The sequence below is a fragment of the Rattus rattus genome, chromosome 1 (assembly GCF_011064425.1).
Source record: "Rattus rattus isolate New Zealand chromosome 1, Rrattus_CSIRO_v1, whole genome shotgun sequence".
In the NCBI taxonomy this organism is placed as follows: Eukaryota; Metazoa; Chordata; class Mammalia; order Rodentia; family Muridae; genus Rattus; species Rattus rattus.
In genome coordinates, this window is record NC_046154.1 from 105,730,852 (window position 1) to 105,802,940 (window position 72,089).

Genomic DNA, 72,089 nt, shown 5'->3' on the forward strand with positions numbered 1-72,089 from the left:
TGCATATCTGCACATGTCTACAGGTATGTTATGTGATAGTATATGCTAATATATGAATGTACATATGCACATTCTCTCTTTCTTCTTTTCTCTCTCTCTCTCTCTCTCCTCCTCCTCTCTCTCTCCCCCCTCCCTCATCAACCCCTCTCTCTTTTTTGTTTGTGTGTGTGTGTGTGTGTGTGTGTGTGTGTGTGTATTTGTGTGTGCATGTAACTTGGAAGACAGATGTCTTCACCTTAAGTTTTGAAGGAATCTCTCACTAAACATGAAACTAGCAAATCCAAGCTGCCATTTCCACTTCTCAGATTTAGGATCATGGGTCCTCACTACAGCATTTGTTTCTTCAATAGGTTCTAGGGATCTGTGTCAGGTCTTCTTGACTGGATGATAAGCACATACTCACTGATCAAACTGTTTGATCTGAGTAAAATTTTTATCTTACTTAGGATAAAGGAGCACAGTGACTCTTCAGCACACCACTGTGCAGAACTGATCGGAAAGAAGAATGTGGTATGATGTCACAGACACATCCTCTGTCATGAAGACAGCATAGCTCTTGAGAGCAAAGCTTAATTGCTTGCTATAATCGCTGTCTTTTCTTCTCCCATTTTTTGGGTTTTGGTTGCTGCTTGTTACATTCTTCGGAACTCTGTATATTATGATTCTTTGTTTTCTCTTTTCCTTAGAAAACTTATATGAGTCTTCTTAAAACAATTCTAAACTTATCTTTAACTAGCCACTATTTGAAGGTCTTGCAAATGCCCTGGAGATCAATATCCACAGATAAGTACATAACCTGATGAGGCCATTTCACTGAGAATCTTCTTAGATGTATGTCCCTGAGCAAACTGAAACAATATAATTGCTGCAGGGTAAACAGAAACAATTAACAAACTATGACTGGCCAGAAGAATGTGTCACAGATTCAAGGTCTCTTTTTATTATAATCTTAGAGATCTTTAAGAATGTAGTTTAAAGATAGGGGGTTATACAGGATACATCTCTGAAGGAACAGAATTCAGTAAATAAGAGTTTGAGTAAAATAAACTTTGCCTAGTTTATAGCATAAAAGATCAAACATATAGTAAACAAAGTTTGGTATTCAAATTTGCTGTACATAAAAATATCATTTCATGTATTTTCTGTTTGTCTGACATGCTTTAAAACTACAAACACTGCCATCCTAAAGGTAGTCTGTCATATAAAAAGTATGTTTGCTTTGAAAGAGACAATCTTGAGTGCCTTTAAGTTGGAGTTATAGGTTAATGATAAGAATAAAATCTGTTCTGTTTGTATTTTCTAATTGTAACTAAAGTTCTAACCCTGGACATTTAATGAAAGATCAAAAACAAAATCAGAACCACTTGTATAATTATTAGTCTGTCTTTGTCCCATAAAACTTGAATAAATATGAAGCCTCTGGTCCTAGTAAGTCAGAGCCACAGAAGTGACTTATTGATAATCGGAGCTGTTATATTTCCCTGCCCATCAGCTGACCCTGCCTCCATGCTCCACTCATTCTACTCAGCAGGACTGTCCTGTCAATACTGATCTTCTGGGTAAGGCCCCCGAAGAAGGCCACCAATAATATGTAGTTCTAGAAAATCAACAATTTTAATGTCTATATCAAGTAATTTGCTAGACAATTAAGCAGTTTAAATATGCTTCACAGCCTGTAAATACTTGTCATTGAGTTTTATTAGTAACTTCAATCACTATAAACTTTTGCTTTTTATGTGTCTCACATCATATTCCATATCCATCAATCACTCAGATGTGATTGGATACCCCTTCCCTTACAATCACAGCAGAATTTTCTGATTCTAAGACTGCATACTTAGGCCATTCCCTTGACATTTGTAGGAGAGTAACCTGGTGATACAGAGCACATGGGGCTGCAAAGGCCCGAAGTTCTCCTTGGGTTAGAGTCTCTCTTATATATTATTGTGAGAAAAATCTTAAACTATATACAAGAGTGACTACCAGAGTATTCTCAAAGGGAAATAATTTGTTTAAAACAACTATGGCTTTTCTCTCCTAGCTATTTGGCCTCGATGCCTCACACCTATTTCTTAGCATCACATCAGAGGACAACTAAGTAAATGCTACATCTTACCTAATTTTTCTGTCTTCATTAACAGTAGAAGGAAAGCACCAACACTGAGACAATGTTTACATATGAGATATATGAATTATATATGATGTATACTACAATAGCCCAACATGCAAAATTTTTAAAATAATGTTTAATCACTGAAGTATATTACACCAATGATGACATAGCCTTTACACATAATTTTTCAGCAGCATGTATGCATAAAACTTACAGAATACTAAATAATGCATACAATTATTATTAAATTATACAATTTTATCTTGAATCACAGAATTTGTAATATTCAGAAATTTTGTCTATTAGCAAAATAATTGCTGAAAATTTAAAAGTATTAATACTCCAATGTTTTTCACAGAAGTATGTTGGGAGCTATGCATTTAAATCCCTCCATTATTGATGTTAATATTATAGTTAGAGTTAAGTATGACTCAGTTCATTAAGAGGTCAAGACGATGGAAAATTACCAGCCAGTTATAGAAGGCTAATACAAATCTGGTGGTCAGGTTGCTTAATGATATGACAAACTTGTGGTGGTCAGGATGCATAATGATATGACAAACTTGTGACCTTTCTGAGAAATACAATTGGTGGTCAGGATGCCTAATGATATGACAATCTTGTGACCTTTCTAAGCAACCAACATCCTGTTGACATCAGCTGATTACCTGACCACAAGAGCACTGTGTCCTTGGCTTGCCTAGATATCCCCCTTCCCCCTCTGTTACCCATGTTATGGTATAAATTCAGCCTTGGGAAAAAATAAAATTTGTCGCCTAGATCAGAACCTTGTCTTAGCATCCTTCTTTGTTTCTCTTGTCCCCCATCCTCTCCTAGGTGGTGCCGAACCTCCTCTGACTGCCCTGCAGGCCAGGGCAGAGGTATAAAAAGACATTCATTAGAGATATGAAAGAAATGCTTCTAAACTCACCAAGAAGTAATATTAAATACTCAAAGAAAAATAGATATTTTAGACACAATTTAACAAAATTTCTGTAAATCACCACCATGAGTTTTAAAGTACATATTATTTGTCAAATAAGTTATCTAAAGTATTTTGTAATATATTCTTATATTTTATTTGGTACTCGATAGGTATTGTTAAATATACCTCTAAACCTGAACCAACATAAACATAAATGAACATTTATTATAAATGCATGGAATTAATTAGACAATTTTATGTAGAAAAAATGAGTTTTAGTTGTTACTCAGCAAGAACGTCTTTTCTTTTACTTTAAAATCACCAGCCATTTTCTCTTGGTTAATTCTCACCTGTTTCCTTTACATGTGGGAAGATTGCTATTATAAGAATTTTCTCTGATGTGTACAAATCATTAGCAAATATTTCAGTTGCATTATTATTCTTACTATTTATAATTCAGAGTAATTTGAGGCATATAAATTATATCTACATAGTCTTACTCTCATAGAATTTTCAAAATACATTGTGATAATAACATAAGTTTTAGAAAAAACTCAGTATGGAGTCTGGTCAGCTGAAATGCTGGGATTAAGACATTCTCAAGTTCTTACATTGTCATAGATCTACAGATGGAACTGTACTTGAAGATATAGTTCACATGAAGAAAAATTTTCCCTGGGTAACACCCAGCCAAAAAAAGGTCAGATTTGATATATATTCTTATAACCAATTTTTCGATATTGGACACCCCTGTGTCTGAAGCATGGACAGACGTCTGAGTTCAAAAGCAGAGATAGTTATCCAATGTAAGTTTCTGGGTCCTATATAAAGAAAAAATGAGTATGGGAGATGGAGTCAGAGCAAGCAAGCAATGGGGGTGGTGGTTGGAAGGAGGAAGGGAGAGAGAGGAAGAGAGGGAGGGTGGGAGAGGGGGACATGGACAGAGAGAGGGAGGAAAACATGTCTACTGAATATGATATAATTTAATAAAACATGTTTTGTATGGAGAATTCCAAAGTCCTTATTATTAGCAAATGCCAGTCTCCTTAACAAAAGTGTGGCTGAAGAATGTTAACCATCTCAATCAAATCTAAGTATGAGCTTTAGAAAAAGTATAAATACAATTAGTATGGACTTTAAGAAAATATATATTTATACTCTATTTTATGCATGTGTTATTAATTTCAAAGCAACGCCTAAAATATTATTTAATGTCCATTGTGAAGAGAAGTTTCAGTATCCTTTCTCACTTTCTCTTAAGACCTACTTATCCCTCCTCTGGTCTCCTTTATTGTTTAATGACTTACAAATGTGTAGGCAAAATCACACTAACACTTCAGTATACATTTCATTAATGGAGTTAATTTGCTTACCATAATGATTTCCAATTGTCACCATTTTCTGGCAAACATTATCATTTCATTCTTTTCACAGCTGGAAATTTTTATTCTTCCTTTGTTACAGATTTTCATTGTTCATTTCATCAGTTGACAGATTGCATTTCCTAAGCATTGTGAACAGAGTAGCAGAAAACATGAAGTGATATAGCTGGGTCATATGGTTTTGCTGTATACGGATTACAAGTTAATGTCTCCAGCAAACTGTGTCTATGTATCTCTCTTTCCCCACTGCTTTTGCTCCTTTTTGTTGCTGCTCTTCTGTTAATCATTATTGCTGGGAGAGATGCAATCAAAGATATTTAATCTGCATTCCCTCTATGTCTTCAAATCTTGAACTTTAAAATATATTCATTGCTTATTTGTAGTAAATAGTGGTGTATTTTAGTTCATTAACATATTTTGTTTCTTGGATTCTCTTCCCCAATTCTTATCTATTCATTTACTCCACATTCTTTCTAATGATGAATTAAGACCATATTAATTTAAATTTATTATTCAAAACTTTGCTAATTTCAAAGTACTATGATTTGTTTGATAGTTAGTTCTCATTTTCTTCCTCTTCTATTATTAAGAGCATTAAGGTGGTTTATTTTGTTGTATAATTATTCCCTCTTAATTGAAACATTATCTCCAGGAAGGAACAGTGAGGCTCAGGGGACAGCCCTTTTCCTGTTGTGTTGTTTATTGCACTGTATCCAAGCTGAGTGCATTGTGGAAGACAGATGAATGTTTCTCACTTTGAGTCAATGCCAAGAGCATTGTTGAAGACACCCCAGTGATTGCTGTTCCCTTTCCCCCTTGGTATTCTCTCCCTACCCAGATCAAATTTATTTGCTCAATGATATCCCACATGTGTCACCTAACAGAACTTGCACAATTGGTGCTACTATCCCAAGTTCCACATCTTTCTCTTGTTCTTGTTCTTTCAGGATGCTTCCCTAGGGAGTGCCATGGATAGAGTGTTCAGCCTGTTCTTTAGACTTGTTTAATAAAACGCTCAGAGAACCTCATCTTCAAACTTCCATACTGTACCTCTGTCACAGATGTCAACTGTCTCAGCAATCACTCTGCCTTTGATGTACCCAGCTCCTGTCATCATGTCTTTATACCCCATCTTCATCACACCATTACTATGACACTTTTATCCAAAGGAAGCAGAAGCTTCCTGGAAACTATCACCGATTTCCATTTATGACCAGACAATAGGATGAGGCTGATCATAGGTTCTCCATAGAGAACATTTGGTGAACTCACCTCAGTTTATCTATTTTCCATGAATAACCTTTCATTTTCTGCCCAATTCCCAGCTATTTTTATCACTCTCACTCCATAATTCCAATAAAATAAGGAAATGCAAAACACCTTCAAGAGATTCTAAGTAAGTAACTTGAATGTCTTTAACGTTTACTTGCTAAATGTTATCACATGAGATACAAGCCTGAATAAGGAATGTATAACTTCTTTTGAAATAATGCAAATGTCAACTATGACAATAAAAGATGCAATGTAAAAATGAAGTATCTGGAGGTCATCTCTATAAGATCGATTTACAAATTCCTTCAGTGTAATTTGGTAATCAAAGAACAGAAAATGAAAAGACCTTAAGATCATTGAGATCTTCACAAAGTAGGAGGTGGTAGCATCAGTGATCTTGTGCCTAAATACACTGCACGGTTCAAGCTAAGGTTAGATGGGACTAACAGGGACATCTTCCTCAAATCCCTGACACCAGCAGGCATAGTGCATAGTACTGATATGGAACAGGCTATGAACATGTGACCAGGGGATAAATAGATCTCAGGTGAGGTGTGAAGTGTGGCATGAAAGCATTAGGCTGAGAATCTCTGTAGTCATTTGGAGAGTTATCCTCAGAAGACAGCATCTACCTCTGTCCATACTAGGAACAATCCAAAGTTTGAATGCAAGGTGGACTGAAAATCGTGGTTCCAGAACAGTGCAATCTCAGATGAACTGGCCTGATCTCAAATACTTAGAACAAAAAGGGGCAGTCAGAGTCCTAGGAAATGTCGCATTTGAAATGAGGATGTCCAGTGACAGATCTACGCACATAGGTCAGACTTAGCCACAGAGTGAGTGCAGCCTTACCACATAGGTGGGACTTTATCTAATGGCATGCTTTACCAGAGGAGCAACATCCTGTGATGAGGCCAAAGAAAGATTGTAAGAAGGATTCAAGTTCACAGGTGATAGAGAAGACAATCAGCACAAATGCCAGTGTGAACTCAACTGGGTACTACATGCTCACAGATCTGGACGCCTAGGTTTGAAATGGAGTTGGAACAGGCCCCTACCTAAAATCAGCATTGTTTGATCAGGAAAACAACAAGAAGAAAAGAATTCACAACTCATCTCATCAAAAAAGAAATGTTGATTGACTACATGTTTTTTATGCATTTTATTTTCTCATTAATTTTAATAGAAATATTTACTCTTTAATAAATGTCTTTGAACCTTAGCTTGAGTTTATGCTGTTCAATTTTATAATTGTTCTCTATGTTTCTGCATACATTCTGCTGTACACATTTGATTGATTTTCCTGTGCATAAACTACATGCTCTCCTTCTCATCTCTACCTCATTTTTCCTCCTCCATTTATCTTGTCTCCTTTCTCCTTACCTCTTTTATATTTGAGAAAGATTCTCATGTACCACATATTGACCAAGAATTCATCATGTAGCTGAAAATGACAATGAGCACCTATTCTTCCAGCCTTCAACTATACTGTGATTATGGGCAATTTTTACCATGTCATGACTGGTTTATACATATGTTGATTAAATCCTAAGGCTTGTATACTAGAGCAGCACTCTAAAACTTCAGTTTCACGTATACTGTATCTTTTATCTGCAAGTTATTTTTTTAGTTTTAATTAGCAATCTAGATACTAACAATATCTAAACTTTCTCCTTCCATCTATTTTACCCTCAGTAGTTTTGGACTGATAATATAGTACTAATTCCTACTCTGTTTATTTCCTTTCTTTCATCACTTTTGTCAAAATTACCTTGCCACATATGATACCATCCTTGCTCCTTTGAGACTCAATATTGACTGAAGCCAATTGGGTGAATGATATTACAAAGGATTTTGATGCATTTATATTAGGACTTTTATAAAAGATGTTACTAATTCTGATGTTAATGTTCTATGTTCAATATAATATTCTGAGGCAGAAAAGATGCTTCAGAAGTTAGGAGCACTGTTCTTACAGATGCCATGGGTTTGATTGTAAGCTTCTACTGGTGGGTCACAACCATCAATAAGTCCAGTTCCAGAGCACCCAACAATATTTTCTGACTTTGAAAAATACTAGTCATAAATATAACACATAAAAACATGCAAACAAAATACTCAAATACATGAATAATCAAATCTAAGGTAGGATGGTGTCTGATGTATTAATTAGAAATGAGTGCATATAAATACCTAAAAGAAGTAGGAGTGCTAATGGATTTTAATACTGGATATGAAATTCAAATTCAATAAAGATAGAGAAAAAAGAATAAAATTTTAGAAAAAGTACATTAATTCAAATAAAAGTGAGAAGAAACCTTCACCACATGATTGGGTCAAGTAAGAGACTTGCCAGGATGCAAAAAATATTGATAGACAAATTACAATACAGATATTGAGAAACTAAATATAATAAGAATGTTTGAACACAGAGTATAGATCAATGGAAATCATTAAAAGAGCAGTTCCTGAACCATGGTAGTATTAAAAAAGAATTCCATGATGAAGACTTAAATAATACACTTAATAAAATCATTTATTTAAAATAAAGACAGAAATCTACTGAAAGAAATAGCAATTGATATCTGGGAGTCATTTCAAAAAACAACAGGGAAGTATCCACACTCTATAACCTTTCATAGGGAAAATATTAGAAATAAACAACAAACAAAAATACTAGAAGCTGCAAGACAGGCATCACTTCATATAAAAGGGGAAAGTTACATGTTTGGCATTGGTGTAGGTTTACCAAGAGAAACTCTAAAGCAAATCAAGCCCATAAAATGATGTCATCGAGAAATCTTAGAAGGAGTATCTAGCAAAATTATTTTTATAAAGAATAAAAAATACTATTTTTTACATATTTTTCCTCCATCTTTATTAACTTGGGTATTTCTTATTTACATTTCAATTGTTATTCCCTTTCCCGGTTTCTGGGCCAACATCCACCTACCCCCTCCCCATCCCCTTCTACATGGGTGTTCCCCTCCCCATCCTCTCCCCATTACTACCCTCTCCCCAACAATCACGTTCATTGGGGGTTCAGTCTTGGTAGGACAAAGGGATTCCCCTTCCACTGGTGCTATTACTAGGCTATTCATTGCTACCTATGCAATTGGAGGCCAGGGTCAGTCCATGAATAGTCTTTGGGTAGTGGCTTAGTTCCTGGAAGCTCTGGTTGGTGGGCATTGTTGTTCATATGTGGTCCCAAGCGCCTTTAAGCTCCTTCAGTCCTTTCTCTGATTCCTTCAATGGGGGTCCTGTTCTCAGTTCAGTGGACTGCTGCTGGCATTGGCCTATGTTTTTGCCGTATTCTGGCTGTGTCTCTCAGGAGAGATCTACATCGGGTTCCTGTCGTCCTGCACTTCTTTGCTTCATCCATCTTATCTAGTTTGGTGGCTGTATATGTATGGGTCAAATGTGAGGCAAGCTCTAAATGGGTGTTCCTTCTGCCTCTGTTCTAAACTTTGACTCCCTATCCACTCCCAAGGGTATTTTTGTTCCCCTTTTAGAGAAGGAGTGAAGCATTCACATTTTGATCATCCGTCTTGAGTTTCATTTGTTCTAGGCATCTAGGGTAATTCAAGCATTTTGGCTAATAGCCACTTATCAATGAGTGCATACCATGTGTGTTTTTCTGTGATTGCGTTACCTCACTCAGGATGATATTTTCCAGTTCTGACCATTTGCCTACGAATTTCATAAAGTCATTGTTTTTGATAGCTGAGTAGTATTCCATTGTGTAGATGTACCACATCTTCTGTATCCATTCCTCTGTTGAAGGGCATCTGGGTTCTTTCAGCTTCTGGCTATTATAAATAAGGCTTCTATGAACATAGTGGAGCACGTGTCTTTGTTACATGTTGAGGCATCTTTTGGGTATATGCCCAAGGAAGGTATAGCTGGATCCTCAGGTAGTTCAATGTCCAATATTCTGAGGAACCTCCAGCCTGATTTCCAGAATGGTCGTACCAGTCTGCAATCCCACCAACAATGGAGGAGTGTTCCTCTTTCTCCACATCCTCACCAGCATTTGCTGTCATCTGAGTTTTTGATCGTAGCCATTCTGACTGGTGTGAGGTAGAATCTCAGGGTTGTTTTGATTAGCATTTCCCTTATGACTAAAGATGTTGAACATTTCCTTAGGTGTTTCTCAACCATTCGGCATTCCTCCCCTGTGAATTCTTTGTTTAGCTCTGAACCCCATTTTTAATAGAGTTATTAGTCTCCCTGCAGTCTAACTTCTTGAGTTCTTTGTATATTTTGGATATAAGCCCTCTATCAGTTGTAGGATTGGTAAAATCCTTTTCCCAATCTGTTGGTTGCCATTTTATCCTTACAACAATGTACTTTGCCTTCCAGAAGCTTTGCAGTTTTATGAGATCCCATTTGTTGATTCTTGATCTTAGAGCATAAACCACTGATGTTTTGTTCAGGAAATTTTCTCAAGTGCTCTTGTATTCAAGATTCTTCCCCACTTTTTTCTACTGTTGGTTTGAGTGTATCTGGTTTGATATGGAAGTCCTTGATCCATTTGGACTTAAACTTTGTACAGGGTGATAAGAATAGATCAATCTGCATTCTTCTACATGCTGACCTCCAGTTGAACCAACAGCATTTGCTGAAAATGCTATCTTTTTTCCATTGGATGGTTTTGGCGCTTTTGTCAAAAATCAAGTGACCATAGGTGTGTGGGTTCATTTCTGGGTCTTCAATTCTATTCCACTGGTCTATATATCTGTCTCTGTACCAATACCATACAATTTTTATCACTATTGCTCTGTAATACTGCTTGAGTTCAGGGATAGTGATTCCCCCAGAAGTCCTTTTGTTTTTGAGTATAATTTTAGCTGTACTAGGTTTTTTGTTATTTCAGATAAATTTGCAAATTGTTCTGTCTAACTCTCTGAAGAATTGGATTGGTACTTTGATGGGGATTGCATTGAATCTGTAGATTGCTTTTGGTAAAATGGCCATTTTTCATATATTATTCCTGCCAATCCATAAGCATGGGAGATCTTTCCATCTTCTTAGATCTTCTTCAATTTCATTCTTCAGAGGCTTGAAGTTCTTATACGGATCTTTTACTTGCTTGGTTAAAGTCACACTGAGGCATTTTATATTATTTGGGACTATTTTGAAGGGTGTCATTCCCCTAATTTCTTTCTCAGCTTGTTTATCTTTTGTGTAGAGGAAGGCTACTGATTTATTTGAGTTAATTTTATACCCAGTTACTTTGCTGAAGGTTTTTATGCAGTTTAGTAGTTCTCTGGTAGAACTTTTGGGATCACTTAAGTATACAATCACATTGTCTGCAAATTGTGATATTTTGACTTCTTCCTTCCAATCTGTATCTCCTTTTGTTGCTGTTGCTAAAAAAATACTGTTATTGATAATGATATACTAAGGGAGTTTATGATCACTGCATCAGAACTAAAAAAGATTCTTAAAAGTATTTTACTCACTAAAGATAAATTTTTAAAAAGGCAGTGAAACAATGTGAAAGTATAAACTTCAGAGAAATCCTAGATAGGCAAATAAGTAATAGAAAAATACAAAACTATTTTTCAAGAAACTGTTTTCTGAAGAATCTTCTCTCTATCATATTATCATAGTTGAAGAAAAAATGCATAGTTCATAAAAGTCCCACACATGTTACTACTAAGATTGCTATCTATGTTTAAGAAAAATTCGTAGGAAAGTATTTATTAGAACGATTGTTATATCATTTTAAATTCATTATTATCATAATTGTTCAGTATAGAAGACAACTATGTCATTATCTTACTTTACCTAAATAACTACTGAATATTATGTATATGTTGTGCATTTGGAACAACATATAAAATTTATTTCATGTCATTTTTGCATGGAAAAGTAATGAAATTCTTACAAGCACTAACTGTTATATGAACGAGTTCAAAACTGAAGCTTTATCTCTTTAGCAAAATTATGATATAAGTAATCTCCATAATTTCTAGGATTCAACTATATATAGGCAAAGTGAAGTATCTATCCTTGCATCTACTAAATTAGGGTTACATAGAAAATGTCCCATCTTTAGTTTTATGAGCTAAGTTTTTAATAGGTGAAATTTAAGGCTTCTGAGGTTCATACATACATCCATTAAATGACTGGTTTCTAGTACTTATAATAGATGTAAAAATTGGAATATATATATACTAGATTATATATGAGATTATATATATTAGATTATGCATTTAATCATATGAATGTGGATGCAATAAATAACCTAAATAGTGGAATAGGTTAATTTTGAATTGCTCTGAAACATCAGCCAGTGAGGAAATAATATTTAAAGTGTGGTTACAAAGGAACATTAGAGTACAGGAAGAGCAGAACCCCAAAGAGAATACATTACAGAACTCTGCAGAAGACTTTGTTGCTTGAGTACAGAACAAACACTTTCAAGGTTTTAAGAAAAAACTGTGATGACCTGGATTTCAACTTTAGAAGAATTGAAATTTTGCAAATCTGGCTTTAGTAATCAATGAAATAGCAAGGAATATAGAAGGTATTTTAGTAAACACTTGAGAACACTTGTGGCTCCAAATTAAGACAAATTTGTAGATACAGAGAGTGGACACTTGGAAGCATTGATCAGAAAATAAGAGATCCATAAATATGTCTGATCGGGGAAGATGATTTTTAGGTAAGAGAAACTTAATCAACGAGAAATAGGAACCCTGCATTATGATTGCAGAATATGTACAATACCAGATGGCACTGATATTGTAGTTGCAATGTTCCTGAAGCCCAAAGTGCTGAAGACTCACTAAAGTGCAAACTTTTGGCTATTATGCTTGTATAACAAGTTGTCATCACCATCATGTGCATTTGTAGAACTGCATAGAAAAAAGTCAATTACTGGTCACTAGGTCAATAGTGGTGCATATATTTGTGTGTGTGTGTGTGTGTGTGTGTGTGTGTGTGTGTGTGTGTGTGTGTGTTTAAATGGCAGAAATTTCAGAAAGTATTTATTTTGGCTCCTTGTAAGGATGACAGGGATACAGTGGCAGGTGACTCCTTGGTGGAGCAAATGGGAAGCAGTTGGTTTTGTGGCATTTGCAGGTAAGAATGGTAAGAATTGAACTTGAATCAGCACAGGCACATAGCACATAAGGCGCTCAAAAACATTACCTCATAGCACTGTCTCAATTAAGTCCTGATACTGACTTACTTGTCTAAATAAAGAAGCATTTTAATTAAAAGACTATCCCACATACTCCTAGATATTATGTTCACAGGCCATCATTTGTTTTTGTATAAAGATCCAATATTGTTTTTTGACATAAATATTGAAAATGTGAATAGATTTAAAATGTAAGAAAATGTGTTAATGTAGCAGTAAACATCAATAATCTGGACTGAATTTTTCTTCTGTCTCCATTGCTTTCTTTTAAATATTACTAACCCTTTAAATTTAGTCTGTTCAGTAAATAACCATTCTAATTTGCTTCATTTTTTAGAAGGTGTAATCATCAAATGGCAGGTTGTTTCAAATTCCTAAAATCAAATTATTAGAATTTATTTTGAAATGCTGGTTAAATGATTCATTAACTTTGATGTACAAGCTTGATCATACCTCTCGATAGAACATAAAAATTAAAATGATGGATTGAGATTCTCAGTAAAATACTTCATTCAGTTTTAGTTCTACAATATATATTGTTTAAGCAAAAAAAAGTATTTTTTTCCTTTTTTACATTTTATTTACTGGATATATTATGTATTTACATTTCAAATGTTATCATTTCTGGATTTCCCCCCCAGAACTCTTATATTGCATTCCCCTCCCACTGCTTCTATGAGGGTGCTCCCACTCCCACCCACCTCAACACCCTGGCATCCACCTGCACTGGGACATCCAGACATCACAGGACCAAGGACTCTCCTGTTGATGCCAGACAAAGCCATCCTCTGCTACATATACAACTGGAGCCATGGTTCTCTCCATGTGTAATATCTGGTTGGTGTTTTAGTTCCTATGAGCTCTGGGGTGTCTGGTTGGTTGATATTGTTGTTCTTTCTATGGGGTTACGAACCCTTTCAGCTCCTTCAGTCTTTTCCCTAACTGCTCCATTTGGATGCTCTTGCTCAGCCCAATGATTTGCCTCTGTATTTGTCCAGCTCTGACAGAGCTTCTCAGGCCACTGCTATAAAGTTTCTTGTAAGCAAGCCTAAGGTTTTAAATCTGCAAAATACAGAGAATACTATTGTTCTTCAAGTAAATAGCATTGTACAATAATAATAAAGTGATCATGTGTTAAAAATATGGATAAACACATAAAGAAGGGCAAAAAACTTTATCTCAGGTGGTATTTATCCCATCTTTAATTTTGTTTTAGTTTGTTTAGCTGCATTAAAAAAAAATTAAGTACTATTTTAGTCCTGTATTCTAGGAAACACATTTTACTATTGACAGATAAATACAAATTTTAAAGAATAATACTTACTAATTCTTTACTAAAACTTTCTTCCAGAATTCAACAATTTATAGGCAGAGATTGAGACAATGTGTTTATTGTAATGTGTTCATTTTTATGACAGACATATAAAATATCCTCCATCAGACAGTGAAGCAGTATTGAAATCATGAGTAGCTCTTATAATCTGATGTTAAGAAGTATTTTATTGTGAAGTTTTATTTTTAATTAATACACTAATATTTCACATTAAAATTTTGTATATAGTCTTTCTATATTTTAAGAAGCTTAACTTATTGTTTTATCATTTTATTTAATTAAAATATGTCTTAAAAATAACAGCATTTGATTCTCAATAAATTGATTAATTAAATACAAATGTTGTTATATTGGTCTACATAAAACTCAAATCATTTTTATGTTTTCAGAAATTAAAATGCCTTTATATTATTATTTGTTTAATCCACAGGATGCAATGTATTGTTTAAAAAAAATTTGTTTCTATTTCATTATGCCTACAATGTTGTCAATTTCTCTTCCCCTTTCTTTCAGTTTAGATAAGAAAAATGATCTGTATAAAGTGTTAAGTATTAATAAAATATTTTAGCATTGATGAACTTAGTAAACTAGTGTAATTGCATTTACTACACTTGAAACTTCAGCAGTTTAACAGACCAGACAATACAAGAAAAACCTGTCTTAAAATATTCCCTTTGGGCAGTCCCCAAGGCCTAAAACTATTACTGAGGCTCGCATAAAGGGCTCACAAAAAGAGGCTGATTTTGACTGCCCTCTGACAGACCCAACAAGCAGCTGAAAGAGTCAGATGCAGATATTTACACCCAACCAATGGACAGAAAATTGTGATCCCTGTGGTTGAATTAGGGAGAAGCTGGAAGAAGTTCAGGATGAGGGTGACCTTATAGTACAACCAGCAGTCTCAATTAACCTGGACCCTTGAGAGCTCTGAGACCCTGGACCACCAACTAGGCAATATACACCACCTGCCATGGGCTCCCCCATCACATAAACAGTAGAGGACTTTGGGTTCTGGACTCAGTTAGAGAAGGTGCACCCAACCCACAAGAGACTCAGGGAGTAGAGAGGTCTGGTGGGATGGGAGTAAGGGGTGGGGACAACCTTGTGGAGGTGGGGTTATGAGATGTGGAACAGTCAAAGGGTGAACTGGGATGGAATTAAAATCTGGAGTGTAAAAAAATGATTAAATGAAATAAAAAAATTCCCCTTGTTTAGAAAACACATATATATTTATGTTACAAGAACATGTTCCTGATTCTGCTAGCAGTCTTCAGATGAAGATGTAGAACTCTCAGCTTCTCCGGCACCATGCCTTCCTGTACTCTGCCATGTTTCCACCTTGATGATAATGGACTAGACTTCTGAACCTATTAACAAACAACACAAAACAAACAAAAATCAAGGAGGAACAAAAAGAGGAGGAGGAGGAGGAGGAGGGGGAGGAGGAGGAGGAGGAGGAGGAGGAGACAGTAATAATAGCCATGCCAAGAAAAGCCAAAGTCATGTGAAGCCAACATGCATGACCCCATGCATGATCAAGAAGAAGGCCATTATGAAGATTGTCATTCGGAAGAGTGAGCTTGTTGCTGTGAGGGACATACATCTCTGAAAGTCTAAAGCAAGTGACTTTGACACTAACGTTCTTCCCAAATTCTTCATGAGCCTTTCCATTCATAACAAGGTGATTAGGAATTCTGGAAGGACAGAACTCCCACTACCACCACCACTATGTTGTACCATGACCTCCCCCAAAGCTCATGTAAATGAGGTAGCTTCATAAGGACCGGAGAAAAAAGTGACCTTGGAAAAATAAAATGAAAGTTATACTTATTAAAAAAAAGTTCCCATTTTAATCCTATTTTATACCTTACAACTTACTAATTACCATCATTTTTCTTGAGTAGTTTTCTCTTTTCATAAAATATTTTACTGTAGGTTGATGTCCTTATGTAGGTGAAGGCAGACACAAGATAAAATGCCGCCTGTCATTGGATGAGAAGGGAGACAGGAACAGAGGATTTAGAAGGATAGGGAGGAGCAGAAAGGGAGAAGCAGCATAGAGGCAGACTTTAACAATCCTTGACATACATCTCTATATAGATACAGGCTGTTATGAATATTTCTTAAGAGATGGATTACTATAGGCAAATTTATCTTATCTATGTGGGTGGTTTATATTCTTATCAATTGGTTGTAAATTAGTTGTGTGGATGTATTGTACATTGAGTATTTAGCATATAAATCTAGTTGTTGGTTTACAGTTTGTTGAGTCTTGATATTACTGTGTAGCTGGGACCAAAGTTCCCGACTGGCCAGGGCTGGACAGGATTATCAGCAATGGGGGTAGAAAGAATGTTGGGGCCAGAAGATAGCTAGGCTAATGTGGTATGGTGTCTCACTGAAGCCAGTCACAACTGAGATAAATTAAGGGTAGTTCTATATGGCCCTATGGTGCCAGAACTAATACCTGGTAGTGGCCTCCAGGGTCCAAGAGTACCAGGAGTTCAGCATGGAGCAGTGATGCATGGGAACCGATCATGGCCATTTTTAATTATATGGCAACATTTTAGGGAGGGAGAAAACTTTATGCACAAATCTACCAATTTACTTGAAATAATCCACATCATATATAAAAAATCTTTCTAAAAGATTCTGTAAAATTAATAGCAAATTCCAGATAGAATTAATGTAAGACACAGTGTTGGTTCCTTATGTTCAGAAATAAAGATGACATTTGTGTTGGTCATTTCACAACCAAATTTGTCTTTCTGATGAATTACCCAGTTGTCTTTATCTCCAAGTATTTTCCTGTTTGGATTATGTCAGAAAATTAAGCTCTGCTTCTCTTACTATTTTGAATAACTTTCTACATAACATTCTTAAGATGACCAAAGAAAAATGTACACTACAGAATATAAAATTGTCTTCCTTTTTCAGCCAAGGTATTTTGATATATCTGATCTTTTCAATTTGTTCAATTGACTTATGAAAGTGATAACCAAATCATAGAACTATGAGATAAAATTTGATTATAATAAAATTTAAGAAAGTTATAGTTGTTTGTGATTACATGATACATAGCCTTCATTAGAATCTAGAATTATTCCAAATGTCAGTCTTGTTTGGCAACCTAAACAATGGTCAGGGTCATATTAAAGCAACCAAGACTTATCTTTGGTGCAGCTAAGTGTATGTATGCAGAAAGAAGAAAGCCTAAAAGTAATAAGCACTATGCAAGGTAATGATATAAATTTTTAATGCAGTGGAAATGAAAGAATACAGAAAATATAAAAATGAAATAATAAATTTAACACTTGGAACACCACAGAATTAAGATATTTAAAAAATGTAGTTCTTTTCTGTAAATTTGCCAGATTGAATATTTTATCAAGTGCATAAAAAATGTCATATGGTTTGAGAAACCATCAGATAGGAGTAAATATAAATGAAGCAGAATATGTAAACATAACCACTGAGGCCCTGAGGTTAAGAGAACTTGCCCTGCTCCTAGCCCATAACAGCAATCAGTAGAGCAGCCCCTGTACCTACCCTGTTCAGCACAATAGAAATGACCATGTTGGCTCGGTACAGAAAAACTGGCCCTGAGTATGTGAGTGCTGGAGACCTGGCTCCACCCCTCATTGGTGTGGAGTGGCATGGGTGTGAGAGATGCCCCCTTCACCCATCACCCCTGCAGGAGGGAAGCAGACATCAATGTCATGAGAGTGGAAGAGCTTTCTTCACCTCTCCTTGGCCTCAGAACTGGCCCTGGTGGTAAAGGTGTGAGTGAACCCAGGGAGCAGCCTGTCCTTTACATGCATATCTTAATGTGGATAAGAAGACTTAATATCACTTAAAAATGGATAAATTAAAAGCCAACATTTACAAAAATGTACGTCATTAAAATCTTAGCTATTATTCATTTTGTAAGTTGCGATTTGAATGAATCATTCTGGAAGCAGAACTTCATCCTGTTAAACCCATGCTCTGTCTTAGGCAGAATTTTCAGAGATTTTAGTTACTGTCAAGATGGGGAGCATGCAATTGTTAGCTGATTAAGGTTACCAAAAGTACCATTGAATTTGTTTTGCATTGGCCATCTATTACTGGCATGGTGGTTTAGTCCCTTGGAGCTCTCAGGGGCGGGAGGGGTGTCAATCTGTTTTGTTGCTTTAGTCCTTCCTGTGGGGTTGCAAACTTCTTTTTCGGCTTCCTCAGTTCATCCCCTAACTCCTCCATTAGGGTACCTGTGCACAGTCCCATGGTTGGCTGCAAGCATCCACATCTGTATTTGTCAGGCTCTGGCAGATCCTTTTCAGGGACACCTATACCAGGCTCCTGTCAGCAGGAGCACTTCTTAGCATCAGCAATAATCTCTGGGTTTGGTTGGCTGCATATGGGATAGATCCACAGTCTCAGCCTGGCCTTTCCTTTAGTCTCTGCTCTGAACTTTGTCATTGTCTTTCCTTTAGACAGGAGCAATTCTGGGTTAAGATTTTGAAAATGAGTGGGTGGTCACATCCCTTAACCAGGGGTTGTGCCTAACCTCTGGATATGGTCTTTATAGGTTCTCTCTCTCTCTCTCTCTCTCTCTCTCTCTCTCTCTCTCTCTCTCTCTCTCTCTCTCTCTTTCTCTCTGTCCTTCTTGGTATTTCAGCTAATTACATCCCCGTTGGGTCCTCTGAAGTGTTGATTTCTTGGCATCTGGGACTTTCTGGTGGCTACCACCAGTTCCCTGTCCCTCACTGCTACATACTTCCTTCCAATTTTCTGACTCTCTGTACATCTTCCTCATCTTTTCCCAAACCTGACCTTGGCCCCTTTTGTTCCCCTCCCACTTCACTTTTTCTCTCAAGTCCACCTCATCTTCTACTTCCCATGATTATTTTCCCCCCTTCTAAGTAGGACTGAAACATCCACACTTTAGTCTTCCTTCTTCTTGAGCTTCTTCTGATCTGTGAGTTGTATTATGAGAATTCTGAACTTTTGGCCTAATATCTACTTATAATCTCAGATAGCCTAGAAGCACCAAGAAATGTTCAACATCCATAGTCATCAGGGAAATGGAATTCAAAAGGACCCTAAAATTCTATCTCACACCAGTCAGAATAGCTAAGATCAAAACCTCAGGTGTCAGCAGATTCTGGCGAAGATATGGAGAAAGAGGAACATTCCTCCATTGTTTTTGGGATTGCAAACTTGTACAACCACTCCAGAAATCAGTCTGGAGGTTCCTCAGAAAGTTGGACAGAGTAGTACCTGACGAACCAGCTATACCTCTCCTGGGCATATACCCAAAGATGCTTCAACATATAACAAGAACACATGCTCCATGTGTTCATAGCAGCCTTATTTATAATAGCCAGAAGCTGAAAAGAACCCAGATGCCCTTCAACAGAGGAATGGATACAGAAAATGTCATACATTTAAACAACTGAATACTATTGAGCTATTAGAAACAATAATTTCATGAAATAATTAGGCAAATGAATCAAAATAAAAATTATCATCCATAGTGAGGTAAACCAGTCACAAAAGATACATGCCGTTGCGACTGAATGTTCCAAGTCTCTTACTTTCTGCAGTTTGAAGTAGAATGAGAAAACAAAGATAGCTATAGTAATAGGATTTTTCTTAGATAAAGAGAAAGTTTTCTGTTTTCTAATAATTGAACTTGCTTTATATAGAAAAATTATGAATATGTTGTAAAATTTCTGAATTGGAATTCAAAAATTGAAACCTAATTCTGCAACCAAGAAGCACTGTTCTTAAATAACTAATTGTGTGTTGACATAAAGGTATGAAAACTACTAATCACAATGATCCTTAAACTGGAGCAAAAAAAAATTTATAACCATTATAAAATTATCTATTGAATAAAGCCAAAACCAGAATAAAATTGAAAAAATAATGAAGTTCATATATGAGAGGTAAATTCCCTTAGTTCTTGCTATATTTATATTTATGTTGTGACAGACCAGTAGTGACAGGGCTCTTAGGCAGGGCCAGAGTCATATTTTTAGCAATAGGACAGAGAAGGAAAATGACTGTGTCTTGGAGGGGAAGAAGAAATACAGATTATGAGGCAGATCTTACATTGTCTAGTAGTGCAGATTGGAGCAAAAAGTAAACTCAGAAACGTACCCAGGTTTCAGAAGCTTCTTAAAAAGTAGAGGCCAAAAAAAGATTCCTTAGAGAAAAGGTCTTGCAAGGGTTTCCCTAAATTAATTTTCGAAGTTATCCATGAGTTTTAATCTTGGAACTAATGCTGATGGCAAGATGTCTATTCATTTTATTATATGAAAAAATAGAACATACATATCATTTATTGCATTGATTTTAGGAATATTAGACAAAAATGAAAGTAAGGAATATTTGAATACACAAGTGAAAGTTTCTTCAGAGCAGATCATTCATTTTGGAGACTTTTTTCTTAAAATTTTTCATGAGCTAGTACATTGCTTTTGTATTATATGTTAGAAATGATGAAAATTAGCCATTATTCATTTAGACCTTATATCTGAAGAATGTCTCAGCATTTCAATCCAAATACCTCAACTTAATCCAAATCATAATTCATATTTTTGCTTTAGAATGAACCATAGCTAGCCACAGACCTAGAAATTAATATGTGTACCTCACAATAATGAGACCCTAAATCTAATTTCTCATTCTTTTTGCATATAGAAATAATATTTTTATAAATGTGCTGCAACTGATATTCACATAGAGTTGTCAAAGCTTAGTATTAGATGAAAATTAAATTTTGAATTAAAGTAATTTTCAGTTTTATTAAAGTAATATAAACTTTAGGGGTGCACAGATGGTTTGGTAGTTATATGTAGGCATGTTCTTTCTTTCTTGGTTGTGTGGGAGGAAAAGGTTTTGTTTGGTTTATACTTCTATAATGCTGTTCATTATTGAAGGATGTCAGGATAGGAACTCAGAGAGGATGAGAACGTGGAGGCAGGAACTCATTCAGAATCCAGGAGAGGTGCTGCTTACTGGCTTGCTCCTCCTGCCTTGCTCAGCTTCCTTCCTTCCTTCCTTCCTTTCTTTCTTCCTTCCTTCCTTCCTTCCTTCCTTTCCTTCTTTCTTCTTTCTTCCTTTCTTTCTTTTATTTGATAATCTATTTATTTACATTTCAAAGGTTATCCCCTTTCCACATTTCTTCTCCAGAAACCCCCTATACCATCTTCCCTCCTCCTGTTTCTATGAGGCTGCTACCCATTGCACCCCCATCCCCCACATCCCTGCCCTGGAATTCCCCTACACTGGGACATTGAGCCCAAGGACCTCTTCTCCCATTGATGTCCTACAAAGACATCCTCTGCTACATATGTGTCTGGAGCCATGGGTCACTCCATGTGTACTCTTTGGTTGGTGGTTTAGTCCCTGGGAGCTCTGGGATATCTGTTGGTTATTATTGTTGTTCTTCCTATGGATTACAAACCCCTTCAGCTAATTCAGTCCTTTCTATATCTCCTCCATTAGGGAGTCTGCTCTTAGTCCAATGTTGGCTGTAAGTATCTGTTCTGTAGTTGTCAGGCTCGGGCAGAGCCTCTGAGGAGAAAGCTATATGAGGTTCCTATAAGACAAGCACTTCTTGGCCTCTGCCATATTGTCTGGGTTTGGTGTCTGTATGTGGGATGGATCCCCAGGTGTGGCAGTCTCTGGATGGCCTTTCCTTCAGTCTCTGCTCTATACTTTCTCCCTTGAGTATTTTGTTCCTCCTAAGAAAGACTGAAGCATCCATACCTTGGTCTTCCTCTTTCTTGAGTTTCATGTGTTCTTTTGGGTGTATTTGTTTGCTTTTGTTTCTAGAACTTTCATGTGTGAAGTCAAGCTGCTAGTATATTCTCTCTCCTGTTTCTTTTTGGAGGCACTCAGAGCTCTGTCTTTTCCTCTTAGCACTGCTTTCATTGTGTCCCATAAGTTTTGGTATGTTGTACTTTCATTCTCATTAAATTCTACAATGTCTCTAATTTCTTTCTTTATTTCTTCCTTGACCAAATTATCATTGCATAGAGGATTGTTCAGCTTTCATGTGTATGTGGGCTTTCTGTTGATTTTGTTGACATTGAAGACCAGCCTTAGTCTGTGATATTCTGAAAGAATGCATGGGATTATTTCAATCTACTTGTATTTCTTGGGGCCCATTTTGTGAGCAAATATATGGTCAATTTTAGAGAAGGTACCACTAGGTGCTATGAACAAGGTATATTCTTTTGTTTTAGGATGAAATGTTCTATAGATATGGCTAAATCCATTTGATTCATAACTTCTCTTAGTTTCACTGTGTCTACGTTTAGTTTCTGTTACCCTGATCTTTCCTTTGCTGAGAGTGAGGTATTGAGCTTTAGCAAAGGTGTTTTTTTTGTTTTGTTTTGTTTTGTTTTTGTTTGTTTTTGTTTTTGTTTTTTTGTTTTTTGTTTGTTTGTTTGTTTGTTTTATGAATGTGGGTGCCCTTGAATTTGGAGCATAGATTGTCAGAATTGATAGTTCATCTTGGTAGACTTTTCCTTTGATGAGTATGAAGTTATCTTTTTTGAAAACTTTTGGTTGAAAGTCAATTTTATTCAATATCAGAATGTCTACTCCAACTTCTTTCTTGGGATCACTTGCTTGAAAATTCTTTTTCAAACCTTTTAATCTCAGCTATTGTCTGTCTTTGTCACAGAAGTGTTTCTTGTATGCAGGAAAATGCTGGGTCATGTTTACTTATCCAGTCAGTTAGTCTATGTCTTTTTATTGGGGAATTTAGTCCATTGATGTTAAGACATATTAAGGACAAGTGATTGTCACTTCTTGTTTTTTTGTTGTTAAAGGTGGAATTATGTTTGTGTAGCTCTCATCTTTTGGGTTTATTGAAAGAAGATTACTTCCTTGCTTTCCCTAGGGTGTGGTTTCCCTTCTTGTGTGGAGTTTTCCATCTGTTATCCTTTGTTGAGCTGGATTTGTGAAAATATGTTGTGTAAATAAGGTTTTGTCATGGAATGTTTTGATTTCTACATCTATGTTAATTGGTTTGTAAGTCTATGCTATTGTTTTCTGGGTATAGTAGCCTGGGCTGGCATTTGTGTTCTCTTGGGGTCTGTATGATATCTGCTTAGGATCTTCATGCTCTCATACTCTCTGTTGAGAAGTCTAGTGTAATTCTCATAGTTCTACCTTTTTATGTTACTTGACGATTTTCCCTTACTGCTCTTAATACTTTTTTTTGTTTTGTGCATTTTGTGTTTTGGTGATTATGTGACAGAGGAGTTTCTTTTCTGACCCAGTCTATTGGGAATTCTGTAGGCTTCTTGTATGTTCTTGGACATGTTTTTCTTTAGGTTACAGAAGTTTTCTTCTATAATTATGTTAAAGATATTTACTGGCCTTTTGAGTTGGAAATGTTCACTGTCTTCTATACTTATTGTCCTTATTGTCCATTGTTTCCTGGATTTCCTGGATACTTTGGGAGAGAAGCTTTTTGCATTTTGCATTTTATTGTTGTGTCAATATTTTTATGGTACCTTCTACACCTGAGATTCTCTCTTCTATCTCTTATATTATGTTGGTGATCTTTTCCCTAGGTTTTCTATCTCCCTGGTTGTCTTTCTTTGTGATTTCTTTATTGTTTTTATTTGCATTAGATCCTTGATGGCTTTGTTCAGTTCCTTCACCTGTTTGGTTGTGTTTTCCTGTAATTCTTTAAGTGATTTTTGTGTTTGTTCTTTAAGATTTTCTACCTGCTTACTTGTGTTTTCCTGCATTTCTTTAAGGGAGTTATTTATGTCCTTCCTAAAGTCCTGTATGATCATCATGTGATTTTATTTTAAATCTGAATCTTGCTTTTCCTGTATTTACTGTAGTGGGAGAACTGGTTTCTGATGATGCCAAATAGCCTATGTTTCTGTTACTTATGTTCTTGCACTTGCCTCTAGCCACATGATTATCTCTAGTGCTACCTGACCTTGTTGTCTCTGACTGGAGCCTTTTTATCCTGTGATCCTGATTGAGTCAGAACTCCTCTGAGTTCAGCTTTCGCTGTGATCCTGTGCTTCTGGGATCCTGAGGTCCGGGGGATGTCAGAGCTGCTGAGATTCAAGCTGCCTCTGGGAACCCTAAATCCTGCTGTGACCAATCTACTGGGACATTGTGTTAGCGCTCTTGGGAGTCAAGTTTTCTTAGGCTATAACTAGAGTGGGTGGAGAGCCAGAGTCCTGGATTTGCTCTAGACATGGGTGCAACCTGGAAAGAAACTGTGCTTCTTGCTGGACTGGGATTTAACTTCCCTTGGTCACTGTGGGGTCCCAGTTATGCTGCATATTTGGAATGATGTTGTGGTCTTAACTGAAATCTTGAGTGTGTCAGAGCTCCAGTGCTCCTGGTTGTGTCATATCTCCTGGTAGTGGAGTTTTCTCTGTGATCCTGTGATCCTGGCTGTTTCAGAGCACCCGGAAGTAGGGCTCCCTCTGAGGTTTGTAGGTGTGGGTGCAGAACCATCACCCCAAGTCTTTTCATGGTGCAGGTTCAAACTGGAAGGGAACCATTCCACTGTAATCCTGAGCATGTTAGAGTACCTGGGAGTCCGGCTTCCTCTGGGTGTTGTGGGACTGGGTGTAGAGCCAGTACTAAGGTGCACTGGTTTAGATGGAAGGGACCCATGCCACTGGCTGGGCAGGGATGTCTATGTCTCTGAATCGTGGGGTCCCAGTTATTCTGGTATTGTGGTTGTGACCTCCTCATTTGTGGTCCCGGGCATGTTAGAGTACCTGTGAGCTGGGCTTCCTCTGGTGGTGTTAGAGTATCTTGGAGTCTAGCTTCCTATGTGTATTTTGGGATTCGGTGGGGAGCCAGTGCCCAAATTCTGCTCAGGGCACTAGTACAGATAGAGAGGGGCATGAACAGCATTTCTTACTGTGAGTTTCAATTTTATATTTTTATTTCAGCATTCTCTCTATGTCAATGTACAGACAAGAAGTGGCAAAAATATTAACAACTATTTTATAGGGGAAATTATAAGACATGTTGTAGGGAAAGGATGCACAGAGAGTCTGTATTTATCTATCTTCTTGTTTTAGTGCTTTCTTGTTATTAATCACCTTGGCTCTGGCTCATTGTTTCTTCAATACTGTGAAAAATGTTTAACTGAGGAATGTTTCTTAGTTCGTAATTTCCTGGATCCCTGTAAACAGCCATGAGCACATTTCTGTGAGTACAAGGCAAATGTGGAATCTTCAATAATACTGGAGGTAGATTTCAGAGCAGACATACTACGCCATGGTTGTGTTCAATTTTATTTTGGCTCAGATTAAATGATATCCCTACCCCCCTCAATTTCTGCCACAGCGTTTTACAACATTGTAGTTACAAAATGTGATCAGACTGCATGAATGTTGACTGTCAGATCAAATATTTCTCTCTAAATTATGGGTGTATACAAAAGTCTTTTAAGTGAATGAGAAAATTTTATTGGTCAAGAAAAACAAAATAGTTTCTCAAAACACAGTCACAATAATGTCCAAGAAATTTCTGCGTTGTCAATGAACTCTGTTCAGCTAATATTTAGGAGTTTACTTGAGGTAGTGTAAATGTATCAACTCCCTATTATGACCAGTCACTTTAATTGAATTTGAACATTACCTCTTCATTTTTTTCAGCCTGTTTTCTATCTCAGAGACTAACTATGGCTGACATTCCAGCAAGCAAAACATCTTGCAAATAACTCCTTTGCCTGGTAAGCCCCAGCAAAATGATATTCACTTCATTACAGGAGTTGCTTGTCTTCCATCCAACCACTGAAAAATCCTCAGGAACACTTTTATTAAATTTGTTCTAATGTGTTTAATTAGGTGAAATCTTAAATAGCATACTAGATGTGACTTGAGAAAAAGACTAAATATCCTATGCAACTGTTAAGTGTATTCTCTAAGGTATACGATGACATCTCATTGTATTTAAACTTTGGTTATATTAATACATTGAGATTTTCTTAATGTTTAAGCACACTAAAGATCATGGATGTGATGTTATATCCTTGGTCAAGACTACAATTTTGATTTTTTGTACTAATTTCAAAGGAGTGTAGACAGACATGAGTTTTAGTTTAATAATTATTCTATAAGAAAAAAATGAAAGAGTAACTTAGAGACATTATTACTTTTAACTTTATAAATAATGAAATTAAGTGTATGATCTTAAGATCTGTATAATGATGGTTTTAAGCTGAAATCACTTAAAGAGGCACAATTTTAAAAGATGTATCTTCCCTGTGATAAAGATTTATTCTGGGAGGGATAGCTTTCACAAAACGGAAACAGTTTATAACAGAGATCCTGGTATTTGGGTTTCATGAACTTTCATCAGTAAACATTTCAAACCTTCCCTTGACCAGCAACCCATTTATTCTTAAAAATATGTATGTATATATTTTTCTGTCATCCTTTTCATATTTATTCCTCTTTGTCCCCAAATATAAATCATAGTGCTTTGGTTATTATTGTGACTTCATTTTCTTGTAATAAAACACCTCAAAGAATTAATAAAACTTTCATGATTTCCTCTTATTACTCAATTCTCATATTAATTGGATTCCTAGATCAGACAAAAAAGCCACATCAGAATTAATGAGAGGAAAGTATCCTCTCTCCTGCTGCAGTGGAAGACTGTAGCATCTGAAATTTTGTTCTCCTATGAAGATATTCAACATCAATAATACAATTTTGGCAAACTAAAGAAAATATATTTAGGGGCTGGAGAGATGGCTCAGCCGTTAAAGGCTAGGCTCACAACCAAATATATAAGAAAATATATTTAGGCTATGTTAACTTGTATATTGTAGAGAAAATACATTTGTTTTTCTTATGTAAGTTATTACATAGTGATAAATATAATAAAAATCCATTATTTTGATATGTAAACATATATATATGTATATTGTTTTAATGTGTATATTTATGTATATGTACTTATGTAAATTTATATAGAGAGACATATATATGCCAGTATACTTTATATATAACTTTTATTGTTGCTTCACATAAAGCAATACATATATATTTATATATTTATATATCTACATTTATATAAAAGATTACATTCATATGTAGGTATGTATATTTCAGAAGTTCGAGATTTTAATTGTAAAACAGACTATTTGAGGGGTCTTTTAGTTTTCTGAATATATATTTTAAGGATGTCAGCACTTACATTCATTTCTTTTGATTCTGTGATGATAATACAAATGATTACAGATTATTTTTCTTTCATTGTTCAAGGTTTATTTGGTGTTTTCCTTGGCATGACATTTGAGTGGTTGGTTCCGTCATCCATAAGCAGATCTTATATTTCACATACTATTGCAATGTACACTACAGACACATATAATACAGAAAATATCCTGTAGAACATTTATGCACAAGATATGCATGATGGACTTACACACTGGATCCAGGTTAAAACTAACTGGGAACTCATTGCCCTAGGCATGTTTGGTGAGGGTGTGCAGCATAGCAATGCAGCAGGCTCACAGGGTAATCAAAGCCTGCACGCAGTTGGCAGTGTGTCTTGGAGACAGTGGGACTTTCACACTAACCAGGTTACCACTACACAAGTACCACTTAGCAGAAGGGTAGAGCTGTGGGAATTGAGATTTCCCAAAGACCACCTCAACATAACCTGACTAACCACAGCTCAGATGAGAAGTGTGTGGTCTCCATAGAAACCCTGCTGCAGCCTGGACAGTGAAGTGCTAGGACACTGTGAAGACTTTAGAACTGCATATCCTTCTGGATTCCCCAGCGGGTATCTGCACTCTTCCTCAGGCTGGTCTCCTCGTCAGGAGTCAGTGTCACCTTCATAACATCTGAGATTCCATTTTGTCCCAGGATAGACCGGACGCTGAGGAAGACGTCATCATTGATTCCACAGAGACCCTTAATCATGGTGGAAATGGGATGCACCATGGTTCTTCATTATGCTCTCGGCCAAGTCTGCCATGAAGAGGTCAATGGCCCAGGATGTGTAACCTTTCATCTTGTTCACTTCGTATGCACTGTCAACCACCTGCTTGTGAACATCCTTCCACTGCTCCTTGTCTGCATCCGTGCCCAGTTGTGGGTTCAGAGACTTCACGGAGATGCTTGGCAATGTTCACATCACTCCACACAGGCACACTGGAGTCGCCATGCTCTCCCAGGACCCACCTGTGATAGCTCAGTGGGTTAACTCCCAGTCGCCCTTCAGGTAACGCAACCAAGCTGAATCCAGATTGCAACGACTTCCAATAACTCTGCTTTTGGGGAAGCCGCTGATCTTACAAGCTACGTAGGTCAAGATATCCACTGGATTTGAGAAAATGAACAGCTTGCACTGTGGACTGTACTTCACAATGTTCGGAATGATGAACTTGAAGATATTCACGTTTCACTGGACCAAATTGAGCCTGCTCTCTCCCTCTTGCTGACCCGCCCCCGTTGTGTTAATAACCAGCTTGGAGTTTGCTGTCACGCTATAGTCTTTGCTGGAGACAATTTTTGGTGTCTTAAGGAAAAGGCTTCCATGCTGAAGATCCATCATCTCTCCCTTTAGCTTGTCTTCCATGACATCAACAAGGGCAAGCACATCAGCCAAGGCCTTCATTAAGATATCGATGGCACAAGCCATGCCAACAGCACCAACCTCAACAACTGTAATCTTGTTCAGGGAGACCTGTTCTTCCTTAAGATTCACAATCAGCTGGTCCTTGAGGGCTGTCATCTTGGACTTTGAATCTTTTGGGACCGTTTAGCACACTATGGGGGATGACAGGCGAGCAGCAGCAGTAACATGGCCCAAGGTCGGTGACAGTGGCTTCAGCCCAGATTATTTATTAATTTATTTACTTATTTACTTGCATTTTTAAGAGTCTTTCAAACTTTAGACATGTGCCATGGTCATATCACCACCCTCACTTCCATCCACATTAATGTAAATTTTCATCTCATACAAAAACATTAATGGATTTTATAAGTCTTATAGGCTGTGTTAGAATTTACTAAGTGTGCTATTTTGTTCATATAACATATTGATTTTATCTTCAACTGTTACATAATTTAGCTATTCTTTTGTAGAAAGCTGTACATGACCTATAAATCCACATGCTAACATTTATTCATTCTAAGGAATTCAGAGAGACTAAATATATCTGGATAAAGCATTCCATAGGTTTGGATATTCTGCCAATGGTTTATTGTGGAGAGCTTTAGAATATTTAATGATTCATTTGCGCATCATTTCCTATAGTCTCTCAGTAGAGAAAATGGACTCTTTGCCAGGCTTCAGAATTTATCATGAGCAAAGGAATTAATAGGTCACATACAAACAATTTGCAATTATTTTAATTAAATAATTTATTTTACACCTGGAATGATTAAAGCTTGTAGATACTTAGGAATTTATTTAGAGAAAAACTGGTATAAGACATACCCATGAATGTGTATGTTGGAGTATAGCTTAATAATGGAGCATTTGAACAGCAAGCATAATGCCCTATATTCAACCCATGGTAAAAGGAAAAAGATTATACAAATATGGTTTCCCATTGTAATTACAATAAATTCTGTTAATATCCAAAATTTAAAAACATCTTTGATAAAATTGATGTCAAATTAAATTTATGTTCTTTTCTATTGCTCTGAATGGACAACATGTCTAACTTATGCAAAAAAAGAAAACATTTAACTTGAGCTTTCAGTTACAAACCATAATAAAGTCACCAGTAATACTTAGAGGGAATACAGCAGCAGGGGTGTAGGCATGTACTGGTATAGTACCTAAGAACTTACATTTTCAAACAACTGGGAGGCCAGGGGTTGGAGGCAGCTAACTGAGAATGAAATGAGGTCTTTTGAAAGCTTCAATCTTATTTCTAGTAACATGCTTTCTCCTATGAAATCACACCTTCTCCGCCAAGGCCACACCTCTTATTCTGTCCTTAAGAGTTCCACTAATAAGGTGAAATCAATCAAACAAAGGTGCTTATAGGGATGGTATTTATGTATTTCCTTTATACAAGTTAATTGAATGAATGAAAACAAGAGTCTAAAAAAAGGATTCATCAATGACAATGCAGGGATTATTATTGAAGGGAATGAAAAAAATCATCTAAGTACCAGTGTATACTTTATTAGACATAAGAGATATCCTGGGACTTTGAAAACATAGCATCACTATTCCTATTGACATTATGTGTAGTTTTAATTTTAACCTGAAATATCCAATATGATATAGGGGCATGTGTTTTAATTAATATTTAAATTATATTTTTATATTGGTTGCTTTAATTTTATGAATGTTTCCTATGACAATTATGTTAACAATTTTTTCACACCCATACTGAATAATGTCAAATAAATTTATTGTACAAGTCATACTGAAGTCTCATATTATTTAGAAATGTATAATGATTACTAGTCCTTACTAGTTTGAGAGGAAAATAACCAGAAATTAGGATGGTCCCTATAATGTCTACAAATACATTTCATCTTTTCCCAATATCATGTGTATACATCATGCACAGTGTCAATCACTGGAATCCCTAGTGCACCAAGCTTAAGCAGAAATCTGAATGCCATATGGAGAGTTTGCACTCTGCTCCAAAACAGCATGAGGAGAGTTATATTTTAGTTTGGCTATTTTATGTACTCCAAATTCATAATAATTGAACTAAAATATTATGAAGAAATAACTTCAGCACTGACATGTTTATTTTATTAATTTATATGATAAAATGTTTATTTATATTTCATGACAGTCTATATTAATTTTTGTATTTTTGCCCTCTCTCCTTTGGAGATAATTATGCATTTGATCTGAAAAACAGTAGAATTGACCATATGGATTGCTTACATTAATGGACTAAGGGAAATGATGAGTGTCAACTCTAGGCACAATTCTAGAATCTATTAATTCAGCATAAAAGCAAAGAAAATATATACATGATATACTCATATTAAATCTTGTGACACAATAATGAAAAGCTACATAATTTTCATGAAAATGGATGGAACTGAAGACTGCCATGCTAACTAAGTTAACTGCAATGCAAAATATGACATATTTCCTCTCAGTGAAAGAACCAGTATTTAAAAAGTTAATCACACATAAGAAATGATTAACTATATAGCCATCATGTATCTCATGTATGAGTTTGGCTAAAGTAAATATGTCTTACAGATGCCTTGACAGTGTTTGTAAACTCATATTCTATTTTTTAGTTTATATCTCAGATTGAAGACTTCGATGAGCAAAGCCATGACCAACTGTTAATACCTATGCTAATGATTAAATATTGATAAATTAAGTGCCTGAGCTTTTGCACTTGTATTTTATTACAACAACACATATTCTATTGCTAATTGTACATTTGATTTCTATTCCTTCCTATTTGATGATGTCCATGATTTTTCTATCATCATCATTTGTATAATACAGCAGACTCATTACGATACTCTCAGCCATGTGTAACATGTACTTGCATATATGTAAACCCTCTTATATATTACTTGTCTTACTGCTTTTTTTTTAATTTTGTTCCTCAAATATGACATTTGTGAGTACTAAATTTCTAGTCATTGGTGTCATACGAAAAATTAATTTAGGAAAATACCAATTGGAACAAGGACCTACAAAAAAAAAAAAAAACCAAGATACATTCAAATTAATAGAAAAAAAGTGAGGAAGAGCCTCAAAAACATGATCACTGGAAAAAATTTGCTGAACAGAATACCAATGGTTTATGCTCTAACATCAAGAAGCTACAAATGGGACTTCATAAAGTTGCAGACCTTCTGTAGGGAAAAGGACACAGTCATTAGGATAAAACAGCAACCAACAGATTGGGAAAAGATCTTTAGCGATTCTATATCTGATAGAGGGATAATATCCAATATAAACAAAGAACTCAAGAAGTTAGACTCCAGAGAATCAAATAACCCTATTAAAAATAAGGTACAGAACTAAACAAATAATTTTTAGCTGAGGAGTGTCAAATGTCTGAGAAGTACCTAAAGAAATGCTCATCAGAGCATTAGTCATCAGAGAAATTCAAATCAAATCAACCCCGAGATTCCACCTCACACCAGTTAAAATGGCTAAGATCAAAAACTCAAGTGAAAACAGATGCAGGCAAAGATGTGGAGAAAGAGGAACACTCCTCCATTTTTGGTGGGATTGCAAAATGGTATGAAAGGTAAAAGTTTAAAATTGCCCCTTAGACAAAAGTTGAAACCAAAAGGAAGAAAAGTAGTCGGGCCCTGGAACTGCCTGTTCCAGGAACTAGCTGACCACAGAAAGAGTAATTGCACCAGCTGGTTCAGCCACTTTGTTCCAGGAACTAGCTAAATTGCATCAGCTTGTTCAGATAATAGCAGGATTAAACAATCATGAGAAACAGGAGGTTATTTCTTGTGATTCAGTATGGTTTTTCCTTTAAATACTCCTTCTTCCAACCATTCGAGGTTGAACTCCTCTACCCCTGCGTTGGATACGGGTCTTGACCCCAGTGCAGTGGTTTCTGTCTTCCGTATCAATAAACCTTGTGTAATTGCAGCAAGGACAGTCTCTCATGAGGTCTTGGTGGGTCTTGTCATACCGAGACTTGAGTGAGGGTCTCCCTGCTCCGGGGATCTTTCATTTGGGTGCTCATCTGGGATAGGGGACCACCCTCGTCTCCAGAGATCCACTTGGAGGTGAGCTATTGTCTGTGTCTTTGTGTTTCTGTGCCGGCTGAATTCTGGTTCTGTAGTTGCTCATGAGTTCTGGTTTTTGCAGTTGCTCGAGTCTTGGGTAGAGACAGAGGCTTGAGTCTTGGTAGGAGATGTGGAGTGTGAGTATTGGAAGACCTTCCAGTGGCTTCCCGACTGCCTCACCGTGGGAGACATCCCGGGAGGTCTGTAGGGACCCCAGGGATGCCTAGGAGATTCCTGTCTGGGTGCTGGTGAGGATACTGTAGTTTTGTAGTTCTGAATTGGAGAAAGATACACACCCTCCTGGCCATCTGTATTTCTGGAGTGGTTTTGTTGGTCTAAGTGGAGAGGGACATCTGTTAGTTTTTGTCTGTGTGTCTTAAGTCTCTGTTTTGTGTTACTTGTGACTTTGACAATGGGACAGACTGTGATGACCCCTCTGAGTTTGACCCTTGACCACTGGATTGAAGTTAGATCTGTTAGTTTGTCTCTTTGTTTTCTGTGTTTGTGTCTTGTGTTATTTGTGACTATGGGACGGACTGTGACAACTACTCTGTGATTGACTTTAGACCATTGAACTGAAGTTAGGGCTAGAGCACACAACTTATCAGTTGAGATTAAAAACGGACTGGCAGACTTTTTGCTCCTTGGAGTGGCTGGCATTTGATGTCGGCTAGCCTCCAGAGGGTTCCTTAGACTTAATCATTATTTTTGATCTGCTCTCCTTCATCTGTGTTTGGTGAGCTCAAGGAAGATCCCGTCTGAATCAGTTCAGTTTTGTGGTGATCTCGCGGTGGTCACTTGTTTTTTGGTTTTGTGCACACTTCTGTTTTTGTCTGTTTTTTGATTCCCTTTCTGTGTGACTGAATGCTATTTGTCCTCTTTGGCAGACCTCTATTTTCTAGACTCTCTTCATTTTTCTCACCATCTCACTTGAGATGCTTGCTAGTAGCCGTTACAGGTCCTCTTTACCACTGAGGAAATACAGAATCCTATTAGAGGCCAGAAACAATGTTCCAGACATGGATGGAAGGCCCTCACTTCTGCCTGTTGACTTCAATACCCCTGACAATAGGGAGGGCCTGGTCTACAGCCAAGCTCTAATGGTGGGTCTCTGCAGGGCTGGAAAATGCCCCACCAATTTGGCTAAGGTAAGGAAAGATATGAGGAGAAAGTTGTGGAAACTTGAAGGGTTAAGCTAAGTCACTGAGAGAGTTAGTGTAAGTTGTAAAGAAAGTGAAGTTGAGAGAAAGAAGAAAGAAGGCAAAAAAAGTGCAGGAAGCTAGGGAAGAAAAGAGAGAGAAAGAAGAGAAACCTAAAGAGATAAAGAAAGATAAAAGACAGGAGAGGAACTTACACTGGCCACAGTAGTTAGAGAGACTAGGAAGACATTACCTGGCAACAGAAGGGCTGAAGAATCAGCTGTGATTAACAAGATACTAGAACTACTAAAGAGAACCTTTGCATTACTGGGACGATTGATGCTGGTCAGCTGGAGCTAAGAAATTAGTGGTGATTAAGAAGAGACCAGCATCATTGATGCAAAATCTTCTGGGAAGTATTTTCTGAAAGCACAAAGAGGCTGTGTTCCAGAGAAAACTAACATTGTACCTCATCCTGTTGCTGGACTGGGTATTGTGTAAGCGTCACCTAGGTGGTACTGGTTTGAAGGCATGAAAGAGTCATGAAGAGCAGCTGAGGTTGGGCACCTGAGAGAGCTGTAGCTGTGATAGTTTACGGAAAGCCATTGGAGAAGGTGTACCTTCAGTTGTAATTGATGGCCCAGGACTGAAGGGGTCGTGCAAAGGAGTTGAGGCTTGACACCATGAAGAGAGCTTGTGAGAGGATATTGGTGAATCCTTGTTGCAGCAGAAGAGAACAGCATTTTCGAGATGTGAGTACCATGAAATGACTAGCAAAAGCAGAAGCAGCAGCACCAGTGGGATACAGGCACCTGGAACCTAGAAGACAAGGTGTGTGCTACAAAGGGCACAGCTGAAGAAGTGACCTAAATCCTTGGAGGAGCCTAGAAGATTGTAAGTGGATCCCAGACATTGGACAATTAGAGTTTGATTTTCCTTTGGGTTGTATTGTGATGATTGTGGTTTTGATTACCTGGACCAGTCTTCAGTCAAGGATATACAAGTAGCTGCGCTCCCCTGCTAGAACCTTCAAACAAGCTCTTAATGTCCATTGTAGGAACGTAGGGTAGTAAAGCTTATGGACTACCCGAAGAACTGTCTACCTTGGCGTGGGCCAGGCAACCCACTAGTTCATGGTCATCCCTGACTGTCCCTATCCCTTGCCATCTCTTGGATGCCCTAATGAAACCAGCAACTGTGAGTATTATTCATTGGCCAGGACATCAGGAGGGAAGAGATTCAGTGGCATGGGGGCAATAACAAAGCATATCACCTGGCTCGAGAAATGGCTATGTAGAAGCCTATCCTGGTTGCAGACCTGCAAGAGACAACAACGGGGAACTGGGATTGGCCTCACTTAGAATGTACAACAGAAGAAAAGGCCCAAATTGCTTAGAAGAGGAAGGACAATGACACATTTGAGGGGAAATCTATACTCCCCGGAGAATAAACAAAAGACTCAAATGGACTCATTTAGGGGGATAAGAAGCTTATCTAAGTAGTTAAGGTATATGTAGTAGGCTTTAGGATTTTAGCCAAAGAGACACTAGAAAAGTGTAACTTATGTCAGCAAGTGAATGCTTAGCAAGCAAACAGGGCAAAGAGACCTAGTGGGAAGTTGAAGTTAACTTCACTGAGATAAAACCAGGAGTGCTTGTAGATACCTTTTCAGGAACAGATAGAAGCTTTCCCCACCAAGCAAGAGATGGCCTTGGTAGTCACCAAGAAGAAACTGGAAGAAATCTTCCCCTGCTTTGGAGTGCCCAAGGTAATCGGGTCAGACAAAGGCCCTGCTTTTGTTGCCAAGGTAAGCCAGGGTGTTGCCAGGTATTTAGAGGTGGATTGAAAATTACATTACAGACCTCAAAGCTCAGGACAGGTAGAGAGAATAAATAGAACTCAAAAAGAGACCCTGACAAAATTGAACATGGAGACTGGTGCAGACTGGGTGGCACTCCTTCCCTCTTGCTCTCATCAGAGCAAGAAATATCCCTTCCAGATTCAACCTTAACCCCTTTGAGATCTTATATGGGCCCTCAGCTCCTCTGACTGTATGTTACTGAACCAACATGTCATAGTAATAATGATTTGTATGCCAGACTAAAAGACCTACAGGTGATAGAGAAAGAAGTCTGGTCACAGCTGGCAATAGCCTATTTCCTGGGGACCCCTGAGACATCTCGCTAGTTCCAGGTTAGAGGTTCCATCCACATATGACAACATCAGGTCCAGACACTTGAGCTATGCTGCAGAGGACCATACGTAGTGCTGCTGACCACGCTGACAGCCATCAAGTGTCAGCCCTCACCAGCCGTGTACTAGCTGTTGGGGCTAAGAGTTGGGAAAAAGCTCCCTGGACCTGCATGTCAGATAAGTGGATACATCAGAGACATGAGCTGTAATTTTCACTTGAGGAGTGTGCTTTGAAAGCAAGAATTTCATGTTTGCCCTGGATTCCATCGAGATAGGTTCCCCAATCGCAGGTGTGGGGGTAGGCTTGATTTCTACTGCAAATGATGTAAAGGCATTGCATATGTTAGCACTCCTAACATTTCTTGGGACTGTGCCTCAGGGATCACAACCTCTATAAGTTTAGAAGTTGTAAAAGGCAATCATGACTTTTGTGTGTAGGTTCAAATAGTGCCCAGATTGGAATCCTGATGCTAAAGACATAGTAAGACACAAAGGAATTACTCTGACAATTATCTTAGGGCTGAGTTTATGTGCTAAATTGGAAAAGACTACTGAACCTCTTAAGTAGTGTCTACGCCACAAGTGTCTTACCAATAGCAGATACATATCTAGGATTTCAATAGATCTCCCTGGTTGACTACTTTAATCTCCTCATTAATAGGGTCTCTCTTAATTTTACTCTTGCTCCTTGCCATGTATCCTTAATAAGTTAGTAACTTTTGTTAGAGAAAAAGTGAGTGCTGTACAGATTTCGATGTTACGCCAACAATATCATGCTTTAGAAGGACAGGAAAATCAATATTATGAAGATACTGAAGTTCAGTTCTATGATTAGAACTAGCCATTAGAAGAACTGAGGAATGAAAAAATTGCCCTCCTAGACAAAAGTTGAAACCAAAAGAAAGAAAAGTAGTTGGGCCCTGGAACTGCCTGTTCTAGGAACTAGGTGACCACAGAAAGAGTAATTGCACCAACTAGTTCAGCCACTTTGTTCCAGGAACTAGCTAAATTGCACCAGTTTGTTCAGATAATAGCAGGATTAAACAATCATGAGAAACAGGAGGTTCTTCCTTGTGATTCAGTATGGTTTTTCCTTTAAACACCCCTTCTCCTAACCATTTGAGGTCCAACTCCTCTACCCATGTATGGGATATGACTCTCGACCCCAGTGCACTGGTTTCTGTCCTCCCCATCAATAAACCTTGTGTGATTGCAGCAAGGAAGGTCTCTCATGAGTTCTTGGTGGATCGCGTCATCCCGAGACTTGACTGAGGATCTCCCCACTCCAGGGGTCTTTCAGGTACAGCCACTCTGAAGGTTCCTCAGAAATTTGGACATAATATTACCTGAGGACCTAGCTATACCACTCCTGCTATACCCAAAAGATGCTCTAACATATAACAAGGGCACAGGCTTCACTATGTTCATAACAGCCTTATTTATAATATCCAGAAGGTGGAAACAACCCAGATGTCCCTCAACAGAGGAATGGATACAGAAAATGTGGTATATATTCACAGTGCTGTACTACACAGCTATTTAAAACAATGACTTCAAGAAATTCTTAGGTATATGAATGGAACTAGAAAATATCCTGAGTGAGGTGACCTAATCACAAAAAAACGGTATGCAATCACTGATAAGTGGATATTAGCCCAAAAGCTTGGATTACCCAAGATGCAAAAGACACAAGCCACAGACTACATGAAGCTTAAGAAGAAGGTCGACCAAAGTGCAAGTGTTTCAGTCCTTCTTAGAAGGGGGAACAAAAATATTCATAGGAGGAAATACAGAGACAAAGTTTGGAGCAGAGACTGAAGGAATGGCCATTCAGAACTTGTCTCAACTTGAGATTCAGCCCGTAGACATATAGCCTCCAAACCCAGACAATATTCCTAAAGCCCAGAAGTGCATGCTGAGATGAGTCTGATAAATCAGTCTCTTGAGAGGATCTGCCAGAGCATGACAATTCCAGAGGCAAATGCTCACAGCCAAACATTGAAATGAGAACAGGGTCCCTGTTGGAGGAGTTAGGGAAAGGATTGAAGGAGCTGAAGGAGATTTCAACCCCACAAGATAAACAATGCCAACCAACCAGAGCTCCCATATACTAAACCACCATCCAAAATGTACACATGGTTAGACTCCGGGCTCCATCTGCATATATAGACAAAGGTGGCCTTGTTGGACACCAATGTGAGAAAAAGCCCTTGGTCCTGCCAAGACTGGACCCCCTAGTGTAGGGGAATGTCAGGGCAGAGAGATGAGAAGGGGTGGGCGGACGGATGGGGGAATACCCTCAAAGAAGAAGGGGATTTGTTGATGGGAAACCAGGAAAGGGGATAACTTTTGACATGTAATTTTTTTAAAAATCCAAGAAAAAAATATCTGCCCTAATAAATTGACTTTCAACAACATTTATAGATTGTACTAAAGACTTAAAATAATAAACAGAATTTATTTTATTTTGTCATTCAAGAATGATTCTTCCATCATACTACCTGAATAGGAGGAAGAGTGCAGGTGATTAGATGTAATTTTGGTTATCAATTACTCTATGTAGTCTTTATCATTTAACTCTTGTCATTAAGCTTTCTTGTTATGATCATATGCCATTGGTTTCTACATGAGTCAGTAACACCAAAATGTTTATTTATGTAACAAAATTTTATTCAATACTTGTAAATTTTTAATACTTAGAGTTTTATTATTACAAAAATTCTAACAGACTAGTTATACTTTGATTCTTTCCAAAGTATAGCCATAACTATTCTTTAGTTCTTTTCTTATGGAAAAATTGTCCAATTTATTCTGATAATGTTTTTTTTCCTGCTCACTACCATTCTAAATGATTGTCCTCTTTATATATCTTTGGAAAACAGATAAATAAAAAAGCAAATAAACAATTTTAAAGAAAGAAGCATTTAAAAAGCACAAGGAAATCACACACACACACACACACACACACACACAATTACAGAAAATAATCTATAGAAACACAACATTGGAAAACATAATATAAAAGCAAAAAACCGCAAGACAAAATACCCCAAAAAAACCAAAGAAGCAAAGAAACAAAACAAAGCAAAATGAAACAAAAATATGTGATCATTTTATCTACTACCAGGCATGAGTTCTACCCTTCACTGTGTTTAATATACCACTAAGAGCTCATTGGAGAAAACTTACTTTTCCTCTGCAAGTACTTGTCAATTAACTTCTTGGTTAGGGATGAGAGATTCTGTCTGTTTCTCCCTCTCACCACTAGGACCCTTTTTAGTTTGGACCTATGCAAGCCATCATGTTACAGAATCTGTGAGGATTTCTGTGAGTCTGCACAACAGTGTCTAGAGGACACTGTTTATTTGGTGTTATCCATTGTCTATGGCTCCTATATCACTTCTCCTTCTCTACCCCATAGCTCTCTGTGCCCCCAGAGGGCATGATGAAAATATCCGTTTAGGGCAGATTGTGGATAGTCTCTCACTTTCTACACATTGTCCAGTTGTTGGTCTGTATATAAATTCCCATATACTACAGGACTAAACTTTTCTGATGATGACAGAATGAGTAATTCATCTTTAGGTATAGCAGAATGTTATTTTTTTTTTAATACAGAAAAATTTGTATTTGGTTTTGCCATCAGCCAATGGCCTATTGTGTCTCAGATTTTTCTCTACCTGAGAATTGTCAGGCATTGGTTTCATATCCTGAAGTGGGCATTAAATCCAGTAGAGAATGGTGGCTACTCACACCATGTTTGTGGCACTATTACACTCTCATTATGCAAGTAAGTCACCTTTGTATATTATGGGGTTTGCCACTGGGTGAGTTGGTGTTTACTTTTTTCTCTGGTCATACCCAGAGCAACTTTAAGTATGAGTGAAGAATCTAGTTACATACCAGCTCAACTTTACCAAGTTCAGTGAGCTATATAGGGGTTATGTTCAGAAGTTGGACCTTAACATTAGTATTTGCAGATCAAAAAATGTCATTGGAGTAGCCTAGTTGTTTGAGGTTCCCATGGGGCACCTTTGGCCAAAATCTCAATGAGTTGGGATCAGTTCCCGGCACTGAGGATTTCACTTGGTGTCGAGAAATTCTAGTTGGGACTTTTAAACCAATAATAATCTGTGATTCTGTTTATATTCATAATATATGTGAATATTTAAGAATTTTCTACTATATAGAAAATTTCTATGACTCTTTAAATGACTGTTAAAGTTAACTGTCCCTCCCTTCTCTTACCCCCTTCCTTTTTTCCTCTCAGTTTAATCCTCACACTCAAACCCTACCACCACCTGTCTCTTATAGTCCTCCTTACTTAGGACTTACATACGTAGTCATCAATTATACTTAACATCTGTTTTTATATTGATTGCAATATGCCTATCAATTGCTTAAAAGCAAACATTTATATATAAGAGAATGCATATCATTTTGGGGATCTGGGATATCTGGTTATGGTATTTTTTTATTCATTTAGCTGTGAATTTCCTAATTTCATTGTGTTCTTTCTTTTTCTGTTTTGTTGTTTTTTGTTTTATTTTGTTATTCTGAGGTTTGTAGTTGTTTCTGAAAAACAGCTAAATAATTCAACATTCTGGAAATATGTGACATTTTTATTATGTATTCATCTGTTGATAGACATCTAGGCTGTATTTAAGGACTGGATATTATGAATAGAGCAGCACTAATCCTGGATGAGCAAGTGTGTTTGTAATAGGATGTAAAGTCATTTTAGTATATGCCCAAGAGTGATGCAGCTGGATTTTGAGGTTTCCTGATTTTCAGGAACCACTAACCTGATTTCTATACTGTCTGTATAAATTTGCATTCTCACATTCCAAGTATTTTTCTTTCCATTCTTGTCAATTGTTTTTATTAATCCTACCCATTTGATTGATTCAAGATGCAATTCCAAAATAGTTTTGCTTTGTATGTACTGCAAACTAAGGAGGTTGAATATCTTTTTAAGTGTTTTTCAACCATTTTTCTTGTTTCATCTTTTGGGAACTCTCTTCTAAGTTCTGTCCCTTATCTATTATTTATTTTTAATGACTGGGTATTTTTTAAATTTTGTGTACTTTAGATATTACCCCTCTGTCAGATGTACAGTAGGTATAGACTTTTTCCATTCTATATTGTGTCATTTTGTCTGAATAATGGTGTCCTTTGGCATATAAAAACTTTTCAGTTTCATGACGTTCCATGTTTAATTATCAGTCTTAGTGCCTGTGCTCTCAAAATACTTTTCGGAAAGTATTCTCCTATGACAGTAATTTCATGACTATTCCACACTTTTTGTTTTATAAGATTCAGATATAAATTTAAAATTTATGGCACAGTATCATATCAGGTCAGTGTTAAACACATCCAAATAATATTATAGCTGTTCACAGGTTATGTTTAGAAATATATATGTATATATCAATATTCATGCAATCATAGTTAATGAAGATAGAAAAAATAAACTTCCAGGAAAATTGAGAGGTGGTTCAGAAGGAGAAAAAGGGATAAATATAATTGTGTTATAATCTCAAAAGTAAAAAAGTACTCTCGGCCCCCCACCCTTCTCTGTGCATGTGTCTGTGAGTTTAGATGGATGTGTGAGTGTGTGTGTGTGTGTGTGTGTGTGTGTGTGTGTGTGTGTGTGTCTGTAACATAAACCATCTACTTTAAATATTATTTTACTGAAATATATTGGGGCAGTGTGTGTATTTATACAAACTCTATGGAAATAAATTATTTTAATTTGGAAGTGTGACAAACCAGACATCCTGCTGAATCATACAATTTATTGCTGTGAGATTGGATAATTTATTCTCTGCAGTGACACTAAATAACAATAGATGGCCTCTGGGAAAAATATATTTCTTGATAGAATGAGAATAATATTTATCTACCTAAGAGTTTATTGTGAAATAATAGAGTAAAACAGAGAAGAAAGAAGGCTGAGGCAAACTATCATGAAAAGATTTGAAAGGTTGAAACAATAATTTAAAGTTCACACGTTGTAAGAGGTGAGGTGAAGCTAGAGCTTAGGTAAGTAGGAAGGTAAGGAACAGTCAGCATCAGATCTCAAGGGAAGAAAACCAGTAGGGAATTACACTAGGCTAGTCAACAACAGAAAAATCTCAAAAGACTAAAATATAAACCTAAGGAGAGAACAGTGAGAAGGGCTTTAAAAAAGAAAACATTAAAATTCAAAAGGTTAGGATGCTAAATCAACATCAAGGTGAAACTGAGAACAAAGGTTGAGGAGCACTGAAACAAAGATGGTGTCCAGAGAGAAGCAGCCACAGAAAGTCTGAGGGATATTTAGTGCAAATGCCAAACACAACACAGCAAGTTTTCTAGTTTGTTCTGGTTGTGAAGCCAGCAAAGGGCAGACATCAAGGGCTAGACTGTGAACTATCTGGTGGCAAAGCTACAGAGCGTGAACTTTATCTGGGAGCCTGTGGGAACTCTGGGTGGATTTTTAGCTGGGGTGTGACATGATTAGTTTGTATTTTATAAAGGTCATTCTGACAGCTGTGGAAGGCGTGTAACTGAGAATGGCAATGAACTTGCTTGCGGAAGAAAGTTTGCACATACATAGTATAATTAAATTAAACTTTCTTCAATGACTAAAAGAACTGTTGACAAGTAAACTATGTGTGTGTGTGTGTGTGTGTGCGTGTGTGTGTTTACAATTACTGAAACCACAAAAAATATGTTATACAACTTAAATCAATAAATTGTTAATATAAGCACTAATTTTGTATGCTAAAATTTTAAAGGGGTATAGTAGCCTCATTTTTTGTTTCATTGTAAATGTTGCTCTTATTTACAAGCTGTTGGTAAGCTCAATATCAAACTAAGAATAAGAGAAGCATAAATTCTTAAAATTTTATATGTGCTCATCTGTTACTTATGCTTAAATAATCCAATGTTAAGAATTAAGAATTTCTTAGATAAACATTTATATCTTGAAGATTGCATCATTTTCTTTTTTACTACACACACACACACACACACATACACACACACATATATATGATATATATTTAAATATTTCAACCGCAGTGTTTAGCAACAAAAGAAATAACATACTTACATGATAAAATTAAGAAAAGCATTTATTTCTAGTTCTGAAGATTGAGAATCATAAATTTTTTTAATTGCAATAAATTTTAGAATTCACACCCATTCCCATAAATTTCAAATATTTAAAGAATGTAAAAATAATGCTTACCATTCAGCAGTACATTTATATAACCCATGATTCTATTTCACAAATAAATGTTTACAAATACAGGTTTAAACTCATGAGATAATATTATGTCTGCATTTTTCTGGCGGTAATAAAAATAGTTAATGTCAGTTCAATACATAACAATGACCCAGATTTTTTTAGCTTGAGCAATCTGTATTCAAAAATAAATCTAATAAAGTTCCTTAAGAAAAAGGAGTCTAAACTATGTGAATAACCTTTGTTTTTAAATATGTAGTTATTTGAACCCTTATTTTTACCTTTCATTCAACCATTTTCTACTCTTGAGACAGTGTTATGAGTTGACTAGACTTTGGGTGTAAGATTTAGAATGACGATAACTGCTCTACCTCTAGTACAAACAGCACATGGATGTAATAGAAGTATGAAAGACATTGTGAACCCTTATTTGGATCTGATGCTCTATGTGGTCACAGATTATTCATTTATATTACCTCAGACTAAGCACCAGTAATAAAAATATAAAAATCAGAATCCCTATGTAACTATTTTTAAAAATTTGTAAAAAATTGGCATTCTTAAACTTTGTTTAATTTTCAAAAGAAATTTTGAGTTAATAAAAACAATCTTATGTTAAAATGGATTCGAAAGGTTCTGTTTCCTTCCTTCAAAAGATCTTCTAATAAGTTATTCTATTGAGGGATGAGGGTGAAGTGATGGGAAGACAATTTACATTTAATGAAAACCTACAAGAATCTTCTCTAATGTTCCATGGTACTACCTGTTTAACAGCAGGATGATTGATGGCTGAGATTCTTGTAATGTTGAATAGCACAAATAAATATAACTTTCAATAAAATAACAACATTAAAGTTAAGGAAGCTAACACTATTTTCTGTTAGAAATATATTCAAACATATTCATAATATTGTAAGTGAAGATTTGAACAATAGCAGGTAACAAAATTAATGTAAAATATAGGGTAGGAAAACTTCATCTTGTGACTGCCTCATGGTATTAAAAAAAAATAAAAGAATGACTCCCAATGCATATGTAGCAGAGGGTAGCCTTGTTGGGCACCAATAGAAGGAGAGGTCCTTGGTCCTGCCAAGGTTGGACCCCCAGTGTGAGGAAATGTTGGGATTTGTAGGGGTGGGTGGATAGAGAGGGGAACACCCTTATAGAAGAAAGGGGAGCTGGAGGGGGGTTTATGGACAGGATACCAGGAAAGGGAATAATAGTTGAAATGTAAATGAAGAAATATGCATTAAAATAGGATGACTCTATAATGATTTTTCTCTTTCTTAGATTATTTTATTTTCTGATGAAATATGGAGAAGCCTTCTTATTGTTTAGAACTCTCTAGTTATAAAATAAAGGGTGGCCCTGAAGCAAATTTTCCTCAAAGCTACTGTTAGAATGGTTAGGCCATTGGGTCCTTCATGAAAAATACAAGGTTTTCTTGCTTGGCATATTTTGATAAAAGTCATTAGTGACAGTTTCTTAGTGCAGTGAGTGTGTCAACTGAGTGAGATAATCCAATCACACACACACACACACACACACACACACACACACACACAAAAAAAAAAAAACATACATGGTATGCACTCACTGGTAAGTGGATATTATCCCAAATCTTGGATTACACAAGATACAATCTACAGACCACATGAAGTTCAAAAAGAAGAATGATCAAAGAGAAGATGTGTCAGTTCTTCATAGATACACTCAAAATAATAGAAGAAAAAGTGGGGAGGAGCGTCAAACACATGGGCACTAGGGAAAATTTCCTGAGCAAAACACCAGTGACTTATGCTCTAAGATCAAGAAGGGACAAATGGGACCTCATAAAATTTCAAAGCTTCTGTAAGGCAAAGGACACTGTCATTAGGACAAAACATCAAACAACAGATTGGGAAAAGATCTTTGCCAATTCTGTATCAAATAGATGGCTAATATACAATATGTACAAAGAACTCAAGAAGTTAGACTTCAGAGAATCAAATAACCCTTTTAAAATATGGGATAAGCTAAACAAAGAATTCGCAGCTGAGGAATATCGAATGGCTGAGAAGTAGCTAAAGAAATGTTCAACATTCTTAGTGATCAGGGAAATGCAAACCAGAACAACTCTGATATTCCACCTCACACAAGTCAGAATGATTAAGATCAAAAACTCAGGTGGCAATACATGATGGGAAGGAAGTAGAGGAAAAGGAACACTCCTCCATTGTTGGCGGGATTGCAACCTGGTACGAGCATTCTGAAATACAATCTGGACATCCATCAGAAAATTGGACATAGTACTACCTGAGGACCCAGCTATAACACTCTTGTGCATATACCCAAAAGATGCTCTAACATATAACACAAACACATACTCTTTTATGTTCATAGTATCCTTATTTATAATAACCCAAAGCTGGAAAGAACCCAGATGTCCTGAACAGAGGAATGGATACCAAAAATGTGGTATATCTACACCATGGAGTACTACTCAGCTATCAAAATAAATGACTTCATGAAATTCATAGACAAATGGAGGGAAAAAAATATTCTGAGTGAGGTAACCCAATCATACACACACATACACACACACACACACACACACACACACACACACACACACACACAAAGCAAACAAACAAACAAAAAACAACAACAAAATAACAAAACAAAATAAAATGGTATGCACTCACTGATAAGTGAATGTTAGCCTAAAAGCTCAAATTACCCAAGATACAATCCACAGAAAACATGACGCTCAAGAAGGATGCCCAAAATGTGGGTGCTTCTGTCCTTCTTAAAAGGGGAAACAAAAATATTCATATGAAGAGATGTGGAAGAGAGACTGATGGAATAGCCACTCAGGTCCTGCTACACCTGTGGATATATCCCATATACATACAGCCACCAAAGCCAGACAAAATTGCTGATGCCAAGAAGTGCATGCTGACAGGAGCCTGGTATAGTTGTTTCCTGCATGGCTCTGACAGAACATGACAAATACAGAGGCAAATGCAAGCAGCTGACCATTAAACTGAGATGAGGTCCCCATTGGAGGAGTTAGAGAAATCATTAAAGGATCTGAAAGGGTTTTCAACCACATATAACCAACCAGAGCTCCCAGGCACTAAACCATCATCCAAAGAGTACACATGGACAGACCCATGGCTCCAGCTGCATATGTAGCAGAGGATGGCCTTGCTTGCCACTAAAGGAAGGAGAAGCCCTTGGTCCTACCAAGACTGGACCCCCACAATCTAGGGCAATGTCAGGTCAGGTGTAAGGGGTGGGGAAAAGGGTATAACATTTGAAATATAATTTAAAAATTTCCAATTAAAAAAAAACACTGAACTTTAACTACCAGATGTTGCTTATATATGAGTCTCAGAAGGCAGCGAGAGGAGGAAATCTGAGACTTCCATAAATTCATGGAAGTCTGAGGTTTGTTACATTATGCTGCACATCAGGTTCCTCTACTTCTAAATTCTTTTATGCTTTGGTTTGAATTTCTTTAGGTCATTTAGTTCTAGGACAATTATTTTTATGTTCGTGGTCAAGTGTGTCTTTTTACTGTTTTTGTTGTATTCCTCCTTCTTTTCCTCCTCCCATATTATCTTATTTTCCTTATACACCTTTACTCTTTTCTTTTTTTCTCATCTACACATGGGTTATTGAAATTATTTTTTATTCATTTTTGATTTGCATATTATCAAGATTTCCTTTTCATTTTTCTTTTCTTTCTGTTCTTTCCTTCATTGTTTTCCCTTCAGGTTTACAAAATATTATCTGTTTTCTGGTGAGGCATAGGTCCCCACACAGTTCTTGGCACTTAGATGATCTTCTTTTGAGGAAAAATGATTCCTTTCTAGAACTAGCCGTGGCTCCATCCATCCTACTTCCTTCCCTTCCTTCTTTACTTCCTTTCTTTCCTTCCTTCTTTCCTTCTTGCTTCCTTCCTTTCTTGCTTGCTTTCCTGTCATTTAAGTCATTGTACAAATGTATTTCTTCATTACGTATCTTACTTTTGTGGTTTTTTTTTTTATCATTTTTACCTCAATATAGTTTTTATTGTAAACCAATCCTCCTCTTTTCAATCTTCTTTTTTTTTCTTTCCTTCTTCTTACTTCCTTCCTTCCTCCCTTTCTTTCTTTCTTTTCTTTCTTTCTTTCTTTCTTTTCTTTTCCTTCCTTCCTTTTCCTTCCTTCCTTCCTTCCTTCCTTCCTTCTTTCTTTCTTTCTTTCTTTCTTTCTTTCTTTCTTTCTTTCTTTCTTTCTTTCTTTCTTTCTTTCCCTTTCTTTGCTTTTCAGATATTTTATTTACTTACCTTTCAAATGTTATCTCCTTTCCTGGTTTCCTGGCCCCAATCCCTCTATCCCATTCCCCCTCTCCCTGCTACTATAATGGTGCTCACCTACCTATGCATTCACTCCCCTCTCACCACACTGGCATTCCCCTACACTGGGGAAATGAGCCTTCGCTGGAACAATGGCCCCTCTGCTACATATGTAGCTGTAGCCATGGATCCTTCCATGTGAACTCTTTGATTGGTGCTTTAGTCCCTTGGAGATCTGGGGTTTCTGTTTGGTTGATAATGTTCTTCCTATGGTGTTGCAAATCCCTTCATCTCTTTAGTCATTTCCCTGACTCCTCCTTTGGGGACCTAGTCCTCAGTCCAATGGTTGGCTGCAGGCGTCCGCACCTGTATTTGTCAGGCTCTGGCCACTTTCTTTGGTCAAATAATTTCCTTAGTGTTTCATGTATTTCAAAATTTAGTTCCAAATATCAACAAAACAAACAAGAAATATTTATATATGTATATTTAATCTACATCTGCATCTATATCTAATCTACATAAGTGTGTGTTTGAGTGTGTGTGTGTATTTGTGTGTGTGTGTGTGTGTGTGTTTTCTGTTTGCCTTCTAACAGTCATCAAGGCTTGTTTTGTAGTTTTGCTGTTGAGAACCATAATACTGAAGTTTTTACTGACCTCTGGTAACTCATTTGTCAAGGGTAGAATATATGTAATAGGCTGGGTAATTACTTATTATTTGATTGTAGAAGCCAGCCTGAAAATGAGCTACAAACCTGTGTCAGCTACTTACATTGTTAGTGAATTTTGAAGGTTCTATCATTGCACCTAAATATCTAGTTATAAGAAGTAAGTGTCAAGCTCATATAAACAAAGACAATTGGGGATTGGCTTAGGGATATTATTGAGGGTCTCTATGTTGTTTTATTTACCTATGTATCTAATAAAAGTATTCTCTGGTCTGATGAGGAAAAAATATGTTCCCACTTATTTCCTGTGGGAAGGTACCTGTCTTCAATCACATCCCATGCTATATGGGTTGCTAATAGGACTTGTGGAGTCGTCTTCTGCCCATTCTATCTTTTCTGCCTTTTATTTAAGGTCTACCTGATTCAGAAAGTATCAAAAATCAATACACACTTTTGCTAATTTAGGAAGATAAAAAGATATATCGCCTCTTATCATTTGTTGCTCTAGCAGTAGACCAGTGAGTGTTTTTGTCCCAAAACCCAAAGAAGTCAGCTAAGAATTGTAATTCTATTGCAGGGAATGTGGTATCTCTAGTCTCTGTGGGCAGCTGCTATCAAGTGTTCACATCCACACGTATATTCATCTATTCATATATTTAAAAATAAAGTATTTTGTATAGATTTGTTTATTAAGTTTATTTATCCGTATGGGGGAGGGGGAGGGGAGGGAATGGTGGCTTATGGACAGGAACATGGGAAGGGGAACAACATTTAAAATGTAAGTAAAGAAATATATTTAATAAAGAATAAAAAATAACTTAAAAAAGTCTATGTAGGATGTGTGTGGAAGAATGTGCAGGATAATGCAGGTATCCTGAGAGTTGAACATCCTGTGCTACAGAACTGGGTAGTCATAAGCTCCCTGTCAGGTTGCTTGATTTATACAAGGGTCATGCAGAAAAAAACAGTATCTGTTCCTATCTTTAGAACTATCTTTTAATGACCAGTACCAGAACACATTTTAAAATAAAAAGTGTATTAAAAGTACATGTAAGTAAATATAGACATTCTTTTTTATAGTGTACATAATAAAGAGAGATCTGTAGTGCAGTCGAGGTGTTGAGGGACTGGGAATAGTAAAATCAGTGGAAACTATAATCAGAATATATTATATGTGAAAAATTATTTAATTAAAATTACATTAATTAAAAAAAATATAAAACCAAGCTTTGGTAATATTTGGTAATGTCTTCCTAATTCTACTTCTCCCATTTCTCTCATCCTTCCTCTCTCAACTCCCTCAGGGTGTATGTGGCATGTTGTCTAATTTTTTTTCTATTTTGAGACAACAGATTCCTATGTTAGTGTAGGATGAGTTTTGGAAGTTCCTAATTTCACATTCTTACACTTTCATGTTTTTAGTAAAAAAATCATAGACATTTAAAACTTATATTAAGTTTTTTATTTAATTAATAAAAAGTGCATTGCAAAATGCAACTCTGCCTTTTCTTCATTGGACCAAAGAAAAGTAAGTGAATATTGAATTTAAGCAACTCAATCTAATTTAATTGTGCAGACAACATTCATTCCAGTTGTCACATTTTTAACATGTCACCTTTTTTCAGTTTCAATTTTCACCAAATTCTCAGATATTCTGGTCCATTTCTGGAGTTTACACAGATACACAATTATCTATTTTCATGATTAATAATAATAATTAATGATGATAATGATTGATAACTAGATAGATGATGGATGATAGATTGATAGTGATAATAATAGATAGATCGATAGATAGACAGACAAACAGAAAGATAGATGAGAGAACCATCTGTAGTTTCTGTTCTCTGTGATTAAAAACTAACTTCAGCTGAACATTTTAGTTGTGGAAGTTTGTCAGTTGATATTACACAATCTTCTTACTTCCTAACTCAAAAAAAAGTACAGTATCTCATGTCTCTACTAAAGTCCGAATAAAGAGGCCAGGAGACAGGACAAAAAGATGTCTGCCTCTATCTATATAGACTTTTCAGTGTGACAATACTGTTTTTCTCTGATACGACTTGCTTACTGTCTGTAAGATATTTATTATCCCATCAAATGATAAGCACTATTGTGAACCTTCAACTGAGAGAAGACTTGGTGAATGTTTGAAAATGAATTAGAAATTTAAGAGGGCTAATAGAGCTCAGATCTTGAAACCTGCTATTTGGCTCTTGCATTCATTGTTTACAATGCAGTTGGCAGTCACCGTCTCATTTAGATCACATATAAGTGAGTAAAGGAAAATTTCAACCAGATTTCACTGAATGGCTGTCTCTTTATATCCATGAAATGCAAAGGCTGGTATTTGTTGATTAAAGTTTTGTGGGCAACTCTGGTAAATAAGAGAATAAAGTCTTTTCTTCCGCAGAATCTTGAGGACTAACCAAAATACCTATCTGCCTGAAGTAGTGCATTGAGTATTTCTGCCAATAGGATGGTCAAAGTAACCTTGGATTCTATTACAGCTCTATATTTTCTGGCTCTACAGCAGAACAGAAGTTAAGGTAGAGCTCAAACTGAAGCCTGCTGAGCCAAACATTCTGGGAGACTTACTCTGACATCCCTCAAAAGAAACACCACCTGTCCCAGTCTGAGCAGTCCTGGAGTCTAATTATAGTTCTGCCCTCCTTGTTCATCACATGCGTTTGACCACTTCCTCAAAGTCATGGCCAGGGCTTTTAATATACTTGTATACATATGCTGATACCTACACATATTAGTCTGATTTCATATGTTTTTTGCCATCCTCAGTTCATATGCTACTATTTATATTGAATATGCTATATTTCTTTACTTTTATAGAATGCTGGTACACTTCTCTGAAGCCAATATTTATAAAGCCTTCCCCAGTTCCTTTGGTTCACTCAGAGTTATGAGACATAGATTTAGATGACAGTGAACTGTGGTTGCATTTGGCTGAAAGCAGTGTGAGATCATTCACATTGCCAGCTAGTTTATCCCAGGCCAATTGGCAGATAAGATGTGCAGACAGATGCATCTTATAAATGGGCATCTGTGGGGAGGCAATATTCCAGGCCTTTCAGGATGGCATGGAATCAAAGAAACAAGTCTTCTTCAATGAAGATAAGTTCAACCTAACCAATGATGTGCTATTCAGTTGGCAGAGAAAACAGAATATAATAAAGGTTGGCACATTAACTGTATGATAAAACTGCGATCTTTCAACTGCATAAATTTAACAGGAAAATCCCATTAAAATACTGATTTTTGCCTTCTCTTTAAATGTAAGATCAAAACAATTATTTTTGTAGAAATAATAAATCTTTATTGTATTTAAATATACCTATAATTTACATCTATTATTTTTGTTTTAATATCTGAACATTAACATGTACACACTATATATGTGAAGACCTAGAGAAAATAATGAAGGGCAGAAAAATTCCTAAGCTCTAGAAAAATCAGTATATTCCGACTTCTAATCATTAGTGAGCATAACATGTAGAATAAAAATCTAAAACACTTTATTCGTGGGAGAATGATAATGTGATTATAAAACTTTAAACGATCCATCTAAGTAGAATAAACCATCAAGCAGCTATGTTTCATAGAAAGCCATAATCAGGTTTGGAAATCATATCAACTCTATTAACAAAGCAATGCAATACAATCATATAATACATAACACTCACATAATAGTCACTATAAAATAAATGTAGTATAAAATGAATTAAATAGAAAATTCTTACTAACTTAATGTTATATTTCATGGAGAATCTTATAAAATGTACACATGAACAAAAATGCTGATGTGAGGCTGTGATATTCTGTATTCTCTTGTTCATTTATCAAGAACATATTTTTATTGGATTTTTTAAATTTACATTTCAAATGTTATTTCCTTTTCCCGGTTTCAAAGAAATAAGACCTTATCACATTCCCCCGCCTCCTTCTTTCTACAAGGGGAGTTCCTCCCACCCAATTCCCCCATACTGCATCCTGGACATTCCTCTCTACACTGGGGGATCCAACCTATTGGACCAAGGGATTCTCCTTCCATTAGTGCCCAACAAGGCCATTCTCTGCTACATATGCAGTTAAAGCCATGGGGCAGTCCATGTACAGACTTTGTGTAGTGATTTAGTCCCTGGGAGCTCTATTTGTTTGGCATTATTGTTCTTATGGGGTTACAAGCCCCTTCAGCTCTTTCAATGCTTTCTCTAATTCCTCCAACAGGAGTCCTGTTCTCAGTTCAGTAGTTTGTTGATGGCATCTGCCTCTGTATTTGACATGTTCTGGCTGTGTCTCTCAGAAGACATCGAGATCCGGTAACTGTCAGCATGCCCTTCTTAGCTTCATCAATCTTATCTACTCTTGGTGACTATATATATATATATGACACATGTAGGGCAGGCACTGTATGGCCATTCCTTTAGTCGCTGCTCCAAACTCTGCTTCCATATTCCCTCCTATGAATATTTTTGTTCCCCCTTTTAAGAAGGAGTGAAGCATCTACACTTTGGTCATCATATTATAAAAAATATTTGTCAAATGTAACTTGATTTATAATGATATAGTGAGCTTTAATCTAGCAAATATTTCTTAGTTTGTAGCATAGAATCTGTAGTTGAGTCTTGAGATAAACCTTACCTTAGTATAAATGGGGAGACAGAGAAGCAATGGGAGTAAGAAAATGGGTAGGGAGGTGAGAGTGTAGAGAGAAATAATAATAATAATTATTATTATTATTATTATATTAATATTATTATTAACTATATAATGCACACAGTTTACAGGACTTTAAACTAGTGATAGAAGATGTTACTAACATGTCCTGATGATGTGTTGTTATGGTGAGTACCTCCATGTGTGATATAGCATTGGTTTGAGACAATTATGATTTCAGAAACATTATCACCTACATTCCTTGAAAACATTAATACAGGAGAGAAATGTAATATTCACAACACTGGTAACTTATCGTATGGGTTTAATCAGCCAGGAATACCTAGGAATCAATACAGTATTATTGGCAGGCTGTTTTTCTTAGTAATAGTTATATTACATGTCAAAAGGAAGAAAAAATATATTCAAAGCTACATACAACTTCATAAGATATACTAGTGCTCTTTGGTGTCATTGAAAGTCTCTTCAATAACTAGTGAAAAGTTTCTCTTACTTGGTGAGTTTGGTGATTCCTCACAGACACAAGGCTATCTTGATATTGATACAGGGTCAATGACATACAGAATATAGTATTACCCATTAAGCAGCAGGACCATGGAGGCTCAATCCAACCAGTTATATGGATATTATCCAAAACATAAATAGTGTCAGTTGTGGTAGGATTTGAAAAGCTTCAATATTATTTTGGGTCATTCACACTACAACATATTCTAGTTTATCAGATGGGAGTAGAATTTTATATGCTAGATTTTAAGACCATTTTTTTCTAGGAAAATTGTATTATTGCTAATGTAATAAATATGGAAATATAATGAAAATAAGACATATATATATAAAATCAAATCACATGAGATTTCTAATACATTAAAATAAAAATGTATTAATATAGAATTCTCTGTTTCTAAATGTTTATGTATATAAAATTGAATTACTATAATTATATCCTAAGTTTACACACTCATACAGATACACACGAATAAAATAAACAAGCAACCACAATGTCAAGCACCCAGGGAGGATGGATCAACCCAGAAGTCAGAAGTCTTTAAGACTTTCAATGAAGAACTAACAACACTTATCCTAAAATTATTCTAACAATTTTATGATTTTATTTTCAATTTTTCTTTATATATGACACTCTGTTACCCTATTGTTTAGATAAGATATTTACCAGAGTCTCTCTAAGCATTACAGCCACAGCAAGCCACATACATATATTACATATCCATGAGAGAAATGACAAACTGTGGTTCAACATCGCTCAGTAGACAGTGTTGGTTCGAACTTTGAGAGTTTGAGGTTGGGTAGTTTATCTTAGACAAACTTAAGCACAGCAAAATTTAGAAAAAAAAAGTTTACTGATGATAATTAATTCTGTCTCATATATACAATAAAACTCAAGATGTGACCACCATGACACACTTGCAAAGTACAGGTGATATCTTCCATAAAGATAGGTTTATAGGTTAATAGAGGAGATAGGCTCAAGATAAACAAGCTGGGATTAAAGGTCTGGACTGTAGATTAACAGAGACAAACAAGTTTAAGATAACGAGTCTGTCATGACCACACAAACATCACTGTGGTTTCCAGTCACCAGGCTATTAACCACATGTATCCCCAGCTTCTGGACACAAAACAAGTTATGCATATCCCCTTTGAACAGACAACACTGCTAATATTCCTTGTTTCCTTTGTGATTATTCATGAGCACTAGGAACTATATGCATTCTATAGAATCTGACATGTAGAATTTACACTGCTCATAAAGAATTAGCAAGAAATAATTTCCTGAAGAAAAAAATGTTCTTTTCTTAGGGTCAAAAACTATATGAAAAACTATTAACATAAATAAATTGTCAGTTATACCATAGAATGTGCAATATACCCACAGAAGTAAAATGGAACATGACAGCTGAGAAAGTGTTTCCTAATAATAAATGAAAGATGGACAATGGATCAAATAAAAATGTAAAAAGATAAATAGATTGCTGGAATTGTGTGGCATTCACACTGATAGGAGTGCAGATGGATTAGAGGCATGCCAAAAAAAATGAATGATTTAAATTTGATTTTTACAGGGAAGTAAAAAAAACTTGAAAAATATTTTAAAAAGATCGATTCTAGGGGTCAATTGTGTCCAGACACAAAGGTTTACAACTGACACAGTGAAAGTGAATAGGTTAAGAAACATGAGCAGTAAAACATATACTCATTAATTCTGTCCACTCTAGATGGGAAGTTCAGTGTTCAGAAAATAAGGCTGTGAATCACAGCCAAGAATGAAAAGACTATTTACATTGCCTGGGCAGTTATTTATCTTTGAATCTAGATAAATATTAAATTTAGAAAAATTGCAAAGTACATTATAAATATATTCTGAAGATTGCCCAGTATGACATACTAAAGTTTTCAAAATACTTTTGCAGAATCAATGTTTGCTTTATGCTAGTTAATCAAATTTGCCATATTTTTTGTAAATAGCACTTCTAAAAATGCATATTTTAATATCCAATCATCATTTGATGGACATGTATGCTATTTCCAACTTCTCATGAATATAGTGGTAATTAACATTAATAAGAAAATATCTCTGCTTTGTGGTTTACTCCCTGGGAGTTCTGGGGACTCTGGCTGGTTGATATTGTCGGTATTCCTACGGGATGGCAAACTCCTTCAATCCTTCATTCCTTTCCCTACTTCTTCCATTGGGATCCTTGTGCTCAGTCCAGTGGTTGGCTGTAAGTATCCACATCTGTATTTGTCAGATTCTGGCAGAGCCTCTCTGGAGACAACTATATCCAGGCTACTGTCAGTAAGTACTTCTTGGCATCCACAATAGTGCCTGGGTTGGGTGTCTGTACGTGGGATGGATCCCCAGGTGAGGCAGTAAATAATCAACAAAAGAGTACACATGCAGGGACCCATGGCTACAGCTGCATATGTAGCAGAGAATGACCTTATCTGGCATCAATGGGAGGAAAGTGGGAGAGGGCTGGGAGAGTGCCCTCATAGAAGCAGGATGGGGGATGGGATAGGGTGTTTGTGGAGTGGAAACTGGAAAAGAGGATAACTTTTTAAATAAAAATAAAAGTAAATATAGATTTCTTTCTATATTTTCTTGTTAAGAGTTTGATTGTCCTGAAGAGACACCATGACCAAGGCAACTCTTATAAAGAAAAACATTTAACTGGGTCTGCCTTACAGTTTCAGAGGTTCAGGCCATTATCATGTTAGCAGGTGCATGGCAGTGTCCAGGAGACACTGTGCTGGAAAAGGAACTGAGTGTTCTATATTTTGAGTAAAGTCAGTCAGAAGAAATCTGGTATCTTCAGGCAGCTAGGAGGAAGCTATCTTCTACACTGGATAGAGCCTAAGCAGAGATAAAACCTATAAACCCCAACTCCACAGTAACAAACTTTTTCCAACAAGGTCAGACATCTTAATAGTTCCAGTCCATATAGGCTAAGTGTATTCAAACATCACAAGTATGTACCCAAGAATAGTAAAGTAGGATTCTTTTTCAACATTTGGGGGAATCTCTTTAATATTTTCATAGTGGCTATAATATTTTGCATTTTCACCAGGTTCTATTATTCTGTCATCTAAATACAATTGAATAACTCCTAATGACATGTTGTACCCATCACTCAACCTTGAACAGGCAAACTTCTTGTTACAGTATATGATAACTAACGGAGCCCCGAAACTAGACAAAATTTTGACTTTGTGAGATGTTGCAGTCTTTGCCAATGAATCTTTACTACACTGCTCTCATCAAGACGCAGGGATCCATTCATAAGAGCGAGAAAAAAATTATAGATTCTAGAGGTGGTAAAAAATATTCCAAGACAACAGCATTGTTTTCAGACACAAAATGGCCTCACATATAAACTCATACTGACTGTGACAAAATTAACAAGAACTAGAGAAGTTGAAGTCATACAACTCTCCAGAATGGAGAAAAAAACTAGGCATAAACTCCCATCCATGACCAAGTAGCTATTTAGAAATGATACCTGCTGGGATAGGGAAAATCAACATTCTCCCCGTGAGTATAACTGGGTACATCAACCACACTCCAGAACAGTCTTCATGCTTAGTAGTAGTTGACCAACCAAAATGAACTTGATTTTTTTTTATGTGTAATATTTTATTGTTTTTTTGAAAGAGAGTGAAATAAATAAGAGAATTCAATTGATAGGAATAGAGGAGTGTATAAAAGGAAATGGAGAAGGATAAAACATATGATCAAATAATATATATATATATATATATATATATATATATATAGAGAGAGAGAGAGAGAGAGAGAGATTTTATCTCCTTTAAAAGTCTGAATCCCCATGGATATAACAGAAATGAAAGTATCATACCCCAGTGTTTTGTGGAATCAAACACAACAAGGTGAGATAAGTAGCAGTCTGATTTTTAACATACCCTGCCAGTGACTGACATCCTGCCCTATAGCACTTTGAAGTTCCAAAATAACCATGGGAATACAGAACATTTTTAAATGAGGATGTGAGAAGAAGTGTGAAAAACTCAATTTTGTCATATTTGCCTAAAGCCGTGACCATATGGAAATACATACCGAGATATCTGTCTCCCTCTAAATATGTACTGATTTGTTTCTTTGTGTCATGTAGTACCTGGCACAGATGTGGTCTTTTGAAATGCAAATAGGCTGGGAGTAGATAACATTGTCAGGGGAACTATAAAATACGTGTAACAATAATGGGAACCATTAAAAAACATTATAATCTACAAAGGAGTTGGCATAGAATAGTATTGTCTATTTTTTGTTAAAAATAAGAAAAAATTACATTTCAAAAGTATTATGTGTTTTCTGACAATAATTAGTACATCCATATTTATTTTGAGCATGTAACAAAAATTGCACACTACAAGCTCTACTTAGATGTTGTTTAATCCTTAGTATTACACACATGGTTTTCCATTAGAATTCTAGGTTCTCATTATTTCTGGGATGATGTTTTTCTATATATCAGTGATATCTAATATAGTAATTGTGTAAGATAAGTAATTTGGGTTTGAATACTTTAAGAAAACATGGACTGAACCTCTGCTTTGCCTTGGGGACAGAACTAGACACCAGGGTACACAGACTGATGGGATACTGCCTTCCTTGTAACTTATATTTTAGCATCAGAATTCACACAGTTGGCAGAAGAGTGTAGCGATTATTACTGACAGAGATAGCTGCTCCTAATTTTAAGACCCCTTGAAGTTACCATGATTAACATTTCTGCGCAATAGTATAGGGCTAGGCTATTTGATATAGAAAATTTGCATAATATATGAAGATCATATAACCATATAGGTAAACATTAGTGTAACACCCACCCCAATCTCCTTTTACTCAGGATTTATTGGAATTCTACCTTTGTTTCATTTCAGAAATCAATTATAATTATGCAGACTACATGTTCTCTTGTGACACTAAAGAGCTTTTTTCAAGACGCAATTTATTATTTTCATGCTGAATATACATGAAAGTACTTGAGTTTTATGAAATTATAAAGCTTTTAATTTTTTTCTTTCCTTTTTCCTTCTCTATCAATTTTATTTATTCACTTTACATCCCATTCACTGCCCCTGTCCAGTAACCACTCCCAGGATTCTTCCCAAATTCCCTCTCCCCTTTTTTTCTTAACTAGTAAGGTCCCCCTGTGTATATCTCACCCCTGACACATCAAGTCTCTGTGAGGCTAGGTACATACTTGCACACTGAAGCCAGAAAAGGCAGACCAGCTAGAAGAACATATCCCTCAAACAGACAACTACTTTTCAGATAGGTCCTGTTCAATTTGTTCAGAACCCACATGAAGATTAAGCTGCACTTCTTCTACATATTTGCATAAGGCCTAGGTCCAGCCCAGGCATGTTCATTTGTTGGTTGTTCTGACTCTAAGAGACCTAAGGTTTCAGGTTAGTTGTTACTCTTTCTTTCTATGGACTTATGAGTAGCTTCAAGGTCATGGCTGACTACGCTACCAGCCCTGCCCAGGGATGAAAGACATATACATGTTTGTTTAATTTTAATATGCTTTTAGCTCAATATCTTGGCTCTTCTATTCCTTTCTCAGCCTTTCTTTTCATTCTTAACTCAACACCTATAACATGCCTTCAACTTTAGTTGCCTGGTTACTTTTTCCTGCTCAGTACCCTAAATCTGCCTTCAGTTTAGTTGAATTTCTAATTTTCTGCCTGCTACCCCAGGCCAGTTGGCTAAGTAGCAAATGGCCACTCCACCCTTGATTTCAAATAGCTAATGGTTCTCTCTCCCTCCAAAGAATGGTAAATCTTCTTTCCTTCTCCTGCATTTGCTAGCCTTCCTTAGAGAACAAGGAAGTTCCTTTTCTGCCCAGTCATTGGCCACTAACATCTCTATTGATAGATCAAGAACAAATTGGGGAACAGCACCTTTAACCTTTACCTGCATGATTTTGATCAGAGTATCACAACCACCCCCTACAGAGTTCCTATCCTCTTACAGACTGAAATCCTTCATCTTATTCTTCCATAAGAGTCCCCAAGTTCCATTCACTGTATGGCTATGGGTGTATTATGAGTCAGCGCTGGCTGGAACTTCTCAGAAGACAAACGTGCTAGACTCCTGTGTGCAAGCATAAAAGTAAACATCATTAACAGTGCCAGGAATTGGTTCTTCTATCCTGTATTTCGTGGCTAATAGAGATTATAAAAGAGTACATATCATGCATGCCCTCACAGGACCGAGTTACCTCACTCAGAATAATATTCTCAAACTCCATCCATATGCCTGCAAAATTCAAGAAATTCACATTTTAATAGCTGGATAGTGTAGATGGACCTATTTTCTTTATCCATTCTTCAGTTGAGGGACACCTAAGTTGTTTCCAGATTCTGGCTATTACAAATATAGCTGCTAGGAACATAAATGAGCAAGTATCTTTGTGGGAAGTTGGGAAAACTTATGGGTATATGACAAGGAGTAGTATATCTGGGTCCTGAGGTAGAACTATTCCAAGTTTTCTGAGAAACCATGAAATTGATTCCAAAAGTGGTTTTATAGTTGTGCACTCCCACCAGCAATAGACGTGTGCTCCTCTTGATCTAGATCCTCACCAGCATGTGGTATCACTTGAGTTTTTGATCTTAGCCATTCTCATGGGTATAAAATGGAATCTCAGAGTGATTTTATTTGTGTTTTACTAATGACTAATGCCTTTGAACATTCTCTAAGTACTTCTTGGTCATTTGAAATTTGTCTGAGGGGAATTCTCTATTTAGCTCTGTGCCCCATTTTTAATTGTGTTATTTCAGTTGTTGATATTTAACTTCCTGAGTTATGTATAAATTTTGAATATTAGACCTCTGTTAGATGAAGGGTTGGTGAAGATTCTTTCCCAATCTATAAACTTCCATTTTGTCCTTGACAATTTCCTCTGTCTTTCAAAAGCATTGCAGCTTCATGAGGTCCAATTTTCAATTGTTAATCTTGGAGTCTGAGACTTTGGTCTGGGTTGGGTGGCTGTATGTATATTGGTGGGATCCCCAAGTAGAGTAGGCTCTAAATGGCCAATCCATCAGTCTCTGCTCCAAATTTTATCTCCATATCTCCTCCTATGAATATTTTTGTTCCCCCTTTTAAGAAGAAATGAAGTATCCACATTTAGTTGTACTTCTTCTTGAGCTTCCTGTAGTCTATGAATTGAACCTTGGGCAACCTATGCTTTTGGGCTAATATCTACTTATCAGAGAGTACATAACATGTGTGGTTTTTTGGTTTTGTTTTGGTTTTGTTTTTTTTTTTTTTTTGTGATGGGGTTACCTCACTGAGGATGCTGCTTTCTAGTTTCATCCAATTGCCTATGAATTTCATGAAGTCATTGTTTTTAATAGGTGAGTAGTACTCCATTGTGTAGATGTGCCAAATTTTCTGTATCCATTCCTCTGTTTAAGGACTTCTCGGTTCTTTTCAGGTTCTTGGTCTTATAAATAAGGCTTCTATGAATATAATGGAGCATGTGTCCTTGTTATGTGTTGGAACATCTTTTGGGTATATGCCTAGATGTGGTATAACTGAATCCTCAGGTAGTACTATGTCCAATTTTCTGAAGAAACTACAGAAAAATTTCCAGAGTGGTGTACCAGCTTGCAATCCTACCAACAATGAAGTAGTGTTCTTCTTTTTCCACAGCCTCACCAGCATCTGGTGTCACCTAAGTTTTGAACTTAGTCATTCATACTGGTGTGAGATGGAATCTCAGAGATGTTTGATTTGCAATTTCCTGATGACAAGGATGTTGAACATTTTTTAGGTACTTCTCAGACATTTGAGATTCCTCAGCTGAGAATTTTTGTTCAGTTCTGTACCCTATTTTTTAATAAGGTTATTTGATTCTCTGGTGGCTAACTTCTTGAGTTTTTAGTATATTCTGGATATTAGCCCTCTCTGTGTAGTAGGATAGGTATATGTGTTTTGCCAAAATGTTGGTTGGCATTTTGTACTAATGAGAGTGTCATTTGCCTTACAGAAGCACTGCATTTTTATGAGGTCCCATTTGTCAATATCTAGAGCACAAGCCATTGGTGCTCTATTCAGGAAGTTTTCCCCAGTGCCCATGTGTTCTAGGCTCTTCCATACTTTTTCTTCTACTAATTTCAGTGTATCTGATTTTTTTGGAGGACCTTGATCCACTTGGATTTGAGCTTTGTACAATATAATAAGAATGAGAAAGCATTTCACAAAATTCAACACCCCTTCATGATAAAAGTCCTGGAAAGAATAGGAATTCAAGGCCCATAACTAAACATAGTAAAAGCCATATACAGCAAACTAGTAGCTAACAATAAACTAAATGGAGAGAAATTGAAGCAATCTCACTAAAATCAGGGACTAGACAAGGCTGCCCATTCTCTCACTACTTATTCAATATAGTTCTCTAAGTCCTAGCCAGAGCAATTAGACAACAAAAGGAGATCAAAGTGATACAGATTGGAAAGGAAGAAGTCAAAATATCACTGTTTGCAGATGATATGATAGTATACTTAAGTGATCCCAAAAGTTCCACCAGAGAACTACTAAACCTGATAAACAACTTCAGCAAATTGGCTGGGTATAAAATTAACTCAAATAAATCAGTGGCCTTCCTCTACACAAAAGAGAAACAAGCTGAGAAAGAAATTAGGGAAACGATACCTTCATAATAGTCCCAAATAATATAAAATACCTTGGCATGACTTTAACTAAGCAAGTGAAAGATCTGTATGATAAGAACTTCAAGTCTCTGAAGAAAGAAATTGAAGATCTCACAAGATGGAAAGATCCCCCATGGTCATGGATTGGTAGGATTAGCAGAGTAAAAATGGCCATTTTACCAAAAGCGATCTACAGATTCAATGCAATCCCCATCAAAATTCCAATCCAATTCTTCATAGAGTTAGACAGAACAATTTATAAATTCATCTGGAATAACAAAAACTCCAGGATAACTAAAACTATCCTCAACAATAAAAGGACTTCTGGGGGAATCACTATCCCTGAACTCAAGCAGTATTACAGAGCAATAGTGATAAATACTGTATGGTATTGGTACAGAAACAGGCAGATAGAACTGTGGAATAGAATTGAAGACGCAGAAATGAACCGACACACCTATGGTCACTTGATTTTTGACAAATGGGCCAAAACCATCCAATGGAAAAAAGATAGCATTTTCAGCAAATGGTGCTGGTTCAACTGGAGGTCAGCATGCAGAAGAATGCAGATCGATCCATTCTTATCACCCTGTACAAAGCTTAAGTATAAGTGGATCAAGGACCTCCACATCAAACCAGATACACTCAAACTAATAGAAGAAAAAGTGGGGAGGAATCTCGAACACATGGGCACTTGACAAAATTTTCTGAACAAAACACCAATGGCTTATGCTCTAAGATCAAGAATCAACAAATAGGATCTCATAAAACTGCAAAGCTTCTGTAAGGCAAAGGACACTGTGGTTAGGACAAAATGACAACCAACAGATTGGGAAAAGATCTTTACCAATCTTACAACTGATAGAGGGCTTATATCCAAAATGTACAAAGCACTCATGAAGTTGGACTGCAGAGAGACAAATAACCATATTAAAAAGGGGTTCAGAGCTAAACAAAGAATTCACAGCTGAGTAATGACAAATGGCTGAGAAGCACTTAAAGAAATTTGTCAGTTTCATCCTGATTTGCCAGTTTGGTTGAATATAGGCTTTCATATTAGGATCTGAAGAATTTTTTTTTAATTTCCTCAGAGTCTGTTCGTATGTCTCCCTTTTCATTTCTGAATTTTTTTTTTAAATTTTGATAATCTCTCTTTGCCCTCTTGTTAGTCTCACTGAGGGTTTGTCTATCTTGTTGATTTTCTCAATAACCAGATCCTGGTTTTGGTGATTCTTTATATAGCACTTTTTGTTTCTACTTAGTTGATGTCAGCCCTGAGTTTGATTATTCCCTGCCATCCATTTCTCTTCAGTGTATTTGCTTCTTTTTGTTCTGGAGCTTTTATGTGTGCTGTCAAGCTGCTAATGTACACTCTCTTCAGTTTCTTTTTGGAGGCACTCGGAGCTGTGAGTTTTCTTTTTAGCCCTGTTTTCATTGTGTCCCATAATTTTGGGTACATTTTGCCTTTGTTTTCTTTAAATTCGAAAAAGTCTTTAATTTCTTTCTTTATTTCTTCTTTGAGTTATCATTGAGAAGAGTGTTGTTCATCTTCCATATGTATGTGGGCTTTCTGTCATTTTTCTGGTTATTGAAGATCAGCCTTAATCCATGGTGTCCCGATAGGATGCATGAGATTGTTTCAATCTTGCTGTATCTCTTGAAGCTGCTTTTATGACTGATTAAATGTTCAATTTTGGAGAAGGTTCCATGAGGTGCTGAGAAGAAATTATTTTCTATAAATATCTGTTAAATCCAATTAGTTCATAACTTCTGTTAGTTTCTCTATGACTCTCTTCAGATTCCATTTCCATGATCTGTCCATTGCTTAGAGTGAGGTGTTGAAGTCTCCCACTACTATTGCATGAGGTACAGTGTGTTCTTTGAGCTTTATTAAGGTTTCTTTTATGAATACAGATACCTTTACATTTGAAACAGAGATATTTATGATTGAAAAATCTTAGTGGATTTTCTTTTGATGTCTTTCCTTATTTTTTTTGATAACTTTTGGTTAAAAGTTTATTTTATTTGATATTAGAATGGCTACTCCAGCTTGTTGCTTGGGACTATTTGCTTGGAAAATTATTTGAAGCATTTTACTCTGATATAGTGTCTGCCTTTGTCACTGGGGTGTGTTTCCTATATGCAGCAAAAAGCTGGGTCCGCTTTATGTATTCAATCTCTTAATCTACGTCGTTTTTGGGGAAATTGAGTCCATTGATGTTAAGATATATTAAGGACAAATGACTGTTGTTTCCTGTTATTTTTGTTCTTAGAAATGGAATAATGTTTGTGTGGCTTTTTTCTTTTGGGTTTACTTCAAAATGATTATTTTCTTGCTTTTTCTAGAGGGTGATTTCCCTTCTTGTGTTGGAGTTTTTTATCTATTATCCTTTATAGGGCTGGATTTGTGGAAAGATGTATCATGCAATATCTTGATTTCACCATCTGTGTAATTGAGAGTTGTTTTTTTTTTTTGTTTGTTTGTTTGTTTTGTTTTGTTTTGTTTTGTATATATGAACCCAGACTAGCATTTGTATTCTCTTAGGGTCTGAATTACATCTACCCAGGATCTTCTGGTTTTCCTAGTCTCTGGTGATAAATCTGGTATAGTATTGATAGAGTTGCCTTTATATGTTACTTGACCTTTTATCCTTACTGCTTTTAATAGTCATTCATTGTTTTGTGCATTTGGTGTTTTGACTATTATGTGACACATAGAATTTATTGTCTGATCCTGTCTATTTGGAGTTCTATAGGCTTCTTTTAAGTTTATGGGCAACTCTTTCTTAAGGTTAGGGAAGTTTTCTTCTATAACTTTGTTGAAGATATTTAATGGCCCTTCTTTACCTATTATCCTTAGCTTTGATCTTCTCATTATGTTCTGGATTTCTTGGATGTTGTAGGTTAAGAGCTTTTCTTTGATGTTGTGTCAATGTTTTCTATGGTATCTTCTGCCCATGAGTTTCTCTCTTCTATCTCTTGTATTCTGTTGATGATATATGCATCTATGATTCCTGATCTCTTTCCTAGGTTTTCCATCTCTAGTGTTCTCTCCCTTTATGATTTCTTTCCTGTTTCTATTTCCATTTTTAGATTCTAAAAATGATTTAGATTGTTTTGTTCAATTCCTTCACTTGTTTGGTTGTGTTTTCCTATAATTCTTTAAGGGATTTTTGTCCTTCCTATATAAGGACTTCTACTTGTTTACCTGTGTTGTCCTATATTTCTTTAAGGGAGTTTTTATGTCACTCTTATAGTCCTCAATCTTCATTATTAGATGTGATTTGAAATTCAAATCTTGCATTTCCTGTTTGTTTTGATATCCAGTATTTTCTTTGGTGGGAGTACTGGGCCCTGATGAAGTCAAATAGTCTGGGTTTTTCTTTCTTAAATTCCTGTGCTTGCCTCTTGCCATCTAGTTGTCTCTGGTGTTAGCTGCTCTTGCAGTCTTTGACATTTGCATGACCCTCCTTTAAGCCTGTGTGTCAGCACTCCTGGAGACCAGCTTTTTCCCCAGGGCCATATGGATACAGAAATCTGTCTCATGGGGTCGACTCTGGGCACAGGGGTAAACCAGAAGTTATCCTGTCCCAGACTGCCCCTCGACTCCTGTGTCCAGATGTCTGCAGGCAGATGCCTTTAGTGCAAGGAATGTGAGAAGAAGTGGTGGTCTCCCGTGAGCTCTCAGGATTATCCACACTTCTGAGACTCCAGCTCTCTCCTCCTTGGGATTTGGGTACAGAGAACTGAGGGACAGGGTCAGCTCTGGATGGAAGCAGAAATGGGAAGGATCCTTTCCCAGACTGCTCCTGAGCTCCTGTGTCCTAAGGGCTCCAGGCAGGTATCTCAGAGCAGAATGGTACTGTACCTCTGCTCTCAGGAGTGTCAGCTCTCCTAATGACTTGTTTCCAGCTCTGGGTGCTGCACAACAAATTTCTTTGAGTTAATTTTCTATTCAAATTTACTGAAGCTATTTGTCAGCCATAAGAATTCTCTGGTAAAAATTTTCTGTGTCTCTTACATATCCTAAGTTATCATTAGCAAATAGTGCTTCTTTAAGTTCTTCTTTTCCAAGTTGTATCCACTTTTTCTCCTGTAGTTGTCTTACTACTCTCTCTAGAACTTCATGTACTATACTGAATAGACAGGAAGAAGGTAGCATTGTCTTTTCCCTGATTTTTCTGGAATCGTTTTAAGTTTCTCCCTATTTAGCTTGATGTTTGGTATTAGATTACTGTATATTGCTTTGATTATGTTTAGATATGTGCATTTTACCACTGATCTTTCTGTACTTTTAATATGAAGAGGTATTTGATTTTGTCAAAGGCTTTTTTCAGGATCTAATGATATGATCATGTGAATTTTCTCCTGTCAGTTTATTTATGTGGTAGATTATGTTGATGGATATTTTTATATTGAATCATCCCTGCATACTTGATCATGATGGATGACGTTTTTGATATGTTTCTGGGTCTGTTTTGATATTATTTTATTGAATATTTTTACATAATACTCATAAGACAAATCGACATGAAGTTTCCTTTCTTTGTTGAATTTCAGTATCAGGGTGAATGTGGCTTGTTAGAATGAGTTTGGCAGTGTTTCTTCTGTTTCTGTTTTGTGAAATATTGTGAAGAATATTGCTATTATCTTTTTTTTGAAACTCTGATAGAAGAATACCCTAAAATAATCTAGCCAAGGAATTTATTTATTTATTTATTTTTGTTTATTTATTTATTTACTTATCCCTCCTTCCTTTCTTTGTTTTGGTACAGATAATTCTAATAAGTGTTTCTATTTTGTTTTTAAGGGTAATAGCTCTGTTTTAGTAATTTACCTCATCTTGATTTAAATTTGATAAAAGGTAGATGTCTAAAAATTTATCTATTTCACTAATATTTTACAATTTTGTGGAGTAAAGGCTTTTGAAGTAAGATCTAATGATTTTTAAACTTCCCTCATGTCTGTTGTTATGTCTCCCTTTCAATTACTGATTTTGTTGATTTGGGTACTCTTTATATATCTTTTGGTTAGTTTTTCTAAGGGTTTGTCTATCTTCTTAAGTTTATCAAATAAGCGGCTCTTGGCTTTGTTGATTCATTGTATTGTTTTTGTTGTTTCTAACTGGTTTGAATCTTGATTTGATTTTAATTTTTTTCCTGCTTTCTACTCCTCTTTGGTGTATTTACATCTTCTTTTTTATATATCTTTCAGATGTACTACAGGTATGAGAACATTTTTCCTGTTTTATGGAGACTCTACAGCAGTCCTATGAACTTTCCTCATAGCACTGCTTTCACTGTATCCCAAAAATTTGTTTCTACTATGCCTTCATTTTCATTGAATTCTAGAAATCTTTAATTTTTTATACTTTCCCTGAACCAGAGATCATTGAATATAGAGTTGTTCAATTTTCATGAGTGCTTAGGATTTCTGGTGTTTCTGTTTTTTGTTGTTGCTGAAGCCCAGCTTTAATCCATATTGGTCTTTTAGATACAATATTTTTTTTTCTTTTTCAATTTTCTTCTATCTATTGAGGCTTACTTTGTGACTGACATTAGGTCAACTTTGCAGAAAGATCCCTGAGGAATCCATGAAGAATAACAATTCCTTCTTGGAACCATTTGCTTGGAATCCTTTTCCAGCCCTTTATTCTAAAATAATATCTACATTTACTGCTCAGATATGTTTCCTGTATGCAGCAGTATGTTAGATAATATTTTTACATTCATTCTGTCAGCCCGTGCTGACAGAATGTACTTTGAATGCAAAATCAAAGTAGAGATTGTTTTACAACCCTATTCCAAGGTAGAGTCCAATGTAATATATAATGAAATAAAAATATTTTCAGATTAACAAAGTTTTATTTAGCAATATTTTAATAAATGAATTATTCCTAAAATTAATTAATTAATAATGTAAAGTGACATAAAGAAGATCCGGTAATTATAATAGATAAACATTAAAGAATGTAAAGTGCACATAGTTAACCTGAGGAGTTGCCTGGAGAAGCCCCTTTGATAACTTTTGTACTTGGCTCATGTTTGCAAGTATAACAGAATATCATTAAAACTATCAAGCCTGGGCTCCTTCTCATGGCATGGTTCTCAAGCTAGATCAATTTTAATTAGTTGTTCCCTCCATTTCTGCTCCACCTTTACTCCTACAAATCTTGTTAGCAGGACAAGTTGTAGGTTGAAGGTTTTATATATGGGTTGGACAACCCCTCCTTTGGAAGTCCTCCTTTCCTGGTTAGCATAGATGGTTTCATTGTTAGAAGTCCTACCTAGAGACAGCCATAAGACTTTCCAAAAGTTTCCGTTGTCCTAGGTTTCTAGATCATCCCAGACTTGGCTCCCCATGTCAGTTATCTCTGACAATAGTTTCTCCCTCTGTACTCTTCAGAGTATCTATTCCTTAAAGCCCATTTAATCATGGTAAACTGAAACACAACCACAGACTCCATTTCCATCTCACAATTCTGCATTGTATTGTAATTTTCATTGATGAAAGTTGTAAAGTTTATGAATATTAGTTATATTATCAGACCTAGATCTGAGCCCTATATAAATACATTTAAGTACTTTTACTTCAAAGTAAAATATTATATTATTAAAGAATTAATGTCTTAAATGCATAGCACCTCCACTATACATGGTTTCTTTAAAAACTGAAAACTAAAAACAAAAAAGAGAAAGAAATATATATCTAGGAGCAAACTGTACTTATATGAACACATATGGAAATAGCTTATTAAAATTATTCCAGAAGCACAGTTCCACTTTGCTTTGCTATGTATCACTTAACAGAGCTTCTAAATAAAACACTTTCTACTTTCTAAGAAAGTGGGAAAATGCAAAGCATTATCTAGAAAAAGATGCATTTTCAATATGGTGTGCTTTGATTATTCAAAATTTACAAGTAAAATATCACCATAATCTGAATTCCTGAAAAGTCAAATAGTAAATAAAGCATATGCAAATTAGAAGATACAAAGTATGTAGATTTAACGTATAAAGTCATTATAGAAATGTATAAGAATATAACTACATAACCTATTATATGTTTTCAGAAAAAAGATTCTTAGAAGTTGGAAAAGGGGCATGAACACCAAGGAATTGTTTCTGTGTAAAAACTACCTGTAAAATGATTCTTGTTAACATTTCATAGACTCCAAATATAAGGATAACATTTATTTTCATAAGACAGAAAATTATGGTTCTTATGTTGCTATGGAAATATTCTGTTTATATATATATATATATATATATATATATATATATATATATATTGACATACTGCTGACAACCAGAGGCAAGTTGATCCACAGTAAAAAAAAATCTAGTCCAACAATTTATCTTGGTGAATTTCATTCTTAAAATAAGTAAAATATAACAAAAATAAAACACCATCAATTTTTTGTCTGATTATTAAATAACTATGTATAAATGGCCTAATTTCAAGCAGTATTTGACAACCAGAAAAATTGTGGGTAAAGACACTTGGTGCCAGGCATAAGTAACTGAGTTAGATGCCTGGGAATCACATAGTTAAAGAAAATGACTAAGTCCAACACATTTTAACTGATCACTACACTTGTAGTAACTTTTATACCTACTATGTCTGTCTTTTGGTTTATATGATGGTAAAAGATGAAATGTACAAATACAGTAAAATCATGTGGCTGAAGTCCAGGTAGAATGAAGTAATCAGGCAGGTATATATCACTAAATTAATGGCACATTTATAGTTAGATTATAAATATACTAGCACCAAAATATGAAAGTGAAAAGAAGGTATGACTATTATTTGGTTTGCTAGTCCCTAAAGGTAGAACAAAAAAAGTGTGTGTGTGTGTGTGTGTGTGTGTGTGTGTGTGTGTGTGTGTGTATGGAAATATGACTATTCATTGTCTTTGTTATTGAAATACACACACACACACACACACACACATATATATATATATGTATGCATAGACATACTAAAACATACTAAAAATTACTTAATTAACATGGTACACTATGACCTTTTCTTCTGTTTTTCAAATTCGTTTTTAAGAAAAAATTCTATTTTAGAAATGGTAATCAGTACGTTAAATTGTCTTTCTTTACATTTTTTTTCTAGAGAAAGCTTTATAAACTGTCAGTTAAATATAGAACTTTTGCTCATTCCACGTCATAGTCTATATACTGTTTATGGAGAATGTATTGAAGAAGTAGACAAATTTATTACACTTGTGAAGGTAACCTTATTGAGATATCACAGACACACACACACACACACACACACACACACACATGCACACACAATGAAAGTTGTGCTAAGAGGAAAACTCATAGCTCTGAGTGCCTGCAGAAAGAAACAGGAGACAGCCTATATCAGCAGCTTGACAGCACACCTAAAAGCTCTAGAACAAAAAGAAGCAAATACACCCTAGAAGGCAGGAAATAATCAAACTCAGAGCTGAAATCAACCAAGTAGAAACAAAAAGGACTATACGAAGAATCAACAGAACCAAAAACTGGTTCTTTGAGAACATCAAGAAGATAGATAAACCTTTAGCCATACTAACCAGAGGGCACAGAGAGTGTATCCAATTAACAAAATCAGAAATGAAAAGGGAGACATAACAGCAAAATCAGAGGAAATTAAAAAAATCATCAGATCCTACTACAAAAGCCTATATTCAAGAAAACTTGAAAATCTGCACGAAATGGACAATTTTCTAGACAGGTAACAGATACCAAAATTAAATCAGGAACAGATAAACCATTTAAATAACCCCATAACTCATAAAGAATTAGAACCAGTCATTAAAAGTCTCCCAACCAAAAAGAGCCCAGGTGCAGATGGGTTCAGTGCAGAATTCTATCAGACCTTCATAGAATACCTCATACCAATACTGTCCAAAATATTCTACAAAATTGAAACAGACGGAGCACTACTGAATTTCTTCTATGAAGGCACAATTACTCGTATACATAAACCACACAAAGACTCAACAAAGAAATAGAACTTAGACCAAATTCCCTTATGAATATTGATGCAAATATACTCAATAAAATTTATGAAAATTGAATCCAATAAGACATCAAAATAATCATCAATAATGATCAATAGGCTTCATTCCAGGTATGCACGGATGGTTTAATATACGGAAACCATCATCATAATCCACTATATAAAAAAACTGAAAGATAAAAACCACATGATCATTTCATTAAATGCCGAGAAAACATTTGACATAATTCAACACCCCTTCATGATAAAAGTTTTGGAAAGAACAGGAATTCAAGGCCCATACCTAAACATACTAAAAGCCTTATATAGCAAACCAGTTGCTATCATTAAACTAAATGGAGAGAAACTTGAAGCAATTCCACTAAAATCAGGGACTAGACAAGGCTGCCCACTCTCTTCCTACTTTTCAATATAGTTCTCGAAGTTCTAGCCAGAGCAATCAGACAACAAAAGGAGGTCAAAGGGATACAGATTGGAAAGGAAGGAGTCAAAATATCACTATTTGCAGATGATATCATAGTATGCTTAAGTGACCCCAAAAGTTCCACCAGAGAGCTACTAAACTTGATAAACAACTTCAGCGAAGTGTCAATGTTAAAAATTAACTCAAATAAATCAGTAGCCTTCTTCTACACAAAAGACAAACAAGCTGAGAAAGAAATTAGGGAAACAACACCCTTCATAGTAGTCCCAAATCTTATAAAATACCTCGGTGTGACC

General features: G+C 36.1%; 1 pseudogene; it reads right to left on the minus strand.

The window, feature by feature from the left end:
* Positions 1-27,935: 27,935 nt before the first annotated feature.
* Positions 27,936-28,923, minus strand: LOC116888851 (annotated as a pseudogene).
* Positions 28,924-72,089: the final 43,166 nt, after the last annotated feature.